The sequence below is a fragment of the Geospiza fortis genome, unplaced genomic scaffold (assembly GCF_000277835.1).
Source record: "Geospiza fortis unplaced genomic scaffold, GeoFor_1.0 scaffold104, whole genome shotgun sequence".
NCBI classification, from domain to species: domain Eukaryota; kingdom Metazoa; phylum Chordata; class Aves; order Passeriformes; family Thraupidae; genus Geospiza; species Geospiza fortis.
The window spans coordinates 2,879,294-2,951,382 of NW_005054325.1; the positions used below are offsets into that span (position 1 = coordinate 2,879,294).

At 38.4% G+C, this 72,089-nt stretch overlaps 1 protein-coding gene and 1 long non-coding RNA gene across 4 annotated transcripts in view; one reads left to right on the top strand and one right to left on the bottom strand.

Annotated features, from left to right (window-relative positions):
- The first annotated feature begins 22,915 nt into the window (after nucleotides 1–22,915).
- Nucleotides 22,916–29,318, top strand: PRL (prolactin). The gene is made up of 5 exons (XM_005420965.1): nucleotides 22,916–22,995; nucleotides 24,485–24,666; nucleotides 25,056–25,163; nucleotides 26,843–27,022; nucleotides 28,854–29,318. The coding sequence occupies exons 1-5, from the start codon at nucleotides 22,959–22,961 to the stop codon at nucleotides 29,043–29,045; spliced, it is 699 nt and encodes a 232-aa protein (XP_005421022.1). The 5' UTR covers nucleotides 22,916–22,958; the 3' UTR covers nucleotides 29,046–29,318.
- Nucleotides 29,319–60,822: 31,504 nt separating this feature from the next.
- The window catches only part of LOC102032880, a 257,711-nt gene continuing 246,444 nt past the window's right edge, over nucleotides 60,823–72,089 (bottom strand). For all 3 annotated transcript variants that reach the window (XR_001335651.2, XR_004081715.1, XR_004081716.1), the window contains one exon: nucleotides 60,823–69,387. This is a non-coding gene — a long non-coding RNA (uncharacterized LOC102032880). The remainder of the gene's footprint in view (nucleotides 69,388–72,089) is intronic.

Below are 72,089 nucleotides of genomic sequence, written 5' to 3' on the forward strand. Positions count from 1 at the left end.
GAGCAGAAATAAATGAGGCTTACATTAGATTATGTCTGACTAGTTACATTGCCAAAGGTTTGGAGACTACAAGTGCCTAGCAAAGCTCGAGTACATGATGATTCTCCTTGGAAAAGTAGGGCTTTCTCAAGGTCTCTGCTGACTCTTTCTATTTACCTCACACTTACCTTGAATACAACATGAGCAGGAGGAACTCTGCACTTCCTACAAGGCACTCAATATGTGAAGAGATCACGCCCATAGATAGTCAGCACCTAAGCCCCGCATAAGTTTTCAGAACAAAATCAATACTTTATGCCCTGAAGCAATTCTGTAAGCCAGGACAGACTTTGGAAAATTAGAATAATAAGCTGACTGTGAGTAGCTCCACTAAATAAGAAAGCAGCTACATTTGTGCATCTATCTCTAGGGTTTTGCATGTAGACACCATTTTCTGACATATGGGAGGGAAATGAGAATTCTACACTTGCCACATATAGGATCCCAATCAGATCTAACATCAGTACTTGATTTGAGTCCAATTTATTTGGGATTTGAATAAATTATTATTTTCAAAAAACACAACTGAATGTCAGACAGCAGCACTACAATATGTATGGAAATGTATATGTATATTATAGCGAGAAGGAAAGTAATTTTCCTATGAGACCTTGTGTGCAGGGAAAAAAGTTACTCTGTGTATTTACAGAAGGAAAAATGGGACAGGAGAATGGTATCCTTTGGCTAATTGCAGCATACATCTGGGAAATTTAAAAGAACTAAAAGATGTTCAGCATCTTGAAAAAACAAAGAAATATGTTTCCCAGGTTACTAGCCTATTGAAAAAAAAGCAGGCACAAAAATGAACTCAGACTCTGCACAGCTCCATGATTGTCTGCACTGGGTTGAAAGGGTTGAGTGGAAGTTCAAAATTATAAAGAATGTAAAATAAAAGGGGGAAGAGAAAACTAGAAAAGAAAAAAAAAAAGAAAAAAAAATCTGTTTCAAAATATTCTCAGTAGCTCCTGGGAGCTAGGTGAGGCAGCTAGTTAGGAGCTGCTTAACTAGCAGCTAGTTAAGAGCTGCTTTCTGGTGATACAGCCACAGTCTCCCTTCTATCTCAGTTGTCACTGATCTGTGGCTTTTTGCCCCTTGTCAGATGGCGCATGCCATGAGGCAGATTTTTTTTTTTTTTTTTTAATATTCAATTAAAACAAACTTGAGTCCACCCAAGAGGCATCCTGCCCCAGCTGCACTTCTGCTCTGTTGTACCCTCTGTTCCAACCATACTGGAGACAATAAAAGGACTGAGGATGGAGAGACACACTATTTTTTAATTGAAACCATATGTACCATGTAAAATGCTCAGGACAGAAGCAGGGTTTATGAATATCAGCTGAAATCAGCCTCACAGTGCAAGAGCCAATATTTACATTTCTATTGCTTAACATTGTTTGGGTTGGAAATTATAGCAGTTTTCTGATTAACTACCTGCAGGCATGCACCAGTTTGACCTTTTGCATGCTAAATTGCATGCTCTAAATTAAATTTTCCTCTCTCTCTCTCTTACTGAGATAAACAAGGCTAGTTACATGACTCAGGCTGCCCTCTCCTCCTGCCATTCCATATGCAAAGTCAATCCTAGCCAGTTAATCCTCTAATTTAAGAGGAGACTTCTGTATTTTTGTAAGTGATTAGAAGGTTTTGGTTTCTTTTAAGTAGTTGTTGGTCAATAATTTGTATTCAGAAAGAAGAGCTAGTAGCATCAAAATAACATAAGTTTCCTAATAACAGATTTGTGTGAGTACTTCAGAGGTAAGTAAATGTTCATTTTTAACTCTTTATAAATTTGAGGAAACAATATCATCAGCTACAACGACTGCTCAGCATACTTCTCCAGATAAAGCAGAGCCAAAGAAAAAAAAAAGGAGAGAAGAAAATACTACATTTAGCAGGTAAAGAGTTGTCCTATTGTACAGGTAATAGTTTAGGAACTTAGAGCAAATCTAGTTATTCAAATTTTCAAATCCTAGTGACTAATTTGAGAAATATTTAAATTTTATCATTATTCAGACATTCTCATTATATTCTCAATTGAAATTACACAGACCAGGGACATCTATCCTGAAGTCAGATCAAGTTATTCTGATACCAACCACGCATACTTAGTAGTACTTTTTCCCCAGAGAATCATGAGGAAATATAAGCAATCTTCAGACTACACTGCTGAATTAACAGAGATGAAGATTGCTGCAAAAGTAACCACACAGGCTGTTGAAGAAAAAAAGACCTTGCCTTTATTTCAGTGGGAGCTAGGAAAGGTTTGTTCTCCACTTTATTCTGTGATGAAATAAGAAATTTAGTTGCTACATAAAACCAGGAAAGGGACTCAGTGCTTTGTACAGCAAGAGATACATCACTTCAGAGAGGAAATGATTTCTGTGCAAAGGCAGTTCCAGACCCTGGCTGTGAATATCTAGAATAGGCAGTGGTCATAATTTCCCAATAGAGCATATCATGTCTAGGATTGTATGATGAAAGCTTACAAAGCTTATATCATCTGCCATAACATGGCCCAGAGAAACTCCAGATCTCTTTTTGGCCCAGCCATGGACAACTCAGCAGCAAACTCCACGCTGTTGTCAGCTCTGGACTGGCTAAGCCTCAGCTGACTGCAGTGATCTACCATCAGTTTCTGTAGTCAGAATGAAGCTTTACAAAAACAAACCACTCCCAGCAGAGACTCTCTTGCTCAAATCAATCAGCTCAGGATCTTTCAAAGCTTTTAGTAGAATGGATTCTTTGGAGAAATAGGTGGCAAACTATCACTCTGAGAAACTATTGTCACAAGCACTTGTCCCTTTCATAATACCAAATAAAACAACAATATGCTTGCAGCTTATCACAACTGTTTTCCCAGAGAATTTTTGATTGGAAAGCACTTATATGTTTGCTGATGTTTTGTCGAAGGTTCTGTTTGATTGGTTTTTTTTTAATTTCTGGTTAAATACTTTCTCTTTTTTTCTTCTAAAGGATTGAGATGGCCTAACTTTACCCTACACTTGATCTTACTTTTCCACACAGGTTCTCTCAGTGAGAAACAGAACAAGAGGCAGCATGAGGTGAGCAAATATTTCTCCTACAGCTACAAATCACAGTTTGAAAATTTCAGCTCTGCTTACCTGATATAAACAAAAGCAGATGGCAAATCCTATATTTACTATGGCTGCATTAGGATTTATAGGACATAACTATTTGCCTATACCAGTCACTGTTAAATTTTACTGGCTCTTTTTATTAGTATGTATCTGTGGGGTAAAAAGCATTCTAAACTGATCAAAAGAAACCAATTATCAAGCAAGAGGATGTCTTGAACTGCAAGAGTAGTTGCCATTTGTTACATGGACACTGCCTTTTTTCCAAAAAATAATGACAAAAATGATCAATTCTTTGTTGAGTCAAGATGTATAGGCATAAATTTTCATGATCCCTGAAGTACTACCTATAAAGAGGTAGTTTTTCTCTGTATTGTTTTGCAAAGATCTCTAATATATCTGCTGTGAGAAAATAAACTATTTTTCTTAATTTGGCAAATCTGAGAACAAAGCCAACGAAAAGTGTCATATTCTCACTCAATACCTCAAAAAGCTTACATGTCTTGGCTATGGTTTGTACCTGCTCATCCTAAAAAATGGTTTGGCCCAAGAGAATACTGCACTATTATAACAGCCAAGCCAGGTCCTGTAGAGACTGTGAAGTCAGAGATAAATGTTTAGCAAAAGTTATTATCAAAAGAAAAAGTTAAAGCGACTGCTTAATTTCTGTTTATTCGCCCCACTACATTATATGTGCATAAATATTCCTTTTTGTTAACCAATATTCCCTTTTGTTAACCAATTATACCTTTAGATATACCTAAATAAATGTTTCATTTATTGCATATAAACATACATTAATTTTTTATCAGCTGTGGTTGCCCATAGATACCACAATGAACCAAGAACAACAGAGCCAAAACTCAGACACTGTGCATGGTAAGGGTAATTTCTAGGAGATATCAATATGAAAATATAAAAGAAGTTGCACTTCTCAAGGTCATATCCTATGACCTCAAGTTCAAAGATTCCACAAAACTGACCCTGCTGGACCTTGTAAGCTTCAGGGAAAAGGACCAGAAGGCAAAGAGACTAACCACACCCCAGTGGAAATAATTTTGAAAGGCAAATAATTCAGCCAAACTGATGCTAATCAGCATAGCTGATAAAATTAACCTGGGAAATTCTGGTAGATAGGCATCATAATTTCTTTAGCCCATAGCTCAGTGTTCTTAGTATAGTTTCACATCATTCTCCTCTCTGTTATACCAAGGGACAATGAAATCTGTCTTTTAACTCATTTACAATTTTGCAGGAGTCATTACTAGATCAATATACCAGAATCATACTAAGCAAAGCTCTTTGATTTGTCTTTGACTTGTTTTCACATATATCTGTAAGTGTGTATATGTGTGCACTAAGTAAAGTCATGAAGAGCTTTATAATCCCTATTATTGTATCAGGTTTTTACGTACACATAGTGCATTAAACACATTAAAGGTGGACTTGTTTCTATAAAACAAGTTAACAGAAAATTTAGGAGGTAATTAAATAAAAGTAATATAAAATATTTTCCTTTATATTCTGGTTGCATTACTCCTGTAATATGTTACAACTATGTGGTACATACCTTTGTGCCTGTACGGTACATCTAAACCATTTCTAGATCTCAAAAAAGAGTTCTGTCAGGGGCCTGGGGCACATGGTTATCCCAGGAACCACCCAGGAGTAGCCTTTGAGTGGGTAAGAGAAAGACACAAATCTTAACATTGAGGCAGGATGCACACATTTTTTTCATTCTAAACCTCTCTCCACCCACTGCTCTTCACATATGCTTGCACTTCTGACCTGAGCCTCCAGCAGTGTTTGTGGAATTCGTACTGTACGCCAGGATGTGACTGCGTTACTGTGTTTCCCAGCAAGGCTATTGCCTAGCGCAGTTCTTATGTCTTTTCTGCTTTTTTTTGTCCTTTTTTTTTTTCCCGAGACATTGCATCCTTCCACTGCAATGGAAATAAATTATTACAGTTTTTGAGTTCTGCTACACTTAATTTTAGTTAATTAGCCACAGGTGAGGCAAGCATCTTTTTACATCACCCTCATGGACCCCAGGTTGAAAGTCAAAAGAGCTTTAGCCTCTTGAGAAACACCTTGATAACTTGATAGCTCCAGCAGTTGAGAGATTTGCTTCCATAGTTGGATTCTGATAGTCCAACATGAGGAAACTGAAACTGAATAAGCAGAGGATGATATCTTGGGCCTATGGAAGTAAATGACAAAATTCTCATTGCTCCAAAGAGCCAGAAACTTTAGTTTAGCTTCCAAGACAGCACAGAAGATGTGAGCAGTTTCTCCACCACCAGTTTTCCCCTTTCCCTTTTCCCAGTTTTCTTCCACTTAAATTGTTTCAAATTGGAAGAAGCAGAGGTATTTCCTTCAGTGGCACCAAGATTTATACATGAAAATATTACACCAAATCATCCACATAATATTTCCATTTCCAAGAACTGGCATATGTAATTCTGTCCTGGAACTGAATATGAAAAGGTATAACCACCTAACCTCTCCTGCAGGAAATGTGTGCCCATATAGAATATGTGTTTTTCTGAGACAGGTAACTTTGCTCTTGAGCAAAGGTGACCAGAACTGGTTCAAGGGATTAGCACCATAGGTCAATTAACTTCTGCTGTCCTCATGATAAGTGCAAGGCTCACAGGGCTATCTGAGCCACTCAGATTTCCAAGATGAATGTCCACTTTTTGCCCGTGCCTAAAGATGGCTTAAGATGCAAGTAAAGCAAAAATCTGGAAGAGAACATTTATAGAGTTCCTTCTACTTTCTTACTTCTAATAATCTCTTACCTTTACTTTTCCTCAACTGGCCTATCAGGAGAATGGGGATAATCCTGCCCACCTCCTAGGAATATTAAGTGTGTGATCCCAAACAAGGTCATAATCTCTGTGTGCTGAGCTCTACACCAGCACCCAGTGCATGTGATCCTCAGATTAAATACTTTTCAGTTTTAACTAGCAATATAAAGAGTGACACAGAAGAGCAATTGGTCAATTTCTCTGCGCATAGAGAACAAGAGCAGAAACTTGTGAAGTAACATGCATAGGAACATAAAGGAAGAGTCAGAAATTTAACCCAGATCTCTAGGAAATCAGTTCTTTTACCATAGAGCATATTGCTGTGGAGAAATAACCTTTATCTTTATTGCATGCTCTTGACATAAGACTGAAATAGCAGAAAAACTCACATTTGTTCTGGAAAAGAAGGGCAGAGCACATAAACTCTTTCAAGAGCTGTAAGCTGCCAAGTGAAGAGCAAAAATGCAGAATTAATATGTGAATGCTATCACTGTGCTAAAAACATTAATCCTGTGCCATTTAAAAGTTGTTTCACGGGCATATTTTTTATCCCTTGCAGATGGATCTTGGCAATTAGGATCTGGGTTAATAAGCTCCAAACTAGTAAAATTCCAATTGCAGAGCCAGGTATATGAGGTGATTGTAGGAGTTAATAAGCCAGGGGACAAGCTATACTGCCAAGTGTAACCTTTGACAGGAGGGTCAGAAGTCACAGGGCAAATCTAGAAACAGACCAGCTCTTTAAATCTTCTTACTGTGTTACAGGAGTGAACTCTACCTGTTGTGTGTGGTTTTGACTGAAAACAAAAATCTTCAGTTTTTCTTAAGCTGCGATGACTGCTTCAACTCCTGCCATAGACAGATGTTAAGATGTGATAAGAAACCTCTCATTTATGCTACAAGGTTGGCCATGTCAAAGGAGAATTAACAGAAGAAAGAAGAAACAGATGTTATTTTTTCACCAGTTATAAAACTGAGGCACTCATACACATTCTTATATTAGTCCTTAAAGGCCTGCATCCTTCACTTTCTGTAAACATTTAATGAAAGCTTGGCAAGAGAGTAACTTTAATCTCAAATACCTGGTTATGTATAAACACTTCTACACCATGTTTTCAAGTCTACAATTAAGCCCTAACAACCTGAAATTAAATTTGTTTAGAATTAAACACAAAGTACCAGAATAACATTATTGCTGCTATAATACTTGCTTCTCCGAAAGGACAACAGATATAGCCTCACCTGAGTCACAGAGCTAGCCAGAGCACTGGAAATTACCAATATTTTTCATGAAAATGACTGCAAATTAACTCAGAAAAAGAATATTCACTCATGTAACTGACAGCTAATTTTGAAATAATGAATGCATTTAAGAGTAACAGAGTTTTTAATTGCAAACTTAAGAAGGCAAAATAAGCAACGTGCTGAATAAATTGTTCATTCTGAATGATTCATCCAAATCTAATAACTATCTGTCTCTACAAATATTGTAATAAGGCATAATCAGTCAGTATAAAAACAGCAGGAGGAAATGAGCCACAAAAAAATTAAGCTGTATTGCTGCTGTTTCAGTACCAAAGGACAATCTCCATAACTCTGTAACAATCCTTTCCAGCTTCAGATGCTCCTGCAATAGCAGAATTTAAACTGCATTTTGCTGCTGTGCATCATGGCTGAGACCCACAAGCTCAAATGTAGTCCTACCCTAAAGGAAAAATGAGATGCTTATTCTCTCCTCCTCTCATTTTTACCCCTCTTTTCTTTGGAAGCCGAGAACCAGAGGCTTGGGGGGAAGTCGCTGACTCAAACTGCTGTGTGAGCAAAACCCACAGGCTCCACGTTGCTGCTATATATGGGCTGGGGGGAAAGATGACGGGCCTGCCTCAAAAGAGCCGCCAACCATCACGTCTGAGAGCTCCTCTCAGGCGTCCTCAGCCTAAACATTTTATGGGTTGGGGGTCGCAGGTCACCAACTGTCAAAACAGAGCCCAAGTCACACTGCGCACCCGCGAGGAAACTGAGCAGACGGCAGAGCCGGAGTTCAGGGGCCGCGCTGCTCAATGCGCACCACAAATGGCGAAGTTGCCCTTAAAAAGTAACAGGCTTCCCCCACTAAATCTTTCTGATTTTTACAAGTAGAGCTCAAAGTTAAGTGGGCGTGAGTTTTAAAAGATCAATGAACATGTGGAATTAGACTATTCTAAATGTCTTTTTTTTTTTTTTAATGGAGGAAAACAACCACCAAACTTTGAACTGCCAAATTTAACCAGCAGCAAACTCCAAAGCACCAGGTGGTTTCATAAACCCAAAGGTTCATAAATCTTTTCTTTAAAGTTTCCAATTTCAAAAAAGAGCTTGTTCTCTTTGTGGTTATTTTTCAATTTTTCTCCCTCCCTCCCCCTTCTTTCCTGCCTTTGGGCGGATGACCTGCCAACCCCTGACAGTCTTTTAAGCTCGCCATGCTGGCTCCTGCTGACGCTGCTGGAGACAGGCTGCCCACTCATGGGGCAGCGAGCTGTGGGCATGACTTCATCCACCCGGAGAAATCGCTGGGAAAGGGGCTGCACAGGGGAGCTTTCTATTTTTAAACACTGGCTGTCGTGTGGCTCAGGAGTGCGAAGAGTTCAAGCATTCAGTGAATCTGTTCTCGCCACCTCTTGGGCCTTTTGAGCAGTAATAGTTCTGGTAATCGAGGCAGTGTGGTCATCAGTCTCCTCAATCTACAGCCCATGGGCTACATACAGTCCATGGGAGCAATTAATCTGTCCTGTGGGGTAATTTGGGAGACTGCCAGGTGCAGGCAGGGGGATCAGGGTTGGATGAATCACCAGTGGCTTGTGTTTAGTGTGGACCAAGGTGTCTTCATGAAAGATGACACCTGGGAATAAACTTCTGCTACAAGCAGAGCAAATCACTTGCCCTGTACCCTTGCTTCTGCTGTATGAAAAATGCCACTGAGAAAGGCAGCTGATGGCATAGCATGAGGTCTTCTTGTGGCCCGAACCAGCTGGTGGCTGTTATGCTTGTGGAAGCATATAGGGATTTTACCTATGCATGCATACAGTGAAGCATGTCAGCAGTACACTCCCAGGAGGCACCAAACTTTCTGTAGTTTCTGTGATGTGAGGAGAGCTGCCATAAACAGTCCTTCTCCAATGTTAAAAGAAATCAGCAAAAAGGGCAGATACTGGTCTTTTAGGTACTGCTCTGTAATCAAGAGACACACAGACACATGGTCCTCTAATCTTAAACTGACAGAATATAAAGCAGCAAGATTGGAAGAAATGGTCATAGATTTCTGGCTTCTCTCTTTGTTTCGTAATTACACTCTAAGATCAGCCCACTTTAACACATGCCTCAAATTATGCAATCACAAAAACACTTAGGTTGGAAGGGCATCAGAGGCCACCTAGTCAATCCCCCGACAGCAGCCTGCTCCCTCTGCTCTACACATTCCCCCCCAGAAAGGCAGCATGGAGAGAGAGCTGCAGAAACAGCTGTGGGACCATTAACTTGCTTGCTGGACCTAAGTCAGACAGATGGGAATCTTTAGCCCATTACCACTTCTCTTTAGAAACAGCACCCAACACACGGCTTGGTAGAGACATCACACATGACCGCTTAACTGTGTGGTAGACCTGGGCGAGGGTAGGTTGTTAAGTCTCCAGCCACTTGATGGGTAAGAGTGTTGTCTGATCAGATTCAGTACACAAAATCACATAACAACTCATTAGAGATGGCTTGGTTAGTAGCAAATTTCCTATGAAGCCCGCAGGTAAATATCACCCACTTCTATTGCTGAAGCTAATGAGGCAAAAATGTTGTGGAATGTGATCAAGGCCACACAGGAATATCAGTATCAGAGCTTGATTACAGATGTGTAATCAAGTTTGGGATTACACATCATAAGCTTGGTCTAAATGCTCTAACCTCTTCTGGGGTTCAGATTATTCTCTCCTGTGGCCCGTGCCACTCTAGGTCATGAGGTATGGCACTGGCCCACAGACAGGAAGCTGGGTGAAGCAGTGGAACCACTGCAAGATACCAGCAAGATATCAGCAGGAGTCACCCAAGCCTTTCTGTCAATCCTTCAGCTAGGCAGTACTCTTCCCTTTGGAATAAGTGTTCCACACTTTTTGTTGCAGCTTCCTTTCATCCACTTTCATCCCATGTCTTTACCCTCCTCACATACACAAATATACACATGCTTTGCCAGAAAATCAAAGAAAACTACCTCTCTTTTTTAAAAAAGAGAAACAAGAAGAACTTTCATGTTTCTCATGTTTTATGCTGTTGTAACTGCATTTGATATAGTCCCATGAGCAGACCTTCCAATAATAATGACTAAATCTACCTTTATTTTGCAGGATATTTAGGAGCTATTTGGAGAGGTAACCACAGTTATACAGACAGGTGTCACCAGGTACATGGGGTATTATTTACTCAACCTCCTGATTCATTAAATGGATTTCCAGCTCCTAAGAAGTTTATTATTATTCCTCTGTGGTATCTTCATATTGATTATAATTTCAAAATTCTCTGCTGGAGATCAATGAGTATCCACTAAATTAGGTGAGAGTTGATGGGGATAAAATTGAAACACTGCAACTATTTGCTGTCTAGAGCCATCAAAGTAATTTAGGTGATTCCATCTCTCCTCGCTCACTCTTCAGAGCTAGATCTGGTTCTGTGTTGAGCTGTAGGGAAGGAAACAGGAGAGCAGACAACTGGTAGACAATCTAGATAGCAGTGGCAAACACAGCATCTAAAATCTTCCCGCATATATGGGTAGCATGACAAGGAAGCTATTATTTTGTGCCACAACTCCTCCAAAACCCAGGCCCAGTCTTCCCTTAAGTAAGGAGTGTTCCAGTATTGCTCTCTTGAGCCTCTGTCTCTAGGAATTATGTAGAGAAATAGCTCTCAGACTAAACAAAAGAGGTGATTTGGGGTTCATAAGCATAAAACAACACTGTAACAAATGAGCTGAAATGACAGACTCCTCACTGAAACAACTCATCCTCCAGCTTTCATAGGAAGGCCAAAACATCAGGGTCCTCTGGATTCAGTATTACTCACCCACAGCTAAAAACAATTGAGAGAAACAATTTTTTGTTGCTCTTTCTCTGAATGGTCAAATTCCAAAATGAATGCCAAATCTGGATTTGGCAGTAAGGATCCATGGCTGTGCTAGTAATTTAAATACCTCTAGCCCAGATGGCCCTCAAACCTATCTGAAAAATATTCCTGTGTTCCCACTGCAGCAAGCCAGTTTCCAGAGTCCCCTGAGCAGAACAGCACACCAGTATTTTGCATCAACTAGTCTTTTTAAATATATGAAAATATCTAATCCCTATTTTCACCCGTAAATAGACTCTAGTCATTTATAATATAAATAGATCCATATATAAGGCATCCCTTCTCATTGCACCATATGCTGTGATAAAAGATCTGAGCAGAATCTCAGAATGCAGGCTGGATCTTGGTGGAACTAGGCTTAGATATGGGACTCATTGTTTGCAGAATTATCCAGCAACCTGGTTGACACCCTGAGGGAATGATACGTGCCTTGTCTTTATTAAAAGCCTGCTCCAAAAAATTATCAGAGTAGCTGGTAGCAAACAACTTCAAGGGAATGTGTCATGCAATTCTTGTCCTGCCAAAAAGATATATACATTATTAATAATAAAATCTACTTGGCTGATAGTGTTTTTGATAGTTACTAGCAATGAGACAGATGATAACTATTCTCAGTTTTGCTAAATGCCTATGTGGATTTTGCCAAGCTTAAAATAACAACAAGGATAATGCAACAGTATACTTCCAATTGCTAAAATTCTGAACAAAAATCACAAATTAAAATGAGTTAAGAAGTATTTTCCAGAAAGAGAAGTTTTATAAGTTTTATGTTCTCAAACAGTGGATCAAAGTGACAGTTAAATGACTTCCCTATTACCTGCCATGTTCATGCAAGCAATATTCATTAGCAACAAGATAATAAATGAGGCAAAAAACTACTTGTCTCCTTATAATTCTATCTTTTCTTTGCCAAACCTTATCAGTGTTCAAAACAGTAGATTTCTCTGCTATTCAAAATAAGGATCTGAAACATAATTCTGCCCTAAATCTGCAGGAGTATGTTTCAGCAGAGGAGCTGTACCAAACCTCATCCCACAGACTGCACTAATTCAGAATCATGTCAAACTATCCCAGGGAAGACCATGGCATTTCTCTAGCTCTGGCCATAGAATCATGTATGCTAAGTCCATGACCTATTGAGAAAAATAGTCCCATTCAACTGACAACATGCTGAGATCTGCTGGTCTTCCATTATCACAAGGTTCTCTATGAAAGGAGGCTGAGAGCATCCAGATCACCCATTCCATTTCTTGCATGGAACCTTACTCTGTCAAAGGCATTACAAATCAACATGGACCGTGGCCTTCTAATTTTTCCTGAATCTTTACCTGGGTCTGACACCCATTACATGCAGTAAGCCTGTGAATTGGGTTTGCATGCACACATGTTTGTGTGGGAGGTTTCTAGTGTGCATGAGACTAGATGTGACTATGAAACAAATTTCTGGGCTGATCCAGACCATTTGTACAGAACAAAATGAGGTATGTGTGTGAGTTGTATGATGCAAGTATGGGCATCATTACATCTAGATACATGGAAACAGTTGACAGACTAATGGATTTTGGGAGGTCAAACAACCTTTTGTTTTTCCTGTGGTGTCACAGTAGGGCACAAAGAGAACATATGTAACAGCTGAGAAAGGAAAACCAAAGCCAGTACAAATTAAATAGGGCTATATGATGTGTGGATGATCCTGAAGAAATGAAAACAGAGGTGCAGAACAGAGCATAATTTTATGTGCAGTTTATGCACATGACCTAAGCCTTTGTATACAGACAAGTCACACTCCATCAGGGTTATAGAAATAGTCATAGTTCCAAAGGTATTAGAAGATACAATATTAAAACTCTTCCTGCAGAAAAATCAACATGATTTTATTCCAAACCTCTAGAACTCATCCCACTATACCTTAGATCTATCACAAAACAGAAACACTAGGGACATCTCCCCATAGAAAACAGAACAAACAGAAACACCAACAGTATATTTTTCTCAAGGGTTTTATGCTATATTCTTTTTTCTTCCACAGTCATTTTGAGACATGTGTGTGTAATGCAGTCCTGGACAATGTGATAGTAATCGTGTCTGCTTTTATTCAGAGGCTAACAGCCCTTTCTGAACGATGTTCTTCGGAAAAAGCCTTCAGACTAACCTTATTCCTGCACAAAATCTCCAGTGGAGAGCACTGAACACTCACATGGGCCTTTCAGATATGTTAGGTCTATCTCTCGCTGATTCGTCCTTTTACTCATCTTTTTTAAAAACCTTTCAGGTTTCATTTCAGAAGGCAAAAAGCAATTTGAAATTCTCTCCAGATGTCAAGGATTTTTGTTGTCTTTTTTTCGTCCTCACAGATTCATGTTCTGAAAAGAAGAAAATAGAGAAAGAAAAAAAAAAAAAAGAAGATAAGGAGAATTTTTTAAAAGCCTTTAAAAGATATGAAGGATCTAAATTAAAAACCTTTTTGCAGTGAAAGGTGGCTGGAGGAGAATGTATAAGAATAGTCAGTTACTGCTGGCATGTTTACAGGCTTTGAAGGTTCTTCACATCTAGCCGAGTGAGAATGGTTAAGAACAGTTCTACCTCACACTAAGATTTTATGGGATTAATGAGGTCTTTATTAAACCAAATACCTGCAGGTTCTGTTACTGCCAGTGTAGTTACAAATCCTTCATATTTGTTCATACAAGGCAGAGAGTAAAATTGGACCTCTGTAAAAATGACTGGCCGCTTTGACTTTCTACTCTTGTGATGATCACTCTTTCAACGGTCTGTTTCTACTCACACTGCTTAAAATTAAAAGGGTTTGGGTTTTTTGTTTGTTTGCTCATATTTTTTTTTTAACAGCCACAGATTAATGACCAATGAAGGAAAGAAGGTTTTGTGGAAGATAAACTGACTACAACAGGAAGAATATTTGAAGTACATTAACTGATTTACCTAAAGATGATTTTTTCTCCAGAACAAGTCTGGTGTAAACTGGAAAAAAACCTCCTGCTGTCTTTTTATCCCCATTTAATTATTTGGAATCATCAGCTCACAGGCATGTGCAAATAATGGATCCAGCTATAGGATATATGTACACATGAACTCAAGAGCCATAATGGCAAAATGTGCTGCAAACTCCTACAGCACTGTTTTATTTTGCAAGCCAATGTGAAATACCCTTTTTTTTCTACTGTTATAAAAAAGAAATAAATATTCACAAAACTGAGGTATTCTGTTCTTCAATCATCATTAATTGTGACCTGGCTACATATTTCTCCTACATATTACTGATATTTTTTATTATTATAAGATTTAGAGTATATTAGAAATCTTTAATACTATGACTGTGTCCCTCACAGTAAAAGTGGATGTAAAAATGTACTATTTTGATACAGGTCACTCCTCCATTTTTAAAGATTGGTTAAAAACTCATAAGTTTAAGGAGGTTAACAATATACATGCTTAGAAAAGCAGAATTTTTGTACAGAATTTGTGTCAGGTTGTTTGGTCTTTTTAAAGGAAAGACTATCATAATTGGAATGAAACTTCAGTCCTTTAATTAGAATTACTTTTAGTATATACATTCTTTTTAATTAACTACTTCTGTCTACCATATTCATTAATATAAACCACACAAATAAGCTAATTATATTCACTACAAAATTTTTATCTTTTCTGGTGTATAGAAGGTGAAAGGGTACAATGTGTTTCACAGATATAAAGCCAAACACTCCTGAAATATGCCTCACAGGGAATATTAGCCCCAAGCTTTGAAACCACAGCCAAATCAGGAAATCTCTGAAGAGAAGATGATGCAAAGATTGTGCTGCACTCCACTCCTTCCTATTGGATTGCTGTTGTGTTTTTTGATTTTTTTCCCAAGGAAGACTGTAACAATAAGAAAAAGCCTTTGAGCCTTGGGAAGAGCTGTGTTTGAAGAGTAACTCAAATAATGATTTTATAATCACACTTCAAACGCTTAAATAAAATACATAGACAAAACAGGCAACAATTCCTTTACTTCTTCTTGTTTACACAAAAATCCATGGCCAATGAAACAAGTTTTGCATGGTTTATTTGGTGTTTCTGCTCCTGCCCAGCCACGAAGCTGAGCCACCATGCCAGCCACTCACAACGACCAGGCACTTCCGAAAATGGCAGTGTCATGACATTTCCATGGTGACTTTGCCCTCAGCTCGGCAAATCCCACCAGATCAGGTTACTGATTGAGGACTTCGGAAATGAGTAAGAAAGCACTAAAGGAGAAAAGCTATGATTATATGCAAATATATTCATTAGAGATTTGACAGAAATGCACCCTCAATATTTTTTAATGAATTTTTAAATAACTAATTTTATTCATAAAAATATGCTGCAGGTGTGCAATTTAACATATCTGACCTTTTAAGGACTGGTTAGAAATGCTTGCGACCAAAAAGTTTTGTTGTTTAGATTTTTTTCTATTTCTGTTTTAAAATGTTTCCTTTAAAGGATTATCTGTTTTCACCTTTATTGACAATAATTTATTTTTTCTTGGTTTTATTTCTTCATGTCCAATATAGCCATCAGCTATAAGTTTTGAAGTTATAAGCAAATCCTGCCAGACACCCTGGAATAGGTGACAACCTCTGCACACAACATACCATGGCCTGTGCCTGCTATATATATCTATACAAATTTCCATGCATTTTTTACCTTGTAACAGAATTTCTTTTAATAGCACAAAATATATAGTACTGGATAACTACTTTCTCACTTTTCCCTCAAATAAAATAGTTTTAGGAAGTAGGTGAATGCATTTTACTAAAATAATTTCACATGTCTTTCAAAAAAATCTATGTCAATATTCATTTCTAGCCTGGGTTCAATAAGTATGTCAAGCTTAACTAAAATATTTTTAAAATGAGATGGAATATAAAAAATATTCTGCTAAGATCTTAAGTAAGATTTGAGGCTCTAAATTTCCTGTGGGATAGGAGATGCCCAGTACAAATATACCTCATCCCTTCAGGGTTTGCTGGGGTTTGTGTATTTGTTTGTTTTTTTTTTTTTATGTATTATGTTTAGAGACAGAAGCAAACACATGAAGAAAAGAAAATGTGATAGGTTTTGAAATTACTCAGAGAAAACTCTGATGTTGAATGTTTCCTTAAAGACAAGCAAGTAAATGTCACATTGTTTCAGTATTATTTCCATTCCATTATGAAACAGAGGATTTTGAGCAGTAACATGCATTCCTTCCTCTGATAAATGCACAGCTAAAAGTAAGATCCTCCCAAAGAAGCAAATTCAGCATAGATCTCTGCCTGTTATTTAGCTTTCAGCTAATACCCCACCCCCCAAGAAAAATTCTGCTGACCTTTTACTCTCCATTCAATCCTGACATATATATCAGAAATTATTGGACCAATGAGCATTTCATATGCATTTCACATCAAAGGAAAAATGCACCTTCACAAAATGCACTTCTGAAGGACAGGACAAAACTGCCATTTGCCATTTTGTGTTACTATCCATTACTGAAATCAAACATTGCATGCTGAAACAGAAGCATGCTTACCACAATCTCTGGAAATACCTTCCTATTCAAATGTGCTCAAAATCTCTGTACACACTTCAGTGCTCTTTTCAATGTATTTGCAATTGAAAAAAAAATCCTCTTACTTTTACAGACTCTAGTTCCACAAAGCACTTAAGGAAATATTTTTCCAGTGATGCATTTATCCATAGAATTAAAAATATGCAAATATTTAAACCAAACTCTATTTCTCCTATTCCCCACCCACTGGCAGGAAAATTCCAGTCTTCTGATGGTAATTTTACTGTCTATTACTTTTTATTAGAAGTGTGTTACACAAATAAAACACTAAAACCAATACCAATAATATTCCAGCCCACCACTGAATTCCACTGTGGCATGACTACCCTGAGTAAAATACCTCAACTCATTCTACTTTGTCTTGAAGAATGATTAGCTGAAATCTGGACCTTATGGAAAATAAGCTGATTGTAGCATATTGCAGCTATGATTGTAGCTGAACATTGTCAAGGGAAACAAATCTTACATAAAAGCTAATATATGGGGAAACAAGCAAAAACCACAGGAATTATTTAAACCACTAGATCTTCAGTCTTTGGAGTTCTGATGTTCAACGTGCCTCAGAATCAAGTGCACTTTTTCTTGAGGCTAAGGAAGAACTAAAGCAGTGGTCTTTTCATAGCAATATCTTACAAGTCAAAGTGTGCAAATACTTACATACTTCCTCATTTGGACTGGGCTGTATCTCACAGCTTTGGAAATGAGGCCAGCTATGGCACAAGAGGTTATTCCACCACTCCAGAAGAGAAGCAGAACAAAACTCAAACTGGGTAGCTATCACAACTAGTCAAAACATCAATGATACAGCAATGGTCCCAGGAACCCACTCTAAAGATTTTTTTGGAGGATGGAGACTCACTTTCACTTTCAAAATCACTAGTTTTCACCTCTGAAAAAAGAAAATTTGATTTAAGTTATTAGATAAATAATATTGCAACCACAAGACATTAAATGTTGAGCCAGCAAGGGCTCAGCCTGCCACTTCACATTCATACAAAAAGTTTTGTAGTGCATCTCTGTCCTAGCAGATGTCAGATCCTTATCATCTGACCTCCAAGAGCCAGATAAATCTGGTGTCAAGTATCAGGCCAGAACACGTAGCATAACATGGTCTCCTGATAATTCAGCTGAAGGGCCACAATGCAGTTATGTGTGATCCAGATCAAATTTATACTGCCAAGTTATTTGATAATACACCGATACAGCATTAGTGAGCACTGAGCCACAGGCTTCAAACTACAAGTATCAGGAACAATATTCACTAGCCAGCTTTTACTCCATTTTTTGCAAAGTCCCCTGGGTTTTGCTATCATTAGCTGGAATTCTGCTTGTGATTCACACTTAATATTTTATGGTGTACTTAGATGTGTGGCATCATAGTGGCAATGTTGATAAATTATTTTTAAGACATGCTTTGCCATTTTATTTTTATGTCCGCTTCTGAAATTTTATGAAACCAAACCACATTAGTATGTGAATTAAAAGTAAACCAAAAATCTCCCAAATATTTCCACCTTTTTTTTTCTCCATGTGGAATTATTTTGCCTTATGTTCTTATCTATTTTTACCAGCCTGCATGCAGAGAGCACACTGAGAAAAGGCTCAATCCCCATTTTGCTGGTTTTGCTGAGACAAAAGCAAAAAGCATTATTTGGAAATAATGCTTTTAAAATTCCCCTGTTCCCTATATAAAGAAGATGGGCGAAGAAAGAGCCCTTGTTTAACAGCATCCTAGAAAATCATGTTCTTAAATTCTGCATAAAAGTTTCATGGACCTTAAAGGGAGTAATCATAAAAGACAAAATATTTTTCATTTAAAACTCTCTACATTAAAAAAAAAAATTCTGTCTATTTTCCTTTTTCAAATATATTTTCCACAAGTTTGGATGGGGCTTTGAGCAACCTGGTCTAGTGAAAAGTGCCCCCTCTCCATGGCAGAGGCTTTGGAACAAGATGAACTTTAAGGTCCCTTCCAAACCATTCCACAGTTTTATGTTTTTAAGAAAATGTAATGTGATCTGAAGAGCACATTTGGGGTTGATCCAAATAAAACAGTTTTGCAACTTTTCAAAGGCAACCACTAAGTAAAATTGACAGGATAATTTAGCAAATATTATATAAAAGAAAGACAAAACCCCAAGGTCCTCCTCCACAGAGCTGCTTTCCACAATATCCACTATTCTCCCCTGATCTATCCTGGCATTTGGTTCATCATAGAAGGCAGTTAGGTTGGCCAGGCATGATTTGCCTTCAGTGTAGCCATGCTGACTACTCCTGATCACATTCTTGTCCTGCATACAGACAAAGATGGCCCCCGGAATGGTGCTCCATTGCCTTTCCAGGGACTGAGGTGAGGCTGACTGTCTAGTAGTTCCCTGGGTCCTCTTACTTGACCTTTTTGGAAACCAGAATGACATTTCCTTTTTTTCAGTCCTCAGGCACCTTTACTGAGTGCCACCAATTTTCAAAGGTGATTGTGAGTGGCCATCAATTCTCTCAGAACTTGTGGATGAATTCTAGCAGGGTCCGTGGAGTTGAGGATATCAAGTTTGCCTGGGTGTTCTCCAACCCAATCCTCCTGATTAAGGGAAAGTCTTCCTTCCAGCACCCCTCTACCCTGGTCTCCCAGGTCAGAGATCCTGCAGGCTGGTCTTGTCCCAGTGCAAAGGCAGCATTCAGCAGTTCTGCCTTCTCTGCATCCTCTGTTACCAGGGTGTCCCTTCCACTTAGTTACAGGTCCACATTATCCTTAGCTTTCCTTCGTGTTTGAAAAAGCCCTTCTTGCTCCTCTTGACATCCTTTGCCAGATTTAATTACAGAGGGACCTTGACTTTCTTTGTATTTCTCATTGCATGTACAAACAAGAATGCAAAAACTCAATAACACACAATCCTTTTTTTTTTTTAATGTGTATCCAAAGAGTTAATTATTTAGATGACATGCAGGAATATTTTTCTGAATATTCATCTTTGCATGATCTCCACTTGGGGATCATCTTTTAAAAACATAACCAAACTTCGATATTTCAAACTTCTGCATCAACTACTGTTCTGTTAATAAAGACAGATAATTCTAAGTAAGTAAAAGTCAAAATCCAGTGATATTGCAGTCTTCAATTAAACTACCTAAGTATTCTACAAAGAACTATTCTATTAGAAAAGATTTTTCATTCTTCTGCATTAGCCATCAATCAGACACAAGACTTTGCATATCTCAAAAACTTTAAATAAGGTAAAATGGAATTGGAATATTTGATCTTCCAGTACTGATCAATAGTTCTTAATCAAGATGCCGCAGTCTAATTCACGGTTTGAAACCTGATATGAGATGAAAAGATAAGGCTATTGAGAAACAAGCACTAAATGTTGTTATCTGTAATATTGATACATCACATGTAATGCCTATGAAGCATGAATAATGAGCTAAAAGCCATATATAATAAAGTCTGCCTATAGTAAGTCCTGCTTTTGGTATATTGTTTACACTGAGTGGTAACAATTGCTCATTTTATTTCCAGGAAAGACCTTGAAGATAAAAGGAATGTGATAATTTTAAAACAATAATTAAATATATATATATATATGTATATGTATATTTCTAAGGCAGAAGTAGAAGACCAAGGGAGATGGAAACATGCTGCTAACCAGAGCTGTGCTTTGTAGTTCCTCATGTTGTTCCAGAGGCTTTTCCCTCAGTAAGGAAAAACTGTCCAGCTACCTACATTGCTGTCTTGAGTTATCGTTAAAATTAGGCAATTAGGTGGTTATTGGGGGCTAGAATGAACTTCCTTTCCATGATTCAGAGAATAATTAGAGATAATGAGATGCCATATTCTATGTCCTTGGAGCATATAAAGCCAGGTCACTTTAAAGTGGCATATAAAGCCAGGCAGAAGGAAGCATTTTCAGCTACTTCACCTACTTTCAAGTTTTTATTCAGCTTTTAAATAGGAAAAAATTCCTAATTTATAAAAGAAAATTAGCATTTTGATCTATTTATTTCTGGTTATTTCAGCTCTTCCTCTCTTTTCTTTCTCTCTCCCTTGTTTTTTCTTCTTTGGTACTAGTAAGAAATTAAGTTCTTCACCTAAAGTGCAGGTCTGGGAATCAGGAATTTTATTTTATTTTTTCCTTCATCCTGTGCAGACACAAATAAAGTTAACCTCTATGTCAGTTCTCACACCTGGTAAAAGAACTTCACCTTTATACTTATCCACTTTATAGAGAGTGTCTTCTCTCCTGCCTATGATTTTTGATTGCTGACAATTTTAATCCATTCATGTTTGTAGAGTATTTGAGGATGAAAGGTGCAAGAGAAAATTAAATTGCATTATTTTGTGGTAGAATATTTTAAATAAAACGTCATGCAGTGATTTCAAATAAACCACTCTCTTGTGATCTACATTTAAGGTGCTTGTCTACATTTACACAGCAAGAGGCAGGTTATCCTCCAAGCTAAGTCATATAAGGATATTGACTTCAGCTGATGTCATCGGGCCTCAGAGAAGCCTCCCTGTCCAAAAACAGAAAGACAGACTAGGGAGTTTACCTGTTGCCTTTATTATCTAGTCCCCAGTATTAACTCAGTGCCTTATTTTGGCCCCACCACCAAACCCTCAAAATGCCAAGACAATGAGATTAGTGAATGAAAGAGCAACAGGTGGGTTGAGAACTGTTCATTCATCTAATTCACAGGACTCTTCTAAAGTAAGATACCAGGATTTTTCAGTCTCACCTGTAATCTTATTGGGGCAGGTTTTCAGATGAAGCTGAATTAAATCAAGCTCATAAGCCATTAACCACAGTTTAGAAGACAGCAGTATTTTTTTCTACCATCCATGCTAGAGTTTTTGCTGTGGCCCCATTCTAATATTACTGCCTTCATCAAATTGCCACTTTTCCTGCTGCAGACAACAGCTACTTCATTTACTCAGCAGAACCTCAATTTCCAGTAAAGGTGCAGCCCCTATGCAGAACAAACTGTTCTAGCAAAAATACTAGAATTTAGCAAAGGTAGACCATCTGTTGCTGGTTCTGGTTTATTGCTGAAGTATCTTGTTTCCCAAGGAATGCCTTCCCTAAATGCTTAGACTTTCTTCTCCCTTGTTCATCATTACTTCAAGAATCCTGAAATAATGAAGGGTTCTGGGTTGCATGTATACCCATTCCACAGGTATGGAACAAGTTGCCTAAAGGCAAGAAAATTTATTAACACTGTATACCTTATTCATCATGGCATCTAATTGGAAAGTTTCTCCGTAGGTAAATGGACCTGAGAAACAGATGAAAGGTTATATATTTGCTAACATATTCATGCAGATGAGCCTCACACAAGAAGAAAACAGGGCCAACCTGCTCAAGCTGGTTTGCAGCTTACCACAGATGCATCAGAACCGAGAACAAACCTCACTGCTGACGACAGCACATGTTTTGCATGTGGTAAAAATGCCCATCTTTTACGCAGAGAGTTTTTGAGTATAGAAAATAATTTCATGGTTCTGTAGAGGTTGGGTTTGTTTTTTTAAACAATGCTAACTTATTCATGAGACATTTCAGATTAAGCAGTAAGCATATAACTTCTACCTCTTCAATTCTTCTAAATTTTTTCTTTTTTTAATATAAAAACTCAGCCTATTTCTCTAAACATCTCTCAGACAGAGGATCAGTTATACCAAGATTTGTGCTGTGTAATATATTTTTTAGCTGACCATGACTGTGATATCTACAATCTTACAGAGAGTGACCTGTCTTTCCAGGAGCCTCGGTTCCCTTTACTCTGGATAAATTTCTTTTCAATTTATGCTATTTCTCTCAATGAGGATGCTGTAAACTACTGTTTGCCTTCCACAAATAGCCAGAATTTTCATGTAAGCAAGCTTAGATGGCTGAAGCAAGAAGTGAGAAGACTATCATGGGGAGTGAGAGGAGCAGGCTAGAAACATTGAGAATATCTGTCTCAGAACTGGAGATTTCCAAGATCAATGGCATTTTCACCTCATTCAGGGCAAAATATTGGCAGTCTCTTCATTCAATCGTACTTGGGATCCTGCAGCTCAACTTATTAATGAAATTCCCCCTCACAGCTAAAATAAAAAAAAAAAAGAACCAAAAAATACTGAATATGAATGTGGAAGAAAGGCAATTTGATGTTTGTAATTATCGAGGCAAACTCCACAACCTGCTGAATGTATGCAAAATGGACCCTGGATGGTGTATATAAAAGTGGTATGTGTGGAGAATAGCAGCAAGCATTGAGGTGTCTTTCTGATAGAGAAAGTCATCATCCAGGATGCTGACCATGAGCACCAGGGGGGCTTCACTGAAAGGTAAGAATTTTGACATTCACCATTAACTTTTTATACTTCTTTGCATTTCTACTGAATTAGGAAGCATATGAAATGTAACAGATCTAAAAACTGAGGTCTTCCAGCCACATAATTTTCCAGAAAGGGCAAAACCTGAAGAAAGGAGCTTGATGCCTTTTGTATTCTAAGAGTTCCTTTGCATTGGTTCTGTCACAAAAAAATTGGCTTGACGGGTGTCACACCTGCATGTGAAAGTTTGGATCTGGACTGGTTTGCTGCACCACTCAGAAGGTTATGACTAGATGTCATTACCCACAAATCTAGAGGTGATGAGGTAATTTTGAAATTAATATTTTCAAAATGTTCATCGACTTTCCAAGCCAACAAGTCTCAGGTTTTCACAAAGTTATTCCTTAGAGTACTTTCCTAAATGCAGCATCCAGCATGTACCTTGATTATGGGGGAGGAGGAGGGCTTACATCATTATTGTGTACATGCACCTTTTTTTAATGTAGACCTAGAAAGAAACTTATCATGTGACAACCTTAGGGATAGTTTTGCTGATTTATGAAGCCCACTTTCATTGAGCATTTTAAATAAGTCTAGTCAACCAATATAGGTAATACGTCAATTTCCAGAAGTAAAAGTCTCAGAACAAATACATTCATTTACCAAATATTTTAATTATTTGCCATTGCTTTTCTCTATATATTTTATTTCACTGAACAAAAAACTTAACTCTGCTAAGTTAACATGAAAACTTTAGGCAGATGAGGTCTTATGCTTTAGATAATGAGAAGTCCTCTACATGAGTTTCAGGAGAAAAGACAAAAACTATCACTGATTTCTTAGAAGTAGGAAACTTAGGGTTAAATTCTAAAGAGCAAAGAAACACAGCTGCTGGAAATCTTTTGAAGGAACTCCCAGGACAATCACAGCCTTAAGAGTGACCTAACCACCCTCCCACAAAAATTAATTTTAACTCCAAATGTTTGCAAGAAGAAAAGGACCTCTGGGATGAGGAGGAGGGAAAGAAAAAAAAAGACGTAGAGAGAAAAAAAAAAAAAAGAAGAAAGAAAGAAAGAAAGAAAGAAAAAAAGACCAATCTATTTTCCAAACTTATATATCTGTGTAAATATAAATATGTATCTGTATTTACACTGTGAAGAAGTTTGATTTGTTTTTTTTTCTGTTTATCACTCTGTTATAAAGCCAGACCTGTAGTAAGTGACTTCAGAATACACTGTACACTGCAGCACAGGTTACCTTGTCTCCTCAAACACTGTAACTGGCTCTGCTATACCATCAGGATGATAGAGGGGAGAAAGGATAAAAGAATTATAGAATTACAGTGTGTCTGTCCTGAACTGCCAGAGCAACCAGCACAGAGGGTACTCTGAGCCGTGTGACAGCACAACACAAATCACCCAGCATCTGGGTCTGACAGCTGCTTCTAAATACACCTGCAAGTCAAGGTGTGCCCATTTCACCGTGTCTTAAACTTGAACAGGTTTGCTGCTGGCAGCCCTTCTGGTGTCCCACATGCTTCTGACAAAGGAAGGAGTGACCTCTATGCCAATCTGCCCCAATGGATCTGTCAATTGCCAGCTTTCCCTTGAGGAGCTTTTTGACCGAGCAGTTAAACTTTCACACTACATTCACTATCTCTCTTCGGAAATGTTCAATGAATTTGTAAGTAGTCTTTTCCTGAGAGCAAGAAATAATAAAATTGCAATTTAATACTTTTTAATCACAAACACATGCTAACATATAATAAGTAAACAAGTATGACTGCTGTCTGGTGAAAGTCCCAAGGGTGACCAAATTGGTATATAGTCCTGAATGTTGCTAAGATCCCCAGCACTTCTATTAAAAGATGCCATTTTCCCGTCATTCTTCATCGTGGAACATTTGTTTTTGCTGGTTGCCAGTTCCACTCTAGAGACTCACCAGAAACTTTTGACCTTTACAGCATGTAAAAGCAGTGATAAAAGCTATGGAACAATGATTAGCTAGCAAAGTGTTTGAGCTGAAGCTCTTGCTTTTCTGTCTTAATAACACCTGTCTGTGCTGATCTGCAGGATGAACGCTACGCCCAGGGCCGGGGTTTCATTGCAAAAGCTGTCAACAGCTGCCACACTGCATCCTTAACCACTCCTGAAGATAAGGAGCAGGCTCAGCAGATTCATGTAAGTCCCACTTCCAGTGTAATTCGGTGTAAGACAGAGCAGGGGAAGGCAGGGAAGGAGGGTTACAGAATAGTGAGGCATCTTTCAGAGCGAGAGGGAGATCAACTCAATCAGAATTAAAAAGCCAAGAAGAGGAAAGCACCAAAAAGCCAAAGTTGATTAAACATTTGCAGATGGTAAGTTACAAACCATACAGCATATATAAGTACCAGTGACTTTCATCATCCCTTTCTTTTCTTGTATGGTACATTTAATCACTGTACCTTAATTCCAATTAAAATACAACCTCATGGGACAATGACGGTTACCATGTTTATGCAGTGTCGAGAACACCACAACCTTTAAACATTATCTTAAAACATCTTATACACAGTTAATGTATTTACAAACTTAAGAACACATTGCTGTATATAGACAGAGGTAAAGTTTTCCAGTAACTCAAAACACTGGCATTACTAAAAAAATATTGAATAGATATTCTTTCTGTTACCAGTGGGCTAAAGTGGTCATCCATCATCCAAATACAAAGACTCTAGCGTGAAAATCTGCAAAATATGTGTAAATAGAAACATACTGCATACCTACATCATTTATAATAATTATAAACTTCACTGAAGATGGTCTCATTCCGTTTATGCTCACAGATACAATTTAAAAATTCTCCGGAGAAAAAAATAAGCGGAGCTTTGAAAATGGGGCTGTTTGAGAGCAAAATCTCTATGAGTTTCATGGTGATGGTGATATCTTCACAATATCACAGTATCACCAGTTTCTCAGTGTGTCATTTAGAAATTCTAGTGGAAGCAATAGAATTCACAGCCCTGGGTTGTGCATCTAGCAAATAAGAAAAAGTTTAATACTGCCATGAACTTAACCATAGGCTTGATGAATTCCTATTACCCACAAGAAAGGACAATTTTTAAAACCAGAGAGCTACTGCTGGAAGCCCTGTTGTTCAAAGGGGAGGACAGATGAGTTATGTAGAGGCAATAAAAGCTATTTGGTGGTTTACCATACTCACAGTATCACCAGCTTCTCAGTGTGTCATTTAGAAATTCCAGTGGAAGCAATAGAATTCACAGGCCTGGGTTGTGCATCTAGCAAATGAGAAAAAGTTCAATACTGCCATGAACTTAACCATAGGCTTGATGAATTCCCATTGCCCACAAGAAAGGGCAATTTTTAAAACCAGAGAGCTACTGCTGGAAGCCCTGTTGTTCAAAGGGGAGGACAGATGAGTTATGTAGAGGCAATAAAAGCTATTTGGTGGTTTACCATAATGTGTACCTTCCAGTCAGTACTAAATTAAAAAAAATATATAAAAATAATCAGTGGATTTTAAAATGTTCATCAAAAATCAGATAAGAAACTCTGGGTTTTCTTTCACAGAGAGGACACATAGTTATGCTTGCTAATTTTTAAGGCTGAGAGTATTCAATTATATTTTCCACTGCAGAATGTCTCACACAAATATTGTAGAACATGATGACACCAATGACAAACTTCAAAACTGCAATTGCACAGAGGTATCTAAGACAGGGCTATAGGGCACGTTCAGTGATAGGTCCTGGAATAAGTTCCTAAATCACAATGTCTGAGGACACTGCTCTAAATACCTTCTAATTTTACCAGAATTAGCTTTCTTCTTTTAACCACCTTTCTTTACTCTGGGTGTGCAGCATGAAGACCTACTGAATTTAATTCTGGGAGTTCTGCGTTCCTGGAATGATCCCCTGATCCACCTGGCCTCTGAAGTACAAAGAATCAAAGAAGCTCCAGAAACCATTCTCTGGAAGGCTGTGGAGATTGAAGAACAAAACAAGAGACTTCTAGAAGGAATGGAGAAAATAGTTGGGCGGGTAAGTCTGTCCTTAATACCCTTCCAGCCAATTGCTTTAAGGAAGACATGTACACTGTTAGGTTCTCCCTACCTGGAATATGAAAGGAAACAGTAGATGTGAAGATAAAAAAGGGAGACAAGGTAGTCAAGTCTGAGATCTTTTCAGCTTTCTTCTTTCAGATTTCTTCTGCTAACTTGCAATTTCTAAAGAGACAATGTGATATGATTGTCATAGAATGACCTATGACCCTCCCAGTTATGCTTCAGGGTAAGGTGTAATTATCAGGACTGACTATGGTCATTCTCTCTCTGAGAATTTTCAATCTGCAATCCATATATATATGCGTGTGTACTTGTGTGTGTGTGTTTCAGCATATGTTTATGCATCTGTATACAAATAGGTATTATGCAGAGGTATTGGAAACAGATACTGTGTTTAAAACAGCTCTGTGAGTCTGGGCTATTGCAAGGATGTGGCATACAAAGTAACCCTGATATCTTTCATTTCTCTTTTCACACCACACTGATTCCTCTGGACTCTGTGTCTGACTTGGCTCCCCCTGTACTTGTGAGTTTAGACAACAAAGCTGTTGTCTCACAAAACCCATACTTGAATAGCTCTTGCTGCCACTAATTGATTGAAAGCTTTCCTGAACAAAACCAGTTCTCGCTTGTTTATTTTTAAAGGGGCCTCCATTGGTCAGTGAATTTATCATTCTGTCAGTGAGTTAGATGTTGACAAGAGGTTCTGACTTCACTTCTCTGAGCAGCTGAACAGCACAAAGAGTGTCACCATCACTGTATCCACCACTTTCCACTAGATCACTCAAGGTCTCTCAGTTAGGTGTCTCTTCACTCAGAAACCTTATACCATCCAGGCTACAAATACATTTATCAGTGTAATCAAATACATCTCTATCACACATTCATGTGTAAAAAGGGCACAGCTGAGGGTCCAAGATAAGAGTAAGTCAGGTGCTGCTCCAGTTTCCCTGTCACCACCTTCTCATTCACATTATTTACAGAAAGAGATAAGACTGTCTCATTCATTAGTGTCAAACCATATTTTTAAGTCATAGTGGGTCTATTTTTTCCCCTTTTGCTTAAACTGAATGATAGCAGTTCCACAGATACTCTCCTATATGTCTTTTCAAAGTATGACTTGTGTGAAATAAGGATGGTGCGCAAGCACCAATAGGCACAGACTTCCTTCCTGCTATGAAAGGTAGATTTATGTGATTAGAGATAATTAATAATTGTCTTCAAACAGGGAGACCTAAACCAGTCTTCACCTCAGATACTAACTCACTACATGTGTTCCCACATGTAGTTTTCTAACATTAGATGTCATTGTATCACTCAGGGTTTTTTGGGTTTTTTTGATGGAGCCAGTACTTCTGAATACGTATTATTGAGAGATTTTTCTGATAAGGGCTGATACTAATCTCTTTGTTGCACACAAACAACTTCTAAGAACAAGTTTTAACAAAGTTTTGAAGGTGGAGGGAGCCAAAGAGAGATGACCCTGATGAGTCCAAGCATGAAGGGAGGATTGATTTCTCTTCAAAGTCAGTTTTCCCTGAATACTGGTTAATACACTAGTTCTCTTAAAACACTACTGAGACAGTTATGCTTTTCACATGTTTTAGGAAAATAAACTGAAAAATCTGACAAATTCATTCAAAATCTGAATGAAGATATAGAACATTGTACAGAATAATGAGAGCCACAACAGAAAGCACATTAGAAGCCATACACTAACATTCTTCAAGGACAGTATTTTAAATTCTGCCTTCTACATCCAGTCAGGCTCACTATCATTTACTATTAATACCACTTTGTGTATTTAGGTTCACTCTGGGGAGGTCGAAAATGAGATTTACACTCCGTGGGACGGACTTCCATCCCTGCAGCTTGCTGATGAAGACTCCAGACTCTTTGCCTTTTACAACCTGCTGCACTGCCTCCGCCGAGATTCCCACAAAATCGACAACTATCTCAAGGTTTTGAAGTGCCGCCTAATCCACGACAACAATTGTTGAGTAGCCATGGGCCTGATCATGTACTGAAGTCATTCATTGTGTGTTCTTGATGCTTTGCCACTTTATGAAAATCACACACTGCGCAGAACCTGTATCATCAGTAACTTTCAAGAGTGTTTGTATGAATTCTGGCTGCAACAATTAGCATGTGTTGGTGCTTTAAAATATTACCAACCACTTGTATGACAAGAATATACTTTTCTGTCTAATCTCCTCCCCTAGTAGCATTTCAGTGATAAACAGGATGCAGATACAAATAAAAATGTTCTTAAATCCAAAAGCTTGTAACACTGGGTGGTATCAGTGAATAAAAAATAGATGGTATGGTGTATACATTTAACAGTAGCTTCTCTTTTGGGATCTCGATCTCCAGTTACTGATGATAGGATTTCTTACTTGCATTGGTCTTTACACCCTCTCCAAAACGGGAGGAAACAAAAAGCAGGGACATAAAAAGGCAGATTAATCACACTAAACTACCCTAAAGTGAAATTTTTGTCTGAAATCCAATCTGCTTTTATCAACTCTTTCACTTGGCACAAAACTTGTCAGAGCAGGGGAGAGGAAGTTTAAGAAATCCATCCTGGCGAACACAGCCTTTGATTCCCCATGCAATTCATGGAGAGAGAAGACACATTCAGTATTTTAAAGACAGAGATACAGATATATTTACATCTCCACTGATGAGAAAAGGCATTTCCAAGGGAAGGTTCATTATATTTGAGGTAGCCGTCTGAGAGCAAAGGAACAAACTGGTTTCATTAGGTCTCAAAAGGCAACGATGGGCATTCATATCATATCCATCTACCTTTCACATTCCTCCCAAGCAATGTGGTGGTTGCAATTACTTGGAGAATTTTGAAGCCATTAAAAGGCACCAGCTGAGCTGACCAGCCTTTTGTGCTAAACCCAATGTGTTTCCATTCACTTTGGGTTGAGTCAAAAAGTTTTTAGGACACTCATTTGAAAACACTATGGTTACATACTGAAAATTTGTAAAGATCAAAACATTTGACCACTTTTAAAAAAATCTGGCTTACAATCACACAGCAAGTAAGAAGCCAAATTGCGCCAGAAGCCATTGACCATAGACCATACCTATATGTTGTCTTTGTAAGCAATAAACTCAGCTTTGGCCTTATCACACAGTTTCAGCAAACAGGAGCTTGATTTCAAATCAGCTCCTCCTGGAGTTGACTTCCCACTATACAAGCATGCTGCATTGCTCCAGGTTGGAGCCAGCTCAGAGGAAGAGTGAAGCACCAGAGAAGATAGGTTTGAGGACTTAAGCCTTTCATTACCATAACAGAATTAGCACAGCCATAATTGGTATTGACGTAAGAGATTAGACAATACCAACTGCTAGGAAGGTCTCATTTTAGCCATTTCTCCAAGAACATGATGATACTTGCATTTCTAATTGTGTATATATACATATAATGTCCTCTTAATCTCTTCATGTTTTCAATAATTGATTGCCTCAGGCTTTCTCTGGATAAGTATACATAAAGCCCAATTTTAATCTATAAAAAATCACCTTTACAGTAAGCAAATTCCTTGTAGGACAGTCACAATTGACATATTTCTTAAGCTCTGAAATGCACAAAACCTGGGGCACATGCAACAGCAGTTTAACAACACACAGCTGTACAGCACAGTCAAGGAAGAGAATGGGTAAAATTTGCCTAGCAGAATGCAAGTGTCCCAACTAGAATTTAAAATGGTTTTAATATTCTGGTTTTTGTTATAATGCCAATGGAAGGGGGAAAAAGAAGCATTTTAAAGGAAAGGAAAAAAAAGAAAAGAAAAAGAAAATATGTCCTTTGTAATTATCATAAATGCTTAGAATTACAGTGTGAGTTCTTATTGAAAAGAAAACATGAATAATGGGACTAGTCTTTATTGAGCTGGAAAAACAATTATGCCTCACTGAGCAAACTCCTACCTCAGAATCTCTTTAGAATTCAAAAGCAACTTGATTAATAGGGTAGACATTCATAATTTTACACTGATATGACTAGATCGAAAACAATGACTTTCTTTAACTGCTTAAAAATTACAGTGCTAAAACAACTGTTTAAAACTTGCATGCACTGGCTTTTTATAGCCTATTTTAGCACAATAATGAGTTTTTTAATTTCATAAGGAAAGATACAAGAGGATGACAAAAAAAAGAATCTAAACAACCGAAAAGCTATCTGTTTTGCAGCTGCTTAACTAAAGTAGCATTAAAAAGTGATCTGGTTAATATTCTGAGTCATCACAGCTGTCACAGAGACAGAGAGACATAGAAGCCCATGAACACATTCGGAGCTACACCTACCTGTGAAGTGCCCTATGGATATACCCTTCAGACCCTGAATGTTCAAGCCACAATTCAATCAGAAAATCTATTTCTTAGAGCTGCTGGTAGGAAAAACACATAGTTACCCTAATATTAATAGATAGATACTAGGAAAAATGTCTCACTGTGAGGGTGGTGAGGCACTGGCACAGGTAGCCCAGAGATGTTGTGAATGCCCCATCCCTGGCAGTGCTCAAGGCCAGGCTGGTTCTGAGCAACCTGGTCTCGCAAAAAAGTGTCCCTGACCACAAGGGGATCGGCTCTTTATGTAAAGATGATCTTTAAGGGCCCTTCCAAATTAGGCTATTTCTATGACTCTATGATTCTAACATTTTGTTAATTAGCGCCTGTTTGTAAGTCCTGAGCAACTATTGTCTTTTGTCCAACAAGAAATTATATTGCCAAACTCTTATATTATATAAAACTGAACTGAAAACAAGCATGCTCTTTCTAAGTAAAAGAAACTGATATCTATAAGCACTTTTTCCAAGTGTATTAACTTCTGGCTACTTCACAAAATAGCTAGTTTTCTAATAATTTATTCAATGCCCAAATTGGCGGTATTTAAAAATTTGTTCCTATCTTTACTTCTGTCCATTTAAGATTGCATGGTGATAGGAATGGAAAGGAAAGGTCCACTTAGCTGAAATATAGGTTCTGTCCTCTTTTAAAATCATACTCACACTCCCATAGATGGCACCAAATTTAAGATAAGACTTTGTGACATGAAATCTAAATGGTACAAAGTTTAAGCCAATTTATGCTCACTGAGAGCATTTATAACTGAACTCAACAATGGAGCATAGATCCCCAAAACAGAAATCTGACTTGCTATTCATGTGTGTTTCTAGACTCTAGGATAATAGGTAGCCACTGGAACAAACAGAATATTTTGAGGATGATTTTAAAGCCAGTAAGGGAAGATTTTATTGACAGTATGTGTCATTTGGAATCAGCTGCTTAACTAATAATGTGATAATCTTTCTATCATCCTTTTTTTTTCCTCTTTTCATTTGAGATCCTACAAAAACCTCCAGTGTTTTTTTTTTATAGCATAGCAACTCATCTGTACAAGAGAATTGACCTTTATAGTATAATTTCAAAGACAATCCAGAATTCTGGTAACAAGGGATTCACAGTGTAAAAACCATACATCATCTAAATTTAATTTCTGAACAACAGAAATTCTCTGAGGGCTACATTTTAAACAGAGTCTGCTTATTATAAATGAAATTTATACAAGCAACCAATTATGTCAGAAATTTAAACTCAGTAATCATACTTATGTATATATCCATACACTAAAAAAAATCCAGTAGTACAATCGTGCATGGGAATAACATCACAGGCATATACACACTCTCTGAAACTACTGGGTTTGCTGATCTGTAAAGCTATTAACATATATGACTATTTCTGTCACAACCTTTTAATGACTTGCAAATCACTTTGCTAAATCTTGAAATCTGATGTTGAGCCTCAATGCTCAATTCAACTGAAATTTGAGATTGACTACACACAGGTTTATATTAAGCGCTAAAAAGGGTTTAAAACCAACAGTTTTGAAATGGAATTATGTTCTTTTGAAATTCTTCATGCTCATATCCATCTTAAGGAATGAGGCTAAATTCAGCATCAGTCTTGAAAAACAGTAGAAGTGCCAGCCATGGTTTTCCAACCTTTTTTCTCCAAACAATTCAATGATTACCACATAGCATTTTAACAATATCTATTATTACTGGGATTTTAAAGCTGTATTTGGATATATTCCCCATAACTAAATGCTAAAAAAAAAAATTTAATCACATTTTTTCATGATGATTTTTCGTTTCCTTTCCCACATTCAGCTATGGGGAGTAAATAAAAACAGACAAGCAATGGCACCTTAATATCCTCTGAATTAAATCTTTTTTTCCATACAGTGAAAACAGTACAAACTGTCCTTATTTTTGATGAAAAAAGTAAGAATTCAGAGAGTTCTCCCATTTGACTTTTGGAACATACAAAAAATACAAGGTCATTTTGAAGGATACAGAGACCACCTTCCCATCTACAATTTTAATGTGCATTGAGGGAAGTAAAAGACCATGTTTCTTACATTGTTATTAATCCTTTTTCATGCCCTTGTAATCATCCACAAATCCCATGGTAACATTCTGGGGTTTAGGAAGACATGTCTTGGACAGAACACTTTTCCGCAAATTCCCACCTTTTCAAAATTCTCAATATTTTAATTTTTTAAAAAATTATAACATAGTAAAAAAAATTTCTTAAAGAACACTTTTACCACAAATTCTTCACTAAATTTCATCAAGTCAGCTACCAGAAAGTGCTTCACCAAGCATAAAAATGAACAGTATTTACTGACAATATTTAATAATAATAGTCCCTCAAAAACAGAATTTTCTTATCAAACATCACCACACTAATTACGGGAACAGTTTTCCCTTTTTTAATAAATGATAGGGTTTATTACACTGAAGAGCTCAGATCACTTATTAATTCCCAAGTGACAGTGTGAGTCATCAAAATGCTGAGAGCACTCACTCTAGTATACCAAAGAAGCTGAAAGTTCCTACTGTTTGTACCATATACCACATCTTGCAGAGGAGTTTGCAAACACTGAGTGGGCAACATGCATGTGCCCTCAATGAATAGAGATTGAGTCATACATTAAATAACAAACTCTAAAAATATTCCCATTCAATAATGGAGTATTTTTCTCTATCAAGATGAGTACCTCCCTCCAGCATTCAGTGTCAAATTAGAATACTATATATTTAACATTATTACCAGAATTACTAGACCCACACTCGTCAACCAAGTTGCTGTTGTTACCGTATGCTAAGGCAGAAGAAAAACGGAGCCCTTCTCAACAAGGCCCTGCTCTGTTTATTTATAATTCTAAGTAGGAAAGTGTGGTACACTACATTAGCTTGTCTCTCTGCTGGTGTTTTCACTCTTTTGCTAAAGTAGTAATAGCTCCTGGAATGTATATATAGATATTAATGTGCTTACCTTTACTGACTTCATGTTTGAAAGCATTGTGCATGGTTTGCAGGATTAGGCCAATGATCACACATGACAATAGGCTCTTTCTTTAGCCAGATGATTGAAATAACAATAATCTTCCCCAGGACCCAGTCTTGGGAGATTTCCAGCCTGATTTCACGGATAAAAATAGTTCATATAGCACAAAAAACTTTCCAAGCTTTTGATGATTATCCAAGCCTAACTAAAACCTCAGAATCTTTTGGAAGTTCCAACATCCTGGATCTACAGCACATGTACTATAACTTAATATGACAAAAGGTACTTGAATTGATTGGATTTGCATGGCATCGTTATGAGGCCCATGCAATAGAGACCATGGGTCCTCTTGTCAATGTTAATGCAATAAGCAGCTCAGCGTTTCTTCAAAGTGTTTTTTTGTGTTATTTGCAAGGAATTTGTTCTTCTGTGTCCCTGTCGCATAAAAGTGAGGGGAAAAAAAAAGGATTCTGTTCTTTATCATCTCGTACTAGAAAATACCTCATGGTATTAGCAAATACTCTCATGCTCTCTCAAAGGCCATGTGAAGGAAGAAAGTGCAATACACAGGCTGAGTTTATTGAGAGATTAGCTTTTGATGTATGGCACCATAAAAAATGTAAAGCAAAAGGATCAGAAATGGTTTTCAAGAAGGTTAGGATACCCATTTATTTTTTTTTTCACTTGAGATTCCATCTAAGTGAAAGAAATGCTTAGATGAATATAGGATAAAGAGACTAATACCAAAATAAGTCTTGAAGCTTTTAATACAGTGTTAGATAATAGCACTGCTTCACAAGATGTTTTTGGTCCTCTAGAAAACCCTTCCTGTGAATGTCATAACTCTGAAAAAAAAAAAGCTATGCTACCGCTGTGAGAGGGAAAAGGTACCTGTGTCATTATTTATACTGTGTAGATAACCTTAACGTCAAGCCATGCCATAACTGGTATAGCCTTTTCATCAAAGAGATTATGAATACTGTCTTGGGCTAATATATTTTTTTGTCATGGCATAAATCTTACCAGGGCAAACGGCAGAACAAAGGTGTAGAATGGTAGTGCATGTACTTCATGTTTGGAGACATGGTCAAGAAACACCTCCAAAGCAGGCACTGAATCATAGAATCACTAAATGATCTGGGTTAGAAGGATCATCTTGTCAACCCTCCCTACGATGGACTGGGATATTCTCTAAATCAGGTTTCTCAATGCCTCATTCAACCTGACCTCGAACACTTGTGATAACGGAGCATCTACGGCTTCTCTAAGCAATGTTTCAGCATCTCACCACCCTATTTTTAAATTTTTCTCCTTTTATTTGATCTAAATCTACCCTCTTTTAGTCTAAAACTGTTGTCCCTTGTCACTACAGGACAAGACACTCTGTTTATATACTGGTAGACAACAATAAGTTCTCCCTGGAACTTTCTCTTCAGGATAACAGCCCCAGCTTTCACAGCCTTTCTTCATAAGAGAGGTGGTCCAGCCAGCACATCATTTTTGTGACTCTTCTCTGGATCAGCCCTAACAGTATTTATTCTGGGCATCTAAAAACTGGACTGAGTCCTCCAGGTGGCATCTCACAAGGGCAGAGTAGAGTGAACAGAATCATCTCTCCCAAACTGATGGCCAAACTTCCTTTGATGAAGAGTGTGATTGACTTTCTAGGTTAAAAGTGCACATTGCCAGCTCATATTCAATTTTTTAACCACTGGTATCCCCAAGGCCTTCTGTATAGGGCTGCCCTAAATCCATTCTTCCCCCAGGCTGGCTTGATGCTGAGGATTTCCTTGACCCAGGAGCTGGACTTTACACATGGGCTTGTTAAACCTCCTGAGGTTTTCATGGGCTCATTTCTCAAGCCTATCAAGGTCCCTCTGGATGGCATTCCTTCCCTCCAGCAAATCAAAAGATGAAAAGTGGTTTTTCATGCCTCAGAGATGAAAGATAATTTTGTTTGAGTTATAACCTTAAAATCAATCAGCAATACTTCTATTACATATACTTAATTGCAGCTGGGCAAACTGCATTTAAATTTACTCTCCAACAAAATAGATTTATATAGTGGGAGGAGGTGGCATTTATAAGGTTATTTTGAAAGCAGAAACTTATTTTATACTAATCCATATACATAATCTGTAAACTGATCCTTTTCTTTGCTGTTGCTGTTTTTTGTTAAATGCAAAGTATATCACATTTCAACTGTACATATTGAAGGCATAAGGAAAATGTAACACATATGCACCTCTTTCCTAGAGCTAGTTTCAAGCAGGTAGATATTCCCAAACAGATCACAAAGTTAAGAAAAGCTTAAGAAATGGGGTGGTTTTTTTATATTTGCCATCTCCTTAAAAAAAAAAAGCAATTTTTCAATTGCAATGATCATATAATAGGAAAGAAAAGCAAAGTCCTTTCATTTGGTTTCAGTTTGTACTTCCTCACAAATACAGAGACATTCTTAAATCAAGCCAATCAAACAATGTTTCAGGATTTCTTCCCATGTGTAGATTGAAATCCATTCTGGATTCACATTTTTCAGCAAGAAAATGAAAATTTTCAGTGGAGTTACAATTTCAGTAGATAATCACCATATTTTCTCTCATGAGAAAATTTCCATCAAACTACCATTTTAACAACAGTTCAAGAAATATCCCTCAGTGGGAAAAGAGACTGAGAAAATATTAAGTATGAGCTATGCAAAAGCTTTTTGAGAAATGAAATGTTGTGCAAAGTATATTAATACACAGTTTAAGATGAAAATATAAATAGCAACAAGAAGTGTGATGAACATTGTCATAATTTTTGAAAAACAAACCTTTTTCTGGAGTTCACAAAGCACCATAATTCATCTAAGTAATGCAGACAAACAAGTAACATCTGACAAACAGCTGATCCAGTAACACTGTGGGTAAAAAAGAGAGACTGACACAAACCTTATCCCTTTGGCTAATTTCTACAAAGCAGAAATACACAAGGATTCCATCAAAGAAAAGTGGATTTTATTTTTCTCTCTAGATAAGATTTTTCTCTCTAGAAATTAGCAGATACTTCTCTATTTTCATTTAGTTATATGGAGTTGTAAGTTTTTAAGATTTCTCCAGCAAGTCCCTTCAGATGGGGTATTTTTTTCAAGGGAAACTTAATTCCAAACACAAAGTGAACAAACCATTTCCACCCCACTGGATATTTTTAAAGAGTTTCCCTTTTTATCATCATCAAACTTAAAGACTTTGAAATCCTGGTGGAATTAAACTCAAACTCTGAAATACTGCTTTAAGCAGCCATTGCAAGGTACTAAAAAACAGAAACAATGAAGGATTAAGCCCACTTTTCTACATTTCCAGGGCCTGAAGAAAAGGCATGTCTGCAGCTCTGTGCCAGCACTGGGTATTTTTCTGTGAGGACTACAAGGCTCAGCACTGTCCGTCAGTCCATGCAGTGCTCATCGTCCCTACAAAACACCACAGCCACCCTCACCTTCAGCACTGTGGCTGAAACTGCACTCTGTGGGCCTGGACAGGCTGGCAACAGGGAGGAGGGACAAAGCAGGATGCCTGGGGTGAAGGGGAGTCCAATATTCACCCTGGCAGCTCTGGGGACAGAGATGCTGGTGGCCAAGGCATCCCGTTCCCTGCGAGGGTTATTTGGGAGCTCGGGCCTGCTGCTGCTGCCCCCAGGGCACGTGGTGCAGGCTGAGGGGTGGTGGGAGTTGGAGCAGGGGGGAGGATTTTCCATCAGGCTACAGGGATCCATGCACACATAAACATTATTGTAAATAAGGGGGGGGTGGGGACCAGCACCGGTGCCACCCAGCTGTCTAACTCAGAACGTTCAGCAATTTTTTGGTGGGGTTTGCTGTGGCTTTTCTTTTCATGAAACTGACAAAATCTGGCAACAATGCACTGTGTAAAAAAGTGACATTTTGACTCTAAGGAAGGAATTATTTGCAATTTGTTTTGAGCAGAAGCTTAGCTCGTGTCAGATGTGAACCTCCAGACAATCATTAGTTTAAACTGCCTGCTATGTGTTTAAAAATTTCAGTCAATTTAGAGCTGATCTGAATTGCAAATGGGATGGTAATAAGCCATTAGGGAATAACATATCTCTCTCTCACACTTGCAGCCCTCTGCTTTAAGGGGCCTTGACTGTTTTCCAATATGAAAATGCCACTTCAGTCATGCACATTGACAACAAGCATGGAAGTGTAGTGTCCAGCCTCGTAGAGTGGCACTCAGGAGGAGAAGACCAGGAGTAGCCAGAGGAGTGAAGGAACAGGTGCAGCCCCTACAGTGAACAAGAGGCAGCAGTCAGTTTTCCACAGAACAGACAGTGTAGCTTGCTGATGGCGCTGTAAAACGCTGTGGGCTGGCATACAACTAGCACTTGGTGATTTGGAATTCTGAGGATCTGAGGCATTTCTCATCCTCCATGAAGCCATTTTTGTGAATGAGTGTAGGCTGTGCACCACCTAAGATTTTCTAAACAAAGTTACCTGTATTTCCTCAAAACTGGCTCCCTACCAACCTCCAGTGTTCAATGAGTGAAAAGATATGGTTTTTTAATTCTTGAGCTTTCAGTTCAAGATAGGGCTCTGCAATACACAAATCCATTGATTAAGAAATCTGCACAACTAAAACTGAGCAAATATCATACATGACAGCATTTAATAAATAATAATTAAGTAATTGAACAAATTAATATAGTATCCAAATTATTTTTCCTACCAAAGAACATCTTAAATCACCTATTGATGTTTTGTAGGTGTTTCATAGGTAGAAAGACCTTCTTTCACAGCCCTATAGCCACTCTTGTGTAGCTGTCACTTTTTTTTACAGTACTTCACAAAATCACATATGAAACTCATCTATTTTGTGGTTTCATGAGTCTGCAGCTGAGGTTGGCTCCATGTCTCACAATATCAGCTGATAAGCAAACTACTCTCTGCGTTCAAGCAGATTCCCATGCAGGGATAATGAAGGGATAACTGCAGATCTGAACTGCATCTGTAGAAGATGCATGCTTGTATCTCAGTATCAACCAGATCAGTAGATGTTCCCACATAATAGGATATTCTTGCAATCCTAGAGATGAAGAGTTTCCAAATGGAATTCTGGGACTCCATTTGCTGCCTGAAGCTACATGTCTAAATACAGGTACTGGAGATTTTGTTTCTAGAAAACCTCTTTGTTGAGAGGGGAGTAACCAGGCACAACCTGGCACAACAGGCCTCAGAGGCTCTGCAGACTCTCACCTCACAGGAGGTCCAGCTGCCACAAACACCATGGTGTTAGCACACTCACCAGACTGGATTTCTGCAGACCATGCCTTCATTCTCAGGAGAGCATTAAAGTGGATATTCCATTGATTCCCTTACAGCACATCCACTGAATCCCCTCTGCTTTTCAGAGATAACACCTTAAAATTGATGGCTGCAGGTGAATGTGGATATTACACCATATCACAGCTTTCCTAGAAGGTTCATGTCAGCTCTCTCCAGCTGGAAATATGCTGGAAAGGGGATTTCTTGCACAGTATCTTTATGGAACTGCCATGCAGTGGGAAATAAATGGCCATGGACAAATAGGTCAGTGTTAGATTGCTGAGCCAGAGGCTTTAAATAAGTAAGAGGAATCCAAGCAAGGGAAATACAACTCAGGTAAAACTGTGGGCACTGATGAAGAGTCCAGAAGTGTGATTAACCAGCTTTCCCCACAGGACTGCAAAAAGCCTCTGTGTCTGAGCCTCTCTGACTCAAGCTGTACCTGCTAGAACATATCTGAACCCATCATAATATGGCCTAATTCTAATTGACAGTCTTTCAAATGTTAGTGTTTATCTATATTTATACACATGAAGATATACCTATGTATAACTTATTGAAATAAATGCTATTCCACAAATATTATAAGCAAAATGACAAAAAGATTTAATATTAGACATTTCATATTAGAAGTCTGGAGCAATATGAAGAAGCTTCTGACAGGGAATACCTGAGGTTTTGGGTTGAATCACTTCTTCAAGATAGGTACACCTAAAAATACTTGAGAATGCAGAGTTTGAAGACAGTTCAGTGCTAGCAAAAGACTTCCAAACTCTTTGTGTCCTGGGAACACAGTGGACTAGTCATGTCCCTGAAAGCCACATGAAGTAAATTAATCCTTTCCAATTATCTTTGCAAGCTATATTTGGGATAACAATTCTCTGCTTTCATATGTACGCATGTGGAGCTTCCTTTCATTTTAGTGAGATAAACGGCGTTTCCAATTTGGATCTTTGGAAAGGTCTGACATTCCGTATTTATTATTACAGCAAAGATTAAGAACAGTCCTACTGAACTCTAATATTTAAAGACTTAATACTTTCAGAAGTGAAATTATGGCACAAGACAATTAATATATTCCCAGAAGTATATCTTTCAAGCAAAAAATTTCCTGTGATAAATACAGGAAAGATTAAAGATGGTATTATATGTTAATTCAGATGGAAATGGAGCAGTTAAATGTTTCTAAATCTAAACTCTAGCTCATTACAATTTTCCCAGTATTTGCAATGTAATAAAAAAATTAAAAGTCTAGTTTTTCTATTATATTTGGTTTAAGCAAGACAGCACACAGAATAAAATAGCCAGAATCTAGCAAAATATTATAAGTTTAAAAAAGTATTAAATCCTTTGCTTTAGTGAATTTTGGCAATTCTGTATTTTAATGTCCTTAGATGAGGTATTCAATATTCACTCCATCAACTACTCTGGCAAAGTATGTACATGCCAAAGTGCATTCCCTAACCTTATTTTAGTTTCCACACACAAATTGTTTAATTGCCATTAATGGGATCTTGTATGTACGAGTTACCCCTTGAACATACACCTGTATAATCTGGTAGTTCAAAGATATATAAGGAAACTGTTGAGATTTAAGTATCTTCCTCTTTTATATTTGAAAACTAAGTTCTTGTATTGAGGGTTCTTCTCCTTATTTGACATGTGACAGGCCAAAGATCTGCAGTTGTATTTACTGAATGTAAACCAACACAAACAGTGAAAGGGAAAGATATGAGCAACCAGGGAGATGGGATTTCTTGGACTTTTAAGCACGTGTATGTGTGATAGTTGTGTATTTTTTGTGTCAGATATTTGGCTATCTAAATATTACTTTTCATATGATGTAGTCCTGAGAGCATGTAGTAGAAATTAATCCATATTAGTTATGAAAAAATAGTCATGGGAATGGAATCTGAAAGAAAAACAATAATCTCTCAGCTGCAACTGAACATCATCTAAGGACAGAGTAATATCTTGGTTTGGTTGAAAGAAGAATGCTATAGGAATGAAAGGCTCAGACCTGGATTCCTTCCTTGTATGAATACCCCTGTTGACCTCAGAGGGAGGGCTAATGTAATATGCCATAAAAAACCAATAATATATTTTAATTCCCAAATAATGTCAATATAAGTGCATGATATTCATTTGTATAAAAAATACAGAGGAGAACATCATTGGCAGTGACAGTGACCTGACGTACTTGAAAGAAGAAAGCAGGAAAGTTTTGTTCTTTGCATCCCAAACTACCCCGTACCAGCTAAGTGTGTCACAGCTTTCAGCAGCAGAGACCAAGTCACAGTCTGCTAAGTACAAATTGAGTAAAATAGAACAGACATCTCATAGGAAGAAAGCACTTTGCCAGTGCAGAACAGAGCATAGTGAGGATCAGAATTCTTCCCTCTGAACAGGTAATATTTTGTCTCTCAATGTACTCTACAGATAACCCAAATATTTTGCAGCCTCCCCTGAAGGTTCACGGCAAAGTTACAAAGAAATGTGATGTGTATGGACCTAGGACTGGATGTATTGCCTATATGAGGTTCTGCACTGAGATTTTTCTCCATCTTGATACTCACCAGACATTAGCACGGGATTCAACTTCTGCCCCTCCATTGGGCTAGTGGCAACGAAATTAACTTGTAACAGAAGACCATCTATAAAGGGTTTACAGAACCATAGTGTATTCTCTCACATAAAAGCAAGAATAGACAAAAGCAAGTTTAGGCGATACGCAAATCAAGCCTTCAAAACCCAGTCATTGTGGGTCAGCCACTGCAGATTTCTTTTATATTGAAATATATTTTAATCAAGAAGATCCAGGTTCAAATTGTGAAAATTCAGGTCTTGACTCTAAATCTGTCTGAACAGTTGCTAATAGATACTGAAGAGGTTTCTTAAGCAGTAGTTCAAATGGCAAACACGCCTCTTCTGGAAATGTATTTGTATGGAAATACTGATATGCACTCATTTCATTAGAGAGGTTTAATGGCGTTTTCCAAACAGAAGACACATAAAGAAAAACACCATGCCCTGAGATTAATTCAAATTCTTCCAGAGAGCAGCAATTCTCACCACAATGGACCCAGAGGGAAAACAGAGAAATTTTGGAGACGAAGTTCCATCTCTTACAGTGTTACTAATTTTGGAGCACCCAACTACAATCCATCCAAGTTGCTTCATGGTCCTGTTGCTGAACCTGCTGCAGTAGATAGAATCTGCTTCCATAAAGTTGGAACTGAATGTGGTATTGCCTGCAAGATCTTACCTATAAACAGAGACTTGCAATGGAAGAAATCAAGGCAGCTTCTTCCTACAGCCACCATTCAAATGCAGGAAGGGGGAAATCTGCATAAGGAGTGCCTCTGCTATGCATATCTACAGAAATCAATCCTGGCCTTCGCTTCCCATCTTCCAAACATGGGTTTAATTCAGAGAATGAGGCATGACAGAATGCATGTGGATATGAGACAACATGTGCTTTGAGGCTAGAGACAGAGGGAGCTGAGGGTAAGGACCCCACGTGAAGGTGAGGACAATGATGCACAGTTCATCTCATGCAGACACAAGCTGAGAAGTCCTGTTTCTGTGAACACAAAAAATCCTGGACAACCTGATCATTTCCTTAAAGAAAAACAGCCCTTTCCCTGATGAATCTGTATAAAATGTTCTTTCATCATCGATACAAAATAGAACATATAGTACGAAATGGACAAAAACCACAGAACTGTTTTTAAAGCTTAGCCGATCATGCGGTAGTAATGTATAGAAAGGAATGCATATGATCCTGAATCATAATGTTATTATCGAATGACTTGTCAGAAATAGAAAACAGGGTGAAGCAGTAACCCGTTCCTGGATTTCATTGTGGGAAGTGCTGTCCTCTCTTCTTCATTCACTTTCATGCACTAATGTGTGGGTGAGACTTGCTGATATATTTTTTTTAATTATTTATATTTATGTTTAATTATTCATCTGACGTTTATCTTCATTCTAGCTCATTAATACACAATATTAAACTGTCTTATTATTGCTGACTTGCTCAAACCTCCAAACTCTCAGTTGTCTACAGTTTTTCCTTTAAAGCTATGACATGATTTGAGAAAGATGGCACATACTTTTTGTAAGACCAGGTCTCATGCCTTAAATACATCTCTGTGTGTGTATGTGTGTATGAAGGTATAAATATATTATATATATATATTTTGTTTAAAAAAATATATTTATTTATTAAAATATATTAAAAGGTTTGTATGTATTTCACAGTGAAATATCAAATTATATGTTCTGGATTTTACATTCTGCCAAACAAAAGATAGATCAGTCCTAACATGTTAGAATTTACAGTAAAATATATATTTTTTTCAATACTTCCATCATGCTTTTGTTTAAAAAATTTTAATCAAAATTAAATAAAACAATCACTATTTATATTCTACACAGCTACTTTGAAGTTGTTCTTTCTACTTCTTAATGACTTGATAAAATTTGTCTGTTTTATTCTCAATGAATTTTCGTGTATGAAAGAAGACTTTTTATTCAGAGACTACAGCTCTCTACTATTCCTTTCCCTCCCTTTCTCAAACTGCAACCTGCAAGAAACAAGTGTAATTTCTCCCATAGTTTAAGAGAAGAACTGTGCTTTGTTTCTATTACTGAAAGTTGGTGGGAGCTGGGAGTGGCAGGCTTTGGGTTCTTTGATTGTGAGCTTGATTTGGGTTTTTAAAAAATATTTTAGCAAAATACAACCTTTTGCAAGTGGTGAAAATCAATTTCCTTATATCTTTAAGGTTCTACAGCATACCACAATGATTAGAAAGCAGCCATTCTGAAGCTTGGCTGTGTCTGACAAATAGAATATATCTAGGAAATGGGGAAATACCACTTGAAATATTAAGGGCTATTTCCAAGACAATAGCTCTGAGGACAAGACATCCACTGTAGAGGCAATCAATTTGTCCATGTACCTCTGTTCCATATATGAGTGCAGAAAATACAATTGCAAGGTATAAAGGCTAGTTTCATCTTTAATAGCTTCATTAGAACAGGATAAGAATACGTCCTAAGAGCAGTAGGAGGAAGGATGGCACATCTTCACAATTCAAGGAGGTAGAGGATGCAATTACAAGGCAGTAATTTATCTCACTGCCTGGAGCAACCAGAGAGGACTGGTGTGAGAAGCACCAAAAAGAGTGGGCAAGGCAGTGGGCAAGCAGAAAGACAGCAATAGACTGGATCCTTCCTGTTGAAAAAGATGGAGAAAGATCTTCTGTGGTGGTTGTAGATCATGTATTACCAAATGAAAAGAAGATTGTGACAGCAGATATGTTCTCTAAGGTTCAACTTCAAACACAGATGTCCACTTTGCTGGCATATAAACCTAACAAATTCTGTCAGGTGATTTATGCAATGCAGAATATAGCAGCATAACTGTCTGTCTGCTGGTACTAAGTCCATTAACATTAGAATTAGATATGTCATCTCTATCCAGTATGCATTATTTTATTCATCATTACACATTTATTCCGTTATCAGATTTTTGTTAAAATGAGCTTTGCTGAAGACAAAAGACCTGAATAATTTGATATGCAATAAATGTGTCCTTGTAGCCTTATTTTCTTAAACAGAGAAAATAATATGGTTAGATTAGCTCAAATGACAATGCACTGTCTTATATAAGGTTCACTAGGTTACAGAGGGAAACATTCATGCACCCTCAAATGAAAGGGTTCAAAAAATGACAGAGGGCATAGTTAATTATTTGACTGGATTGTTCAATTCTTGCAAAAGGCATGAGCTCCTCTTTAGTGAAGAAGCAAGCATTGACAGAAGTTAATGCCTCGGAGATTCCACTTTAAACATTTTAGACTCTTGTCAAAATTATAATTGCATTCATATGAAATTTCATATATTTGGTTTTGTAGGGGGTTGATCTCATTTTACCTTGCTGGATTTTTTTTTAGCTAGAAAAGAGAATTAAATAAGTAGAAAAAACACAAGTGGATGACACGAATCGGGAGCAATTGTGTAGGTGTTGTACAAAACACCTTGCAAAAATGCTACTTGTCTGAAAGGCACTTGCAGTAATAGTGTGGGTCAAAAAATGACAAATAGAAAAAGACAGACAGATGGAAGAACAAAGAAGCAGTGACACAGTTGGCCAGTGTGATAGTCAGCATTCTCAGCACATCCCTTGTCTGACAGCTGTCAAAAATTTATTAAACTTCACACCAAAAGAGAGTTTTAAAGAGGCATCTCTTAAAAAAAAAAAGGAAAAAAAAGTGAGGTGACACAAACTAAAAATCTTAAATCTGTGAAACATTTAACTTTATTGCTCTGAAATCCTTTACTTCTAAGGGAAAAAAAAAAAAAGTTACTTGGGTTTTGATTGTCTGTATTCCTAGATCCATACCTCAGCAGAAAACATTTCTTATTCATTGATAGACTGTATTGTCTTAATGCAGTTGAAGAAACTCTTATCTTCACTTCAAATTCCCTAACCTTCCAGAAAATTGACATGCCATCCATATAAGAAGAAAGCTCTTTTTCCTCTGAACACATGTTTGCCATCTCCAGGCATGCCAGACATTTGCAGGGTGTCAGCTGTGAAGGAAACATGAATATGCTCACATGATCAACAGCTGCACTGTGAAAATGCCTATGGGGATGGGGAAATATCCTAGACCCCTAACCATTAGCTCTACATGCTGTGAAGTGATTAAAAGAATAAGCCGAAGAGTTACCAGGAAATCAGGAATTTTTGAGGGCAGAAAAAAGACAGAAACTGATTTTCTATGACATTCAGAATGGATGAAATTCATTCTTATTCAGGATTTTCATTCAAGAGGTAGTCCTAACACACTCTCATTTCAAAATAATTCTAAGCAGCAAAAATCAAACTTAAACATTCCAACAATAGAATTATGAGTCATGGCATTGTCTGAAAACCTATTAATAATTTCTCAAGCAATATGCAAAATCACATGCAGTTTTTCTAAAGTTTGTGAATACTTTGAGAACTCTTCTTTCATTTACCTGTCCTGTCACTGCATTCTCTTGTAAAAAGTCCCTCTCCAGCTTTCCTGTAGGCCCATTTCAGGTACTGGGAAGCTGCTATAAGATCTCCCTGGATCCTTCTCTTCTCCAGGCTGAACATCCCCAACTTTCTCAGCCTGTCTTCTACAAGTGGTGCTCCAGACCTCTGATTATCCTCGTGGCTCTCCTCTGGACTCATTCCAAGAGGTTCTTTGGGGGTCAGTGAGATGAGCACAGCACTCTGGGCAGGGTCCACAAGAGCAGAGTACTGTGGGAGGATCACCTTCCTTGATCTGGCCATGCTGGCCATGCTGCTTTTAATGCAGTGCAGGTCAGTCTTGGCTTTCTGAGCTGGAAGCTCAGGTCATCTTGAGTTTCTCACTAACCAACACCTCTCAGTCCTTCTCCTCAGGGTTGCTCTCAACCCATTCTCCAACCAGTACTTGCACTTGTACTTGGGACTGCCCTGACCCAAGGACCTTGCAAACACTTTGAGAGCTATTACTTGGTCTTTTTGAGCTTCGTGAGATTTGCAAAGACCCACCTCCTAAAAGCCTGCCAAGGTCCCTCTGGATGGCATCCCTGCTCCTCAGAGTGTCAACAGCTTGGTGTCATGAGCGCACTTGCAGCGAGAGGATGCACTCAATCCCACCATCCATGTTACCAACAACAAAGATGTTACACAGAAGCACAAATACTTTGGGAAGCCTGCTGTTAATCTAAATCAGTAATGGGATTCCCTACAGAATAATGGAAAAACTGGAGGAAGGAGGCAGGACGTAAATTAAGAGAAGCATTCATCCTGCAAGCCACTCTTGACTCACTAGAATTCAGCATCTTATATTTATGTTTGCTTCCTCTCACTGGTCTACCTCATTTCTATTGTTCTGTTTCTGCTATTACCCAGCAGTGTCTTGCAAATAAATTGGCTTACCACGTTTAATGATACTTCTCTCTTACAAAGGAGTGGCAGCTTGGCATGTTGCAAGTCACTGTGCTACGAGCACATGGGTGGTAGAATCATTTCCCACATCCCACAGGTGAGACTCTGCCACCATAAGCTTGAGACAGTCGAACAAAATACTAACACCACTAACAGCCATGTTCAAAATTTCCTCTGACATTTGAAGGGGTCCCTGTCTGAAGGCTAATTTCAGCAGTTTTCCTGAATGGTTGCCTTCCTGTATATCCTTTATACAACGGCTGTCTAGTGTGCAGTTTACCAAGTTGTCTTCCACATGTCGTCTACCTGGACCCAAAGCCGGTCCCGTACACTGAGTTTCATCAACTACAATTGAAATAAAATCATTCTCTTCTCAATCACTCTGCAGTATTAACCTGTCAGCCCTTCAGATAATATCCATGAGTGGTCATCCTGAAATGCATACATACTTTAATATCTCTGCAAACATATAATAATTAATGTTTAGACAAATTAATACTAGATTTGTTTATTTGAAAGTATTCCAGTTAAACAAGTGTTCATCATTTTGTTTTTGCTCTCTACTAGTAAAAAAATTGTGTTATCAACAGGACACATTAAAAATTAGAATTTTCTGGGCTGCAGTCCTTGAGTCTGTTGATTAAAAATTGTTCATTTCCTTTCTATTTTTGAGACACTGACCTGGACTTATACATCTAAGTGAATATTAAAGGCAAAAAAATCACCCAAGTTCCACTTTGTATTATTATCTAAGCTGTAGAAACCACTTCCTATTCCAAAATTAACCACTAGACCTGAAAAAGTCATCTACATAATGAAAGCATCTCAGACTATCACAAAAAAATCCTCCATTTCAATCTACCTTGAGAAAAATTGGAAATCACTATGAAAATATTTATCATGGACAACCACTGATGTAAACCACAAACAAATGTGAGAGAATGCATTCTGCTTCTTTCTTACACAAGCCCAGAACTGTTCTTTTCATTGTATCTAGCATTATGTTTACCTATGCCTTCAAATTTACAGACAAGCTAGACATCAAAAAGATATTGCCTCTGCCATAAGAAACTTCTAGTCTAAACTGGACCCTGGCAAAGCAGTGCAGGCAATTTTGGGAGAAGGAAATTGCAGGCAATTTAAGGGGAGAAGGAAAGCTTTACACAGGAACTGAAGCATTGGTCTGCTCTAAACAAGTGTCTGGTCCACTGTCATGTTTCTAAAAGCAGCAAGTGATGATCAGGAAAAAGCCATTAGAGCCAGGCAGCTCCTTATTTTCAGGTCCTCTGGAGGTAAGAGGTGTTGAACATTCTGGAGTGCATAGAGAATGCAACTGTCACCTTGAACATTACTCTGGGCCTGTTCTTTACAAACCTGGATACTCTTATTTTAAAATCTTAAACGTCGGTTTTCCAAATTTGCCAGCTGCAGTGAATTCCACAACTTTTTCTGTGTCAATTATTTCTTTTTGTTTCCTTTAAATCCTTCCTTGGCTGGAAAAATCAGAAAACAATATCTTCTGAAAAGGGCTTTAATTTGTGCTGGTAACAATTTAAGAGTCTGAAGGAAAAAAAAAGGAGGAACTGTCCACCTGATAGCAATCAGGAAGGGGGAATGAGGTGCAAAGCAGCAAAAATTATTCCAGAGGATAGTCAGAAAGTAATTTGGCTGAATGTCACAAATAGCACAAATTCCTCTTTAGGTTTCTACTAATATGAGTGAAATCTTTGCTAAAAACAGCAACTTACTTTCACTGAGATATGTGTAAGAGCATATTTCATTTATCTGACTGAAAGGAAATAAGATCACCTCATTTCTCTTAAATCTAGTAGCACTGGAAAAGCTTGGTTTTATCTACAAAAGTTAAGGTATCTGTAAACTTCTGAAAGTATTTCTTATGTGCATTTCTGCCAACAGGCACTTTTTCTATGAGATCAGCAGCTTCATCATGAAATCATTCTGTCTTACAAATTTCGATCAGAGGAATCTTCACCTATTCACACAAAGAAAAAGAAATTTGACTGAAGAAACAGCCTTTAGTTTCAAATCAAGATACTAAATTGAAGCAAAAGTCTCCTCAGAACTGTTCACAGAACTTACTTGCTTTTATAAAAGATATTACCATGTGCAAGAGGGAAGATGATACAGAAAGGGTTTGGGGTGGATGGGAGTTGTTGCTGAGCAAACAGTGATGCTCTGTCAGTCTAATCATTGTCAATTGTTCTACATATCGAGATGGGTAAAGAGAAATGCATTTATGTAGATCTGGAGAGAATACTGAATGTAATATTTTATACTAGAAATATAGAGTGATAAATCCAGAAATAAAATTTAATACCTCTTATATGTCAAGGCAGATTAATTTCAAGTAGGAAAAAAGTGCATGATTTTATGAGATCTGCTGGAAACACCAATTTCCCCCCCACTTATATTTCCTTCACTCTCTGATTTTTTTTAACAGACTCTTTGTAAAAAGGGTAGAAGAATGATGGAGTGCACTTGGAATTCGACCTTAAAATCAAATAATTAACCCTGATATCTTCAGCTCTTAAAAATTATTCATTATATTTTTTAACAGATGTTTTAGTTATTTTCATTGTTACAATGCAGTAGTTTTTAATCAGATTTACATGATTAAATGCTCTCTTTCTGACACAGTCTGCATATCTATCACAGCCTCATTTAAGCCACATAGTATGAGTTGTATCACAGTAATCAGGAATAGTTTCCACATATCTAGGAACCAATTCTCAATATTCCCTCTGCTGTTTGTATTGTGTAACTAGGGAAATGCATTATTCTGAACATTCCTTTAAATCCTTTTTCAGGGCAGTAAACATTTTCCATCATTCTCTCCTTCATATTTTCTTCCAAATCTGTCACTTGTGAATATTATGCACACAATAATTCCTTGTTCCTTCTCCCTTGCAGTACGTTGTGCTCTGGATTTTACAGCCACACTGATGCCCAAATGGATGCAGCTCTTCTATCCCTACATGTCACATCAAGTCTGAATTCTTTTGTGATCAGTGTAGTGTTGATTTGTCTTACCTGTGTTAATTAGCATTTGTGGCCATGAAATACCTCACTAAATACAGAGGAACTCTCTCTAACAGCTAAGCTTGTTCCAGACCAAACTCCTAAACCAACTTCAATGAAAAGCAGAGATAGATAGAGATGCATACACATACATGCACATATATATGAGTCTTTTCAGCTAGATTATTAACGGCAGGATTCTGTATTACTTCTAAGTGGAATGTTTTGGCTCTGGATCTCAAGAAATCTAATTTCACTTTGTATTTAAACCCTCTTATTTTCTCAGCAGAAATGATTGAGAACATTATTTTAAACTTAGAAGATTTTGTTATGTAATAACCTAAGACTGGTCCTTGTGGTTCTGGTAAAAAAGCTTACACAATTCTGCCTAATTAATATGTATGTCCTGATGGACATCTTTGGAATGTATGGGGAATGGGTAGTGGTCCATGCAATATAGAATTGAAGGATCATTAACAACTATTAATAAAATAGTAATCAAAGAGGATGAAAATTATTATCTGTATTGGTTTGGGGGACAAAAAAAAACCCAAGATCTTCCATTAAATCACTTTAGAATGATAAAAACAGAAAATAAAACATTTTTATATATATAACTGAGATGAAAATAGACTTACTGCTGCAAATATAAGCCCTCTTAAGGCATGTAGGAAACATTAAAGAGCCTCAAGAAGAAGTAGTGAGAGTTTTTAATGGTGTTTTTTTTTAAATATAATCCTGGTTTTACTTTTCTGATACTCTCAACCCTTACAAAAACTTTACTATGATAAAAAGGAGCAGGACATGTGCTTTTGGCATGTTCAGAGGTGGTATCTGTTTCTGCAGTTGTAGTCACTGCTCTCACTGTACCATTTTCATTGCCACATTTACAGGGTATTCCAACAAGAATGGGGGTGGATGGAGGTAGGTGCTTCAGTAAGGACAACAAAAGATGGCCTTTATAGAGCAGCATGTATGCTAAGATCCTCTGAGGAGAATTAGGCATTAAAACCAGAAAACTAAAATACCCTCCAACCCTTCAGACAGAGCAATGAAAACAAACCACTTTTCCTTCACTCAAATATTTAAAATATTAAAACTTTGAAAGTTCTCCAAATGGAATCCAATTATACTCACAACCAGAGGCTAATTTCCCCAACTCTCTGAGCCACTGATGCTCAGCAACTGTCTGAGTGGTTTTGCGCTCTAAAATCTAGGGCAGCTGACAGTCAACAGATCTGCTTTGCTGAGCGGATAGAGGATTTGCTGTTAATTTTGTCCAGCTTCTGTTTTTCAGTGCCAGTCAATTTTTTCCAAGTAAACTCATCCATGAATTCATGTAAAGACTCGAAGCCCTTAGGCACTGATGGATCTATTTTTAGTCTTTTAGATGTAGTCCTAACTCAGTCAAAAGGTAGGCATTTTTAATGCAATATAGTAATTATTTATAAAATCTTAAATTAATGGAACAATTCAAGCACCTTAAAATGTTGACATGCTATCTCTGAAAGTATTTAGCCTAAATGATCAAAACCTCAGACCAGAAGTTAGAAAAAGGATATAAAAAATCAGACCTTTACAAAAAATCCCACACAGAAACTCTGCTCATCCTTGTCTCAGTGATAATCTAGGGCAAGAAGTCAATATACAATCCTTGGAAGGCCAGATGGATGGTGGAGAGGGAAAAAAGAAAGAAAGGATGAAGGCAAGAAATGAAAGTAATTTAATCCCTGAGCCATCAAAGTGTTTCTGGTGCATGTGTAACTTTAGGAACCTGAGGGGTTCCTAAAGTGCTCACTGAGGGACAACAGGCCAGTGAGAGTTTGCTGGCTACACCTGAAGTCATCAGGCAATCTACACACTCCTGCTAGTATTGTGTTGGCCACAAATGCCTTGTGCAAGTGTGCTTTTGCCACAACAAAGGCCCTCTTCTGTCAATAAACTGGAGATCATGTTAGTACTGTAAGCAGCAATCAGCAGGTAAGTAAAAGTGTAAGCTGCCAGTCAAAAAGAAATGGATCAAAATGCTATCCTTTTGCCAAAAAACAGACCAGGCAGTGTGTCTGTCATGTTCTGACTATTTTCTTTTTATGGATAAATGTTGTTTGTTGCTGGAAATAGTCTCATTTAAGTTAAGCAATTGCAAAATCCATAACTTCACTATCTCATCCCTACAACTTATATTACACCCTATTTACTCAAAACTTGAAAAGACACTGATAATATTTAAACTGCCTCTTACAGGCTGTATGCCAACACAGAGCAGCAGTTCTGACTGTTAGGGATCTGCTTGCTATTGTATAATCTCTCTGTATTTGGTCCCACTTGTGCAAAACTGAGACATCCAAATGACTGCGCTGTGACTATTGAGGTAATGCCCATTATGGCAAGGATATAGGTCACTGGTATTAGAGCTGAGTCATGTCACCACTCATAAAAACACTGATGCTCTTTGGGGAAAAAAGCAGCTGTGGTGTCTCCTGTAAATAAGTTTTAAGGCCTGTAGACAGGAAAGGATAATATAAACATGTTGCACTTCTCCATTAAGCAAATATCAGGCAATGCATAGTGTTTGTTGTAAAAGTCATATGGTACTTTGTCTGGGGAAAATAGTACATTGACAGGAGCAACACAATAACTTCAGAATAGATTCTCAGAGTAAATAATAAGGCATGTCAATTAAACTCCTGCATATATGCTAGACTTGGAATAAAACTAAGTTTCATTGGTTTGAAAGTTTCCTCCATTTTTTAAGATCACTCATTCCTTTATAGCAAATGATTTCGCTACTCTTTCACTGAATGTGTTTATTTTTTTCTTTCTTTTTTCTTAAATTTGCTCATTCAAATAGCCCCAGCTTGACACTACACTGAAATAGATTTCTGCTATGTTTTAGAAAGTGGACAGAACACAATCAGCTGGTCAGGAATTAATTCAGAATTGGTGACCAGTATACAGTTCTACACAGAACATAAAATTCACACCTTCCTAGACATCACAGCCCAGAGCCCTAAGACTTCTAGAATGAGATCTAATATTCTACATTTTCCTCTAAGCAAAATAAATGATTTTTTTTGGTTTTTTACCTCTCATTAAGAGAGGTATTATATTTCCCCAAGTTCTAAGGGTAACCATGTCAAATTTGGGTTATTTTTCTTGGGTTTTCTTGTTTATACTAAGAGCAAAGCATATCTTCTTTCTATGATAAAAACACACTGCTAAGATTATAAACACAGACAAGGGAAACAGCATACTTGTCATGGATAATATGACCAAATATCATTCAGAAATAGTACAATTATCCCATGGTGCACACATCAAAATGCATCAAAGTTTCAGTATCTTCTGTGTCCAGGAAGTTTATTTAAAACAGCTTGCAACTAAAACTTTAGATGGAAGAGAGGCTTGACCTGCCTTTTCAAGACTAGAGAAGGACACCACTCTGAATTACAGTGCGGCTTAATGTTATGTTGGATTTTTTTAATATTTTCAGGTGCCAGATTTCAAACTGATCTTTTAAGAGTACTAAAGTTGGATCTAGTTTTAAGAGAACCAAGTATAAGCAGCTTCACAGTTACTACCAGCTTGATACTTAAACTTCTGAGTTACCTGATTTTTTTAATACATGCACTAAACACATCAATAACAAGTAGGAAACTGAGATCCAAGCTTTTATCTTCTTACAATCCCTGTCACTGCACACACTGACAGATTGCAGTAATGGTGAAAACACTTCACAGGGTCACACAGATAAGATTATATTAGTGAAGAGAAGCTGAAGAAACTTTTTGATCCTCAAAAAAACTACTCAGAATTTATGAAGAATGTTCCTTATATTTCCCTACGGATGGTTTATGCACTACTGAATACCTGCACAATCTTCTTCCAGCTAAGTAGACAATATTAGGAGAATTTCTTCAGTAATATCTTTACCCACAATGCACCTCATTCTTATGCACTTAAAAAAAAAAAAAGAAGGAAAAGGAAAGAACAAAACAAAATGTTTTCAAATTTTAAAAATCCAAAACTCACTCAGCACTGACGGCCAGTTGCATATACTCCTGCAACAGAACAATGACCAGAGTAAGAAACTCACCATTTTTCATGTCACAAGAGTTTCATTCTTAATTTAGTACATGAAAATGCAGGGATTTATTTTCATTGTAATTTCCACATATATTTTACCTTTCCCAAAGTCAGCTTGAGTATGTATTCTGAGTGGTCCCAAATTTGTCCTGGAGATAAAACAGAACTGACCAGGCCAGTCATTGCAAAGCAGTGGACATCAGTGAGTCAAATGAAGTTCTGGAATGACCTGGCTAGCTAGGGTCCATCAGGGGAGCCTTTGCCCAGCAGGTTTCAGGAAATGAGGCAGCATGCATGAAAGAGAACATACAGGAGGCTGCAGGAGCAGGTTGTTCGGGGATGGAGTTCAGAAGGATGAACTCTTGGAGTTCTTGGAGTGCAGAGGCAGCTCCAAGAACCGACAAGTAAGTGTCAAATGTACACGTGCAAGTATTTTTCTTGAGCTGGAGAATTGGACCTGAACAATTAATGTGCTGTGTGTGTACATACATTTATCTGAAAAAACTCTCTTAATCCCTTTTTAACCTTCAGCACAACAGAAGTTTTCAGCATAGCACTCCATGAAATGATGGGTAATGAAGAGCAATGCTTCAGATAGTCAGGGGAAAAACCTGGAACTCCCAAAACTTGTTCAGCTAGACAAGTCACACTTAAGCAAAAATTTACAGCAGATACAAGCAGCAGAGAAATTTGCTGGAATAACTTATTTCCCTTAACCCAGATGCTTCAAGCTCCCACTTTTACATTCAGTGACCTGCCTCAAAGAAGGATCCCCAGCCAATATTAATCAGCAGAATGTCAGTGAAGTTCATGGCTACGTGTCACCCTGATGACCCAACACGGTTCAGCCACAGAAACTCAGGCAAATGACTGCTTTCTAGGCAAATTTATCTGAATCATCCTTCTGAACTCTAACTTAAAGTCCTGAAACATTAAAGAACAGAATGCATCAACTTAATTGGAAACAGTTTTGCCGCAACACATCCTGCGTCTGTTCAAGGACTTAGAGAGAGGAAAAGCCCATGCTTTGAAGCACTGTGACAACTTAAGATAAATTTCAGCATTACTTTTCTAACAGAATATAATTGATAACATACTTCAACACAGATTCTAATGTAACTCTGGTTAGAGATGTGCTCAACCCACAAGTTTCAATCTCAGCATTCCCAAGTCTTGAAGAAATCCTGACTCAGACACAAATTGTCTTCTCTAACAGTCTTTAATACTACTGAATTGGGCTCATTACTGATTAAAAATCAAAATGGCTGCTTCTACCACCATCTGTGTGCCTCTTTTCATCACACTAATGCCTCAAGTTCCTATTTCTTTCAATTGCCCTCAAAGATTTGGGCAAAATACCTGTATATTATAGCAGGTAATCCCTCTCCCCAGTGCTTCAGTGTCTAAAGAGAAAAAACTGGCAGGCAGTAAGATAAAGAAAGCATTGTTATCTCCATTTTCAGCTGGGAAACCAGGCCTTAAAATGACTAAGTCAGAATCCCAAGAGAGGTCAAGGATCAGATTCTCAAATGCTCAATAACCAGCATCAGAGCCAGAGTTTCATAGGAAAAAGAGACAAGAAAAAATAAAGGAGGGGGAGTGGGGGGAGAGGGAGGAAGGGGGAAATAGCAAAGAAATAAGGAGAAAAAAGTGTCCAAATTCTATAGTTCCTACTTTTATTGCACATTTTCAAAAGATCTCTTTTCAACATCCTGAAGATCTGTCCACTTGGGTACCCATTTGAGTGCTGCAATGGGTGGGTATCTCTAGGATAGTACCTCCCCCTCTCTAGGAAATCTCTCTCCACTTTGGGTTCTGCTCCCATTTTGAAGCATGGCAGCAAGTGTGTCGCCCAAGGCCACGAAGGAAGTCTCTTGCAGAGCCAGAAATTTGAATCAGCAACTCCTGTGCCCTAACCACAAGTCTATCCTTCCTCTCACTAACAACACAGTGTATGTCTTTGTTAAGTTGCTTTCTAGTTAGATATAATATAATGGGCCTTTTTCTTTATTCATCCACAATGGTAACATGACAGTATGAGATTGGCACTTGTCATTCACAGGGAATGCTCTTTTTCCACTTGCCCCCCAAAACACAAACGCACTTAGCAGATTTCTGTCTGCAGATGACACTAGAATCTCTTGTACATTAAAGCTTTTTTTTCCAGCAGCAATCACATAGTAACTTGCTCTTTATTAATATATTTCAGGATATCAGAGGCTGACAAGTTGCAGATCGCAGCTACAAAGAATTATTCCCCTTTACCACGTAACCTTCTGGAAGGGAAAAAACCTTTCTGGCCAAGAAGATCAAGATAACAGCAGCTTCTTCATACAATATCCCTTAGCAGCTGCTGCTGCTACTATGGGAATCCTAAATACTTCAATAATAGGTCAGTCACTACTAACCACTACTTTGCATGTAAGCAGCCTTAAGTATCTGTGCAAGATGTGTAGAGCACCAAGAGGAAAACCCAAGCACAACACCATGTTTTATTTTGCTTCTTCTTCTACTTTATTTAGAGGGATACATGTAATACTCACCAATTCAAGCTGCAGAGACTACAGGGGGATGTCACTGTGCAAACCAAGAAAATGATAGATATTCACTATATCTGTGCAGACAAATGAATGCATGTGAGAAATATCTGATGTACAGAACTCCATTCATCTCTGAGTTACTATTTTTGTATTTGTCTCATTTGGGATTTTTTTTAAATTCAGTTTCTTCAAACCCTGCCCTCTTCTACATGACCTTTTTGATCAATAGTCCTTTGTTGTGCTGTGAGGCCTTGGCAGCAAAGGACAGAATGAATACAGCTAATTCTTATCTAATGTTTACCTTCAAACTCTTTGGGTCTTGGCACAGGTTTGGACATTTGTTTTACTTAGGTTTTATAACTCTCAATGCAGAATATTGCTTGAGAATGTGATGTCCTCTAGAGATCCCAGAGTTCTCCGCTGACCTTTCCCTCTGCTCCTGCAGTTGCTCCTATCTCTAGCTCACTTTCACCTTTCTTCTTCACCACCTCAGAAATTAGTGGATTACCTCACCCCCTCCGATACATCTTTTGGCAAGTTGATGAAAGTCAGGTTGCCAACTATTTTTATGTGGAAAACAGGCCTCTCCCTGTCTTTTTAAAGTTTGGGGTTTTTTTTGGTAAAAGGACTCAAAAAGTCTCTTTGTGAGATTCTACAGTTGCCTGCCATTTTAAAATCCAACCCCAACTGGTTCTAGTAATTATACTCTCTTCTCACAGGAGTTTCACTGACAAAAATTTGTGGCTGATTTTCAATTGACACATTAATGTGAAACTTTCTACTCTTTTTTTTACCCTGAAGAAAGCCTGCTATCCTATATGTGAAGATCTATTATTGTTTCAGACACTGTAGTGTAACAGTACATCTCTGGCAGCTCCTAGAACAAAACCGTCAGACATATGGGACTCTCTCCCTTTCCCAGGAGCTTTATCTCAACAAGAACTCCATTTAAGCAAACAGCCTAAAGCATAACTCATACCCCAGCGAGAGACAACTATTTGAAAACTTTAGGGCTGTATAACTGACCACAGAAAGGGCAAAAGGATCAAAAATGAGCCTAATGCTACAATTGCAAATGCAAAACAAATTAATATTCCCATAGAGGGAAAGCCAGATCTGTCAAACTGCCCAAGCCTCTGGAGAAGGTTTGGCTACTGGAGCAGCAGGGAGACAGCCTGGGACCAGGCATAAATATTCAGGCCCTTGGAGTTAGACATATGTACACTTTAGAAGGTTGCTGGCAGTGGGAAATCCTTGGGCTAAGCATTTCTGTTACCAGCTAAGTGTGTCCTTTTGCAAATAGTAATTTACTGTTTTCTGTGAAGTTTCACTGGATTTGAAGCTTCTCTTGGTGTACTTCAGAGATGCAAAGCTAAGATGAAAAAAATCGCTTTGTGTTGCTTTAGTTTTGTTGAGATTTTTTTATTGGTTTTGCTTTTAATTAGCATGCATTCATATAATGCAAAGTTAGAGCTAATCATTAACATTACCTCAAAATGTACTGTGAAATTGTTTGAGATCTTAAACAAAAATTAAAAAAATGAACTCAGTCATGCCCTTTTCCCCCTCCCTAACAGCAGCTGCTGAAAAGCTGCAAGTTACCAACCATTGAAATGCTACATAAAATGCTCTAAAATAAATCAAAAATTTATATCCAAGTAGATATAACCAAGTGAAACTTTCAGATTCACAATGTGCAGTAACACATTAGTGAGTGACTGATCTATTGCTTATGAAAAGAAAAAAAATATAAAGTCTTTTTACAGTTCAATAGAAAGTTACAATATTTGAGAAATGAATAAGAAGTCATGTAATGGCTTTGCAGCTTTTGAACTTTCACATGTTTCAGATTTTTCTAATGCTTGTGTGGATTAAAGAGATTCACATCTCAATGGCTGGGGCACCTCACATTTTTTCTGGATCAGGTTTAATGATTTCCACACTGTAGAAACTTCACTTTGTATGAACACACCCTGAATTTAAGGAATTTTTCATACTTAGATGCATGTTTTCCAATATATTTCTTATAATGTTAGCCCTGTCAAAAGGCACAGTGGCTCGATCATAAGAGTGAGCAACACCTTCAATTTTACACATCAATACACTGGGGCTTTTCAGTATGTTTTTCTTTCCAGACCCCAAAAATAAATTAAGGAGGGGGGGAATGGGATGTAAGAAAACAATAAAATAGAAGTCTACCATGGATTTTTTGCTGTGTATTATCTCAATGCGGACCCCGAAATAAAAGGGAGAACTATTTATTTCAGTGATGTGCAAAGTTCTTGGTTTTAAAGCTGCAACTACACCCTTTTCATCTCTTTAAAAGACATTTCAAAGCAGGACTGTGAGACCCAAAGAGCGAGAAGAGTCTCTGATGTCCATCCAGCTCACAGAGAAAAAAACCTGGCATTTTCTACCCTTTGACGTAGGATTAAGGAGTGACAAAAATCCATTTCATCCTTTCTAAGAAAATGCATATGTGAGGGCTTACATTAAATTATAAACTAGTGGCTATCAGGAAGGCATGGGTACCATCTAGAATCCAGCAATAATCACAGACCTAACAATTCATCATGGATGTTAAGTCCTCATGGCTCAATGACAAGATGAACTGAATGTTTAAATAATTTGCATGTTTAAAAATATTTGCATGCAATAGGTGTGACAACCTAAGATGCAAACTCTGAAGGGCCTGTACAGAACTGAATCTGGTGGATGAACAGAGGGGTGTTTTTTTCCTGGTTGTAGACCCATGGAGTAAGAAAATTTCAGAGCTTTAACTGAACTTATTGGCTTCCATCATTATGCAGCACGGGAATACAGCCAAAACTTCTGACTGCCGCGCATTTCTTCTAACATTCTCTGCAACAGAAATGTCCAATTCATCCAGAAATCTTCAACTATCCATCAGTGCTGTTCCAAAATCCTGGCTGCCTCCTGAATTTTTTTTAATGTTTCAAATTCCTGTTTTAATCCATACTACTATGAGACACCCAGGACTACCTAAGGTTAACAAGAAGCCAAAGTTTATGGGGAAAAGCTGATTTAAATAAAGGGCATTGCCTCTCTTTACAGTTGCCAAGTACCTGAAAACAGCATCAGTTGGGCTGAGCAAAGAAAGGAACCAAATGTTGGCAGTACTTGAAACTTTGGAGACTCCCTTTGAACTGGGAGTGCCCCAGTTAACTCAGCTCTCCAATGTTCCACCAAGGCCAGGATTTCACTTGACCTTATAGCCCTGATTTTAAATTATCTGCTGTTTGAAAACACACAACCACGTTGGTCCGCACAGCGCCCTGTCCTGCTTCTTAGGAATGCATCATAACACAAATACCTGGTTTGTGAAATCAAACATTATCTGTTCATTTGGGCTCCTTGGCCTGCCATTCTCTCGCTTCTAAAATAAATAGGATTACTCTCATAAAAAAAAGGGAAAGAAAACATTTCAGAGGAATGGAATCAGATTTAATCTTCATGTCTCATATTCAGCTAAACTCATATCAAATGTGAACAGATAATACAAATATGGGCACCAGAGGAGGTTATTTTTAACATTTGCAAGTAATTCTTCACAATCACAAACATCACAAAAATCTTGGTAAGTATCATGCCAAGGAACCAAAGTCAAATTTGAAGGCAAGTATATGATTCCCTGGCTTTTAACATAAAACCCTTGATGGAAAGAAGATCCACAGGCTCTGACACAGCAAATAGGGCACTGAGGTGTGCTGGAACTTCTGCTTCTTTATAAAAGGGATATATTCAGAAAACTCACAGAGGTGCATAATCTTACCAGCCATTTCAAGGTGAAGAAAGAAAGACTGGAGTTTGTGATCTCATCTGCAGTTGCAAAAAATTTTAGCTTTTAGTTTTAAAGGAGTGATGTGAAGAGATGCTGGAGATGACACAACAAATATAGTTCAGCTAACACAGTGTATGTGTGGGTTAGCAGGAATTGCAGCTGAGATCTGTAATACAGTGCCATCTGTAGAGGTCATGAGCAGGAGATTTACATCAAGATTCACCAGCCATTTGTTTCAATCATAACCATACTAAGTGTGCAGCACCATGCGCCACCTCCTCCATCCTGCATGTTTTCTGCAGATAAAATACTGCACAAAAATCTATCTCCAATGTCCTCTACTAACTGCCATTATTTCAAACGTTTCCAACTTTGAAAAATCAAAAACATTTTGACCTCAAAAGAGCCTAATTACTGTGTCTGTATATAACAAAGAAAAACAAGGCAAATCCAGACATAACTGACATAGCTGTGGTATACCTGCCTCCATATGAATAATTTCTTTGAATATTGGTGTGAGTGTTGTTTATGCAACACTAAAGTGTCAAAAAAAAAGATAAATGAATTCACTGTTAACCTTAATGATGATAACAGCACAAGTGGCTAGAGAGCTAGAAAGCATTTATTGTTTGAAATTGTTGCATTCTGCCTCCCTCGACATTTCTAAGAGCCCTAGCTTTGTAGGTCAAGATACCAACCATCTCATTACCCAGATTTCTGCAGCCTGTTAAGAGACCACATTCTCGTTGGCATATTTGTTTTGTTCACTGTCTGTTCCCTTTCATTAAAAACTAAAGATGTTTTATGATGAAAGCAGGAGTATTCAGAAAAACATAACTATTGAGACTCACTGCAACGCTACTTTACTAGCTCAGGAGGGAAGTGATATTTCCCCACATTTTTTTCTACTCAAGAGCAAATTTATAGTAAATTGCTCAACAAAAAAGTAACCTTTCAAAGAATGTTCAGAGGATCAGAGGGGAAAGAAAAAAGTAGAAACAGAAACACCACACTTTGGAGGAAGAGTATAGAAAAAAAGATATGTTCAGGGGAAAATACAAGAGATGAAAGCCTGGCCCAACCGAATTCCAGAATAAAACAGCCATTGGTTTCAACAGGGTCATGATCTCTGTCAAGATCTGAGTCTGGATTCACTTTTGAAGTAGGCGTGGCCTAGGAGCAGGAGGGAAGAATTAGCAATAATTTAAAATATCTCTCTCTGTCTTAAACAGCCCATCATACATTTCATTTTACAAAAGACACAAGTGGTTATGAAACACAGCTATCTAGGTACACCCCATTTTTCACCACACTACCCTTTTTGCTACCTTTCTATCACACATTAACATGATTTTTTTTGGTGTTTGCTGGTGTTGAATGGGATGATAGAATTAACACAATGGCTAGTGCTACACACCAGAACTGCCTACATTTCATCTCAAGCCACTTTTCATCATAGAAAAAACAACATCATATATGTAGAGGCACAGGCTTTGGTGCTACACTGAGACACCTGTGATTGCATGCTATATGCATCAGTGCTGTGTTTGTGTAAGTTATGCTTGTGTCTTGTACGCACACCCACACACTACACGTATGCAGCAATTCTCAGTGCACAGGCACACACATGGAGGGATGGAGGAAGGGCAGGAATGGGGGAGCCACAATAATGCTGCTCCTGGCTGTTACAGGAGCATTTCTTACAGAATTTGTTCCCATGTTAATGGATCACAGAAAAAAAATCTGTATTATTTTATTTTGTTAAACATTTGTATTCCCTACTGCATTGCTATAAAAGGAATGTGCTAACTGTCAGTCTTTTAAGAAATATGAGACAATTCCTTGCACTTTTGGTTTGAAATTGGAACTAAAACACATTTGCTACAGAAGAACTGATCTGTATGGCCCTGCAGGAGGTAAAGGCTGGGAGTCAACTCACTCCTTGTGGCATAGGAATCTAGATGAGTTGCTCTATATCCTGTATCCTCTGATCATTTTCAGAAAAACAAAAAGTTGCCATAAAATCACAAAATGTTCAGCAAATCCATGACTGTCCAAGACTTTGATGTCAGGAATGGACCCATCAGTACAGCCACCTCACAGCTGCAAATGGAGGCAGGGTTCTGGGTATTTTGATGGGGAAAAAAAATATTGCCTGCATATGCTCCCACTAAATCAGCATTCACTTAGCCACCCAAGAGCATGAAACTCAGCATAATAGATCTTTCATAGCTCACAGAAGAGGTCACAGTATAAGAATGTTGAAAAATACAACACAATCTTTTGTAGGTAAGAAACTTCAAGGTAGGAGGTGTAAGTTGTAGCAAGAATAGAAACCTCAGAGGAGATCATCAGAAAGTGATTAACATGGGGTTTTCAAAAGAATGTGCACAATTGACAATATTTTCAACACCGACGTACTTCAAACTCCTCTGACGTCCTGTTTCTTATGCATTATACACACGCACACACACACAGAGCTCAAATTTCTGCTACTCATAATTACCCAAAGTATTATGATCACATCTTTCACACATTCAATTTTTTGGAAAAATTCTCATTGAAAAGACTTTCAGCAGGGCAACTTTACTTTGAGTACAATTTCTGGGGCACTATATTTTTTATATTTAATATGTCACTTGATGCTTTGTTAAACTGTCTGATATGATGTTTGTTATAAACAAGCAGTGTGTTGGAATCCAGATAAACAGCAAGGACACAACTCTTTTCCAAGAGTATGTGCCGTATCTTGTTCGTTGCTTTTCTTTGAACTCCCTCTTTTTTAGCACGAATATACCAAACACTCAAATTCTTTTTTCTAGAAAATGGGGTACTGCATTAATATGGTATTGCATGCTTATTTTGATTTGCTGAAGCCCAAGTCAGCTAATATCCCAGGTGAATTGGATGAAACTACAACTGGCTATAACCAACAAGGGCAAGAAACTCAGAGACAACTGTAGACAAAGGCTGTCTGCTGCTTAGCATCCTGCAACATCCTACAGGAAAGTGGAGCAGGATATCAGATTTTGATCAAGAGAATATTGCTGAGGGAAGTGGGACCACAACTTTCTGGATTAACCTCCAAGGACAGACAAGGCAAACACAATTACTGGGCATCAAATAATGCCCCTCCTCACTTTTACTTCTCCAAAAATCTGTCACTCCATGAGACTGCCAGGAAGGAGCAGAGATGGAAGTGGTGCAAGTTTCAGTAATGAATCAATGCCAGGAAAAAGACATAGGAAATTCAAATCTGTAGGAACTGAATGCTTTGCCTTAGCCACAAAATGCATTCAAATTCATGTCTCCATTTCTGGTTTCATTTTTTTTATACCTTCCCAATAAATTCCAGGGGCCAAGGCAGGACAATTCTGGGTCCAGAGAAGCAGCTAGCTGTCCAGAGAGATGCACAGGCAGCTCACACTCCTCTAAAAGGTACTTCTGGTGTGCAAGCTGCTCACACCCCTCTAAAAGTAATCTCATTCATCCAAATATTTGAAATTAAACTGTTTCAGACAAAAAATGAGTTCACTACTTTTCAGCACTGAGTCCCATTTTTTATTTTGCAATTCCAAAGGCATGTGGGATCTTCTCTTCCATCCCCCTCTGTCTCATATTTTGAAAATTCCCACTTCTTTGAGTGTGATGTCATGATGCATTGCCATGAATATTTAACTTAAAATTATGAGTACTAAATTGGAACTTCTTTGCATGGCAAAAGATCACACACGGGGAAATAGTGGTTTAAACAAAGATCTTCTATAATTAGTGAAAATAACAAAGGAAATATTAATGATTACATCAAAGGATTCTTCACTGAGTATTGTTTTTATTTACTTCCTAAGGGAGCACAGAGCTCCATGAAAAGATAACACTGTTTTAGGCAGAAGTATATAAATAAAAGAAGGCCATCTAGAGATTCCAACTTCAAACCAGGGCCTCAAAAATACTCCAAGATCCAGAAGAGTTCTCTAATTGATCTGATTACATGTCAGGCACTAGCACTCTCTAGGTATGCAGTGCTGATAAGCCTGCAGTATGTAAGCACCTTTTCAGCTGAACATGACACACAACACTGCAGCTACCCTGGGCATCTGTCTCCACATACATAAGGCATAGCCTGGGGATTAATTTCATCCACTAGCATAAATAGGACTAATTTTTTGAAGTACAGATAGCTAAAAATAGCTAAGAGTAATGTTATGCAATAAAACCTGGTATATGTTTCCCCTTTCCAGATGAAAGAATCTGACATGGCTTCAAATAAAAAGAGGTGGCAGCCTGACCAGAACACAAAATATATTCATTTCATTCCCTTCCAGAGAGGCAGCATTTTAATCTTCTATACATTAAAGATGCATGCCCACTATCATATCATTTCAGCAGCCTAAATATTAAATTATGACCTCACAACACTTCTGCCCTCCCCTGGAAAAAAAATAGGTCAAAAATAAATGGAAACAAACTGTTTTCTGCTCCTTTTTATGCATTTGACAGAGAGAAAAAAAATGAGGGAGATAAATCTGCATAATACTGAACCGAATCTCTTTAATTCCAGTCAGCTTTTATCATTCAATCACTGAGTCTGTATGTGGAAAAATTCATGCTAATTCCCCCTAGCAACAGCCGCAGCCTATCCGGGGGAGCCCCGCACCAGGCAGCTGCCAGCCAGCAAGAATAACTCTAAGTAGGTCAGCCCTGCATTTCTAAAAATGCCACGGTCTAGTAACCCCAGTGTCCCGTCTGTCTGCCCCAGCCCATAATAACCCCGATGGCTCGGTGACACAATGACACAGTACCCTGTTAGAGCGCAATCAAATCCCCCTGCATTATTCTGCTGCGAGCAGCGCTGCTGGATGAAGGACCCGTCGAGGGGCAGCATTAATCAGGCAGCCATTCATGTCCACTAGCACTTCACTCTGGAGATGGGGCCTGCATTAATGACCAGCTGTTTGAACTAACACAAACAAAATAATGCCTTCCACCCTGTTGGCTGTGCAGAATACACTATTCTAATCGGGCAGGTTATGCTCATTGACTAAACCTAAGATGTAAATTAAACAGCCCCAGACAATGCCAGCTTTTGTAACCTTCTATTAATTAAAGTAAGTATATTTAAATTATACTACACACAATTCAAAGAGCTATTGGTTTAATATACAGAGTCACCTCCTCCTACAAATTTGTGTTCATAGTCCAAAAAAAAACCAAACTAAATCCAAACCAAAAACCACCCACCCCCACTGCTTGAATAATTCAATCTACCTATCCTGGTAAATTAAAGAGCAAGTACAACAGAGCTGAACTGCAAGTGACTTCTGCTGGGAGCTGAGAACCACACCAGACCTCCAGTAACTGGTCTTTGGGAACAGTGACAGACATGCATGCTGGATATGGTGGAGGGGTGCTGATAGAAGCCCCATAAACCTCTGCCAGCCATGACACAGAGAAAGGCCAGTTGCAGCAGATTAAACACCCCCTGCAATCTCACTGTTTAAGCACTGCCGAGTTGCCTTCACAAGCCTAAAAATAATTGCAGAGGTCAGAAAGCCCCTTGCCAGGATCTGGGCATGTGCCTTTAAGAGCACATCCATCCCTCCCGCTTCCCACAGCCCTGGGGACTTCTGCATGGCTGCAAGATGCTGCAGGAAGCCCTATCCCTCCCCCCTCGCTCTTAACCAGAGAAGCCTTAATATAAACCACACCAGAGCGCAGTCAGTCTCCTCTAGGGTGGTATTTCGGTATCAGATCTGTAATGCCAGAACAGAATTTCAGCAGGCTTGCTTTGTGTCTAATTGCACCCTTCCTTTTAAACACCTTTGTTCAACTTGCCGGTCTCTTATTTCAGAGCATGCCTCCATGTCATGCAGCTGCCTATACAGGACAGAGCTAGGAAAGAAATTTTCAGGGATATACTTCTCATCTGCATTTTTTTCCTGAAGGATTTGCACTTTTGGTGAATGCATGCCATAATTCAGTCTTCACTGCTGCAGAATTCAGCAAACCTTGTGCATGTAATCCATCCACATCTGATTTAGGAACATAGCAGATTCATTAATCCATTTTGCTCTTTCTTGTTTGAGCCAGGCTTTTTAACCAGGTTATGAGAGTCTTCCTTTGCTTTGTGGTGCACATCTCATAGCAATTCCTGGAGAGATACAGTCACTGACGTAACCGTGGGCTCCTAATTACAAGCTGCTGACATTTTGCTTGTCTCTGCAGCTTTGAAGCTGCAAGTTCAGAGTCTTTCCTCCTCCCTCCTTTCTTGCTTTAAACTGCCTGATTTAGAAGCACATAACAGATTCAGAAAGGTATAGGAGTGGCATAAACTCCTTTGCAGAGCCTGCTGTATTGCCAAAGTTGTTCTTCTTTAAGCAAACAGAAAACTAAAGTTAGGGAGTAATAAGACTCCTTAGCCCCCAGCACAAGAATGCTATCCAACAGCTGGCTAAATACAATTCAACACACAGGGCTGCCTTTGTAGGCTGGGGAACAAATAGTGGAAGGACCAGACGGGCGTCTTGCAGGGTAGCTCACCATGACTATTGGGAAATCCCCTCATACACATTTTAGTATGACATTACGGTCTTTGGCTTTGTATAAAAGGGAAAAAAAGGAAAGGAAAAAACCCTGTCTTTCTCGATAGGCAGCTGCTAGAATCCATGCCAAGCCCTGCTAGCTGAGTGCAGTGCTTGTTTTCCCTGTTTCTGCATTGTTTAGATATGGCCAAATGAAATACCTACCAAATGAAATATGTCTGTACTGTGACAAGTCTACCTGCTCTAAAACCACCCCAAGCAGATTCCACAATAAAAAATACACCTGGCTGCATTTCACAGAAATCAAGTGCCAAATGAAAGCATTGGCTTTTCTCAATACATGAGGAACCCTTTTCAATTAGAGGCTGATTTTGAAAATCTAAGAAAAAAAAAGGGAAAAATAGAAAGATGCAAGTATAACACTGAATACAAATGCTCAGTTGAGGATTTAGCCATCTGATTACTGTGGTAGCCAGCTGGTCTAGAAGTCATCTGGGATGCATTTATTTTGATTAGATTGATCACATTTCTATTTACAGTATAGAATTTTTCACCATACTGAATACAGCTGTGTTTATAGAGATTTTAAGATGGAGAAAATGAAACTCCACGGTTTCTCTCAGCACAGTGCAGAAGACTCAGTGCTTCAAGGTGTTAAGTGGAAAGGATCTGCTTTCACATTTCTTAAAAGAATACTGCCTACCATCTGTTTTCACAAAATGCCACCTCAGTCAGGAAATGGGTATAGGGCTAGAGCTGAAAATACAAGCTGCTATCAAGTCTGACCCAGCAAACTCACAAACGTCCTCTGTAAATTGGTCAGAAATGTCTTTCTTTCATTTCTATACATGTTCACACACACACAAAAGCACGTACATACACAGATATATACACACAGAGCGCGAGGCTGCTGTTTTCCCTGGGGATACTCCTGCAGCCACCTAACTCATCAGTTCGCTCCCTGACAGCACCAGGAATGCTCAAGCTACAATTTACAGTCCCTCCATCCATACATTGCTTTGTTAATCAAGCCATCCTCTCTGCAGTGAGAATCCACAGAATCAGACAAACGGCACAGAGTGTTTCTTCTTCCTTTGCATTTGCATTCGCTCACTCTCTCCTTCTCCCTTGGCTTTGCCTTAACAGGCAGATACAACCGATACCTTATTTATCCATCTCCAGCACAACGCTGAGGTGAAACCTGACTGCAGCGCTGTGACTTCCCCATGTTAATCCTCTGGAGCAGCAGAGGCTGGATTCTTGTTGCTGATGCTCTTGTCGAGCACTGGATTACTTTACATAATATTTCTTTAAGCTTTCACCCACCCTATCCTAGATTAACACCCTTCCTTTCTCCTCCCTCCACCCCGCCACAGAAAACCCCAAAATCATCACATATTGCAACCCTTGGCTTCCAGAACCAATAAAAAAAAATCCGCGGCTCCATCGCTCTTCTTCCTTAGCAATGTGCAGACGAGAGAGTTTCGAGCCAGCCAAGCCAGTGTGAAGCGCAGGCAGCAAGACTGCAGCAGCCCCAGCAGCAGCAGAAAGAGCAGCAGCCGCCCAGGTAAATGGAGGGAAAAGCAGGTTCTGTCGAAAGCGGTGCAGCATCGTAGCTGTGAGGAAAGACTGCCTTGCTTCTTCCGAACGGTGCAGCTTTCTGCCTGCAGGAACGGAGAAAAGGGAAGACGCAGAATTAAAAATAAAAGCCAAAACAGTTAAGAAGAAACAATAACTATAACAAATTGTCGTAACTTTATTTTTCTGGGCTTTTGGGCACTTCTGGGAGGCTGCCTCTTTTCCTTTCCCTCCCCAAAGTATCCTATGTTGCTGGATGCTACTGTCCAAGAGTGCGGAGTCACAAAGGCTCACTCTCCAAAGCGCAGTGAGACCAGCATCACATGAGAAACCACATGACGCACCCAAATCGGATGCTGATGTGGTCCAGTATTTCACTCGGAGGGGGGGAATATCTCAACCAAAACATGCCCCTCTCTAGCGGGGAGAATGAATTTCCCTTTAAAAAAAATTAAAATATTTAAAAAGGCAGCAGCTCAAAATAGAAATATCTCCATATCTCTCCATCTTCAATGCCAATGCTTCAGAAGGCAGGAGAATGCTGTTCCACAGACACTAGCTGGATGGCAGCAATATTACTTCCAGGCTATGTTATTCTAAACTGATTGCACTTAAGTGAATTCCTGAAAAGCATACTCCATGTCTCCCTAACATGAACAGACCGAGAAAACCCTCTCCATTATCGTTCCCTGCAATCTGTATCCAAACCTGCATTCTGAATAATTTATTTGAGACTAATAAGCCGTTTGCCAAGACTACTCCCTTTCCCACTCAGCCCCACACTCAATGAGCGACTACAGCAAGAAACACAGAGGCTTCACCATTTCCTTAACCGGTAATTTTAGTAAATTCACTGTCCACAAAATAATCAGGCAAAAATGAGTAGGAGAGTTTTTTCCTCTTTTTCATGTATGGACACAACAGAGGTCTCTCTTGTTTGTGGATGGTGGCAACATTTTCCTCACACTGCTGACTCAAAAGCTTTCAGTCCAAGCCAAGAAGCAAACATTCTTGCCTGCCAATTCCTGCAGAGGTGTTGTGCCACCCTTTTTAACGCAGAAACATCTGGACACCTCTCTCAGCCGCCGAATGAGAGCGTGCAGCTCTGTAATGCTGTTTACTGTCAGGGCACAAAGCAGTTAACATCCTTGGCTGCTTTACCATCTTGCCTATAGGAGCATGGAACCGAGGGACTGGTTCGCTCGAGAAACAAAAGCAGAGAAGCTGACCTTGATGATCAATGGAATTGCTGATCACAAAGTTATCATCCAACAAACAGTTAGCGGTTTGTAGCTTGTTTTATGCCTAACATTTGTTCAAGTGACAGAGCAGGTGGCACAGAGTCTTCTGTCCCCTTTGTTTGCAAAAGCTGGGCACCACCTCGCAACACTGCGCTCCCTGGCTCTTAACACTGAAACTGTACACGGTGTCGGGGAAATATAGGAAGAGAACTGCCGTGAATCCACACAGCTGCTTTGCACAGGATTCCATTTCAATCTCTGAAGTTACATAACGGAGATGAAGCACAGAATTCCCCCAGAAGAGACATGCTTAACCCTTACACAGGAAAGCACAATCGGAGCAAAACCCATGTGCTCTCTTGTGCTGATTTCAACCTTCCCAACTGTTCACACAATAGCAGATTGCAAAAATTTGCACAAGGCAGTTGTAGCTTGTTCTCATTGGCTCCTCTCAGAAAGAGGTTTTGCAATGGGCTGCACCTAGGAATTGCCTAAATTCCACGTAAAATCCAGTAGTAGCATTCAGCCTCAGCAATGCTGCTAGTGTTTAGGAGAGGCGCAGGACTGCATGTACAGAAATCACAAGATTACCACAGTCATCTGAGGGCATTTTCACCTGTGGGGTTAATAATTGAAGCACTGGCAAATCTTTGATGGAAAACAGTAGAGGTATACCCAAACTCTGACTGTAGCTTTTCAATATAATACTGTATTTTCAGATGTTATGTCAGCTAATATGGTGGATCTAGGTTATGGATTACTTTTTCAGTCCAAAATATAAACATTACTGAGGCAGGAACCGAGTCCAGCAATATGTATATCTTCAGGACTTTGGACTGCAAGATGAAAGGAGCTGTCCTGGAGACCAATCCCATTGTTTTTAACCTACAACAATTATAACAGCATGGCGCTGAATGGCTTCTAGTCTGTTCTCATTAGTTTCTAAGACAGAGCTGCAGCAGTTTGTAACTCTGTGAGTCAATGGTTTTTCCTACTTGATACGAATAGCTCATTTATCTGTTCTGACTTAGAGATATGTTGGAAGGGTCATCTGGACTTAACTCAATGAAACCCCTGGGTATCATCAACACTAAATCAGGTCATAGGCAACTTCATCCTGAAAACTCTGAGGTGGAGATTCCATAACCTCTTCCAGTGCTGACCTCCCTCCCTGGGAAATTAAATGCAGAAAATAAATGTTCATCCTGCATTTCTTATATAGGCAGCCTTCGCCTACTGCACTGCTGAATTGCATACATTTTCCTAGATCTGCCACTGAAAGCAGAGGGAGGGCGCCAAGGAATGAAGGGACTTTTCATATTAATTTAACCAAGTTCATCTCAAATTAGTAGCACCTCCAAATTGTTACCACAATTATTATTTTATCTCGATGCTTCCATTTCAACTGTTGAGCAAAGCACTAAAATGCTAGTGAACACCCTGATAACAATTCCAGTGTTCTACCACATGTTACCCATAAGAAACAGGAGAAAACCCAAAGATCCCCTGCATATGAAACTTAAACTACGCTCAGAAGCCAGAATCAG

What these genes read in the sequence shown, in the direction of transcription:
- PRL (XM_005420965.1), top strand. Translation starts at nt 22,959, where the DNA reads ATGCTGACCATGAGCACCAGGGGGGCTTCACTGAAAG. An exon ending in CAGGGGGGCTTCACTGAAAG is followed by an intron (nt 22,996 to 24,484) that starts GTAAGAATTTTG and finishes AAACTTGAACAG; the next exon opens with GTTTGCTGCTGGCAGCCCTT. An exon ending in TGGAGAAAATAGTTGGGCGG is followed by an intron (nt 27,023 to 28,853) that starts GTAAGTCTGTCC and finishes TTGTGTATTTAG; the next exon opens with GTTCACTCTGGGGAGGTCGA.